This window comes from Coptis chinensis, chromosome 6, assembly GCF_015680905.1.
Source record: "Coptis chinensis isolate HL-2020 chromosome 6, ASM1568090v1, whole genome shotgun sequence".
Lineage (NCBI taxonomy): Eukaryota > Viridiplantae > Streptophyta > Magnoliopsida > Ranunculales > Ranunculaceae > Coptis > Coptis chinensis.
The window spans coordinates 11,791,775-11,863,863 of NC_141461.1; the positions used below are offsets into that span (position 1 = coordinate 11,791,775).

General features: G+C 35.5%; 1 protein-coding gene, 1 long non-coding RNA gene and 8 other non-coding genes across 10 annotated transcripts; 8 read left to right on the forward strand and 2 right to left on the reverse strand.

Moving 5' to 3' along the window:
- Window positions 1-16,245: 16,245 nt before the first annotated feature.
- LOC147491454 (uncharacterized) lies at window positions 16,246-17,625 on the reverse strand. Its single transcript, XM_086567254.1, has 3 exons — window positions 17,484-17,625; window positions 16,886-17,395; window positions 16,246-16,487 (listed from the first exon to the last, which is right to left on the reverse strand). Exons 1-3 carry the CDS (start codon window positions 17,623-17,625, stop codon window positions 16,246-16,248), a joined length of 894 nt encoding a protein of 297 aa, XP_086423380.1.
- Window positions 17,626-25,435: 7,810 nt separating this feature from the next.
- Window positions 25,436-29,748, reverse strand: LOC147491455 (uncharacterized). The gene is made up of 3 exons (XR_015199383.1): window positions 29,296-29,748; window positions 28,966-29,110; window positions 25,436-28,885 (listed from the first exon to the last, which is right to left on the reverse strand). It is a non-coding gene; the product is annotated as an uncharacterized LOC147491455 (long non-coding RNA).
- On the forward strand, window positions 25,505-25,593 carry LOC147491456 (small nucleolar RNA Z161/Z228). The gene has a single exon (XR_015200503.1). It is a non-coding gene; the product is annotated as a small nucleolar RNA Z161/Z228 (small nucleolar RNA).
- Window positions 25,631-25,699, forward strand: LOC147491457 (small nucleolar RNA Z105). The gene has a single exon (XR_015200591.1). It is a non-coding gene; the product is annotated as a small nucleolar RNA Z105 (small nucleolar RNA).
- On the forward strand, window positions 25,908-26,032 carry LOC147491458 (small nucleolar RNA SNORD14). Its single transcript, XR_015200522.1, has one exon. It is a non-coding gene; the product is annotated as a small nucleolar RNA SNORD14 (small nucleolar RNA).
- LOC147491459 (small nucleolar RNA Z103) lies at window positions 26,072-26,171 on the forward strand. Its single transcript, XR_015200594.1, has one exon. It is a non-coding gene; the product is annotated as a small nucleolar RNA Z103 (small nucleolar RNA).
- Window positions 26,562-26,685, forward strand: LOC147491460 (small nucleolar RNA SNORD14). Its single transcript, XR_015200609.1, has one exon. It is a non-coding gene; the product is annotated as a small nucleolar RNA SNORD14 (small nucleolar RNA).
- Window positions 26,827-26,925, forward strand: LOC147491461 (small nucleolar RNA Z103). Its single transcript, XR_015200595.1, has one exon. It is a non-coding gene; the product is annotated as a small nucleolar RNA Z103 (small nucleolar RNA).
- Window positions 27,078-27,202, forward strand: LOC147491462 (small nucleolar RNA SNORD14). The gene has a single exon (XR_015200541.1). It is a non-coding gene; the product is annotated as a small nucleolar RNA SNORD14 (small nucleolar RNA).
- LOC147491463 (small nucleolar RNA Z103) lies at window positions 27,717-27,814 on the forward strand. The gene has a single exon (XR_015200598.1). It is a non-coding gene; the product is annotated as a small nucleolar RNA Z103 (small nucleolar RNA).
- Window positions 29,749-72,089: the final 42,341 nt, after the last annotated feature.

Here is a 72,089-nt window from a genome sequence, read left to right on the forward strand (position 1 = left end):
TACAAATATAAAAAAAACTTCATGTTGGGGTATTGATAAATACCAAAAACTGTAATACTAAACCCCGTAGAGACATAGCATTTTGGTTAATTATGTGTTTAATAATTATGAAATAATTATATTCTTGTATTTTTACAGGTTTTCACAGTTAATGTGAATCTATATAATAAAACAACTTGGTTTTTAAGTGGTTTGTGTGAAGCTTACATCGGATGACTAATACTTAATACAATCAGTACATCTAACGGTAGACCGGCACTATTAAAGAGTAAGTTGATTCTGTTAGAAAAATGAATTTGCACAAATCCATTAAAATATGAATGAGTAGTTTGTCTCCCAAGTTACCCTACTTGAGATGAAATAGGTCTTTCTTGAAACAGTACGTAAAGTGAGAAAAACCTTTTCAAAAAGATGCACTTGTTCGAAACAGTGCATTATGTCGAAAAGGTGCAACCTTTCTAAATGTGCACTGGTTCGAAACAGTGCATTATGCCGAAAAGGTGTGACCTTTCGAAATAGGCACTAGTTCGAAACAGTGTTTTATGCCGAAATGGTGTGTCTTTTCGAAACATATGACTTTTCAAAGAGTTGCTTACTTTTTCCCAAGAGTCACTATGTTGTTTCGAAGAGGCACCACTCACCTATAAATAGTGGATGAATTTGGAGAGAAAGACACACCAGATCACACAGAGTTATGATCTTTCTCTTCTCCCCCTGTTCTTAGTCAAATACTATGTTGTGTTCGATGATTCTATAGAATTGAAGTGCTAGCTTTCTATAGAAGGAAATCTGTTCTATCTTGGGAGACAGTTTTCCATCAACCTTCAAGCACCGTGAGGGGGAAAATCTGTCTTAAGGACATAGTGTATCTATACTAGGCTCGAATTTAACTAAGAAGTACAAGACACGTACAAGACAAAAAGTTTGTATAGTTTGGTAATTGGTAAAGAGTAAGTACAATTAAGTTGTATATTCCTAACAACTTAAGACAGATTTCTTTTTCTTCTTCTTCTTTTTACCCAACATAATTTGTTTTACTTTTTTTCTCCTTTTTGGTTTAAGGGAATAACAAAGTGTAGTTGTATTTCAGAATATGGCAACACCACCAGTTACTCCTGCTGTTACTGTTCCTACTGTTGTTTCTCATTATGTTCCTCATGGGGAGAAGCCTGAAAAGTTCAATAGAACTGATTTCAAACGCTGGCAACAAAAGATGCTCTTCTATCTGACCACCCTGAACTTGGCAAGGTTTCTATGGGATAAGGCTCCCCGATGTAAGCCACGATGAAACCAACAAGGAGAAGGTTTTGGCCCAAGGATGCTTGGTTTTATGCTGATTTCTTGTGTAGAAATTATGTCCTTAGTGGGTTGGCTGACTCATTATACAATGTGTATAGTGTGTTCAAGACTGCTAAGGAACTTTGGGATTCGTTGGACAAGAAATACAAGAGTGAAGATCTTTGGCATGAAGAAATTCATAGTTGGCAGATTTCTTGATTTCAAAATGACGGATAGTAAGACCGTCATAAGCCAAGTCCAAGAACTTCAAGTAATCCTCCATGATGTCATTGCTGAAAGAATGGCCCTAGGAGAATCTTTCCAAGTGGCTGCTATGATTGAGAAATTACCACCATCTTGGAAGGATTTTAAGAACTATCTTAAGCATAAACGCAAAGATATGAATCTTGAATAACTGATTGTCCATCTAAGGATAGAGGAAGATAACCACCTATCTGAGAAGAAGGGCAAGGATCCCATGGTGGCAAAGGCCAAAGTTGTGGAAAGATCAAGTGCTAAGGGAAAGAGGAAGCGCCAAGACAAAGCTCAAGGTGAAGAGATTAGTACGCCTACTAAGTTCAAAGGCAAATGTTACTACTGTGGGAAGGCTGGACATAAGGCAAGTGAATGTCGCAAGCCAAAGAAGTACAAGAAGCAAAAGACTGAAGCAAATGTGACAATGGACACGCTTTCTGATAATGTTAATGACATGAACCTATCTCATTGTGGTTTCAATGTCTCATGATTGGAAATGAAAGGGAATGGTGGGTGGATACTGGGGGCTACTACGCCACATATGCTCCAACAAGTTGATGTTCACCACTTATCATCTTTGTGGAAAAGGAAGAACAACTCTTTATGAGAAACTCTTCTACGCCCAGGTTGAAGGCAAAGAAAAGGTGGTGATGAGGTTGACTTACGGGAATGAACTAACTCTGAATGAGGTGCTCTATGTGCACGACATTAAAGAACTTGGTTTAAGTCATTTCTGAGCAAGAATGGCTTTAAGTTAGTCTTTGTTTCTGATAAATTTGTACTAACTAAGAATGATGTATTCGTGGGAAAGGACTATTTTCAGGATGGGCTCTTTAAGATATCTTGTTTTACTATTGTGCTAAAGAGCGCCAATCAAGTTGAATCTTCTGTTTATTTGATTGAGTCTTCACATGTATGACATGATAGATTAGGACATGTTAATTATGATACTTTGCGTAGATTAATTAATTTGGACTATATACCAAAGATAAAAATAGATCCACACCATAAATGTGAAAATTGTGTAGAATCCAAGTTGACCAGATCATCATTTCATTCCATTGAAAGAAGTACTGAACCTCTAGACTTAATACATACATATATATGTGATCTTAAGTACATGCAAACTAGAGGTGGTAAAAAGTATTTCATTACTTTTTATTGACGATAGCACTAGATATAGTTATGTTTACTTGTTGAGAAGTAAAGATGAGGCAATTGAAGTGTTTAAATACTATAAAAATGAAGTTGAAAATCAGCTAAGCAAAAAGATTAAGGCTATAAGGAGTGATAAAGGAGATGAATATGAATCACCTTTTGAAGGTTTTTGTTCTGAACATGGAATCATTCATCAAACTACAGCTCCTTATTCACCTCAATCAAATGGTATTGCGGAACGCAAAAACCGAACTCTAAAAGAGATGATGAATGCTATGTTGTTAAGTTCTCGGTTTACCCCTGCACTTTTGTAGGGAAACTTTGCTTTCTACGCCAATTACATTCTCAACAAGATTCCTAACAAGAAGACGCTTTAAAACACCATACCTAATTGTGGAAAGGTCATCGACTTCCTACAAATTCTTAAAAGTGTGGGGTGTCTTGCTAAAAGTGGAAGTCCCTAAACCTAAGAAGGTGAAGATAGGACCCAAGACTATTGATTGTGTATTCATTGGATATGCAAACAATAGTAGTGCATATCGTTTTCTCGTTCATAAATCAGAGATTCAAGATATACATGTTAATACGATTATTGAGTCAAGGAATGCTTCATTCTTTGAAAATACATTTCCGTATAACATATGTATAGAGCCAAGTTCAACAAAGAGAACTTTAGACGCTACAACTAGTAACCATTCTACACAAAGCGAAATTGAGGAGGAACCTAGATGTAGTAAAAGGTCAAGGACGTCAACGTCTTTTGGACCTGATTTTCTAATATACTTGTTGGAAAATAATCCTCAAACGTTCAAGGAGGCAATGTCATCTCCAGAAGCTACTTATTGGAAAAATAGCTTAGATTGAATCCATAATGCAAAAATAAATACCACGAAGACTTTGGAATTAAGTAGATATTCACAAAGAAATTGAAGACTGATTGATCAATCAACAAGTATAAAGCTAGACTTGTGGTTAAAGGCTTTAGACAAAAGGAAGGATTGGATTATTTTGACACTTATTCTCCAGTTACAAGAATAACTTCCATAAGAATGCTAATAGTAATAGTATCAACACATGGATTTGAGATACATCAAATGGATGTAAAGACGGCATTCTTGAATGGTGAGTTAGATGAAGAAATATACATAAAACAACCTGAAGGGTTTATTGCTCCTGGACAAGAAATGAAAGTTTGCAAGTTTGTTAAATCCTTATATGGATTAAAGCAAGCACCTAAGCAATGACATGAGAAATTTGACAATGCAATGTCGTCAAACGATTTCAAAATAAACGAGTATGACAAGTGTGTCTATGTCAAAAGCACTCAAAAGGGATGTGTCATTGTTTGTCTCTATGTAGACAATATGCTAATTTTGGGTAGTAACATGGATGTCATAATATCTACCAAACAAATATTATCTAGTAAGTTTGACATGAAAAATTTAGGTGTCGCTGATGTTATCCTAGGAATTAAGATCTCTAGGACGGAGGATGGACTTGTTCTATCACAATCTCATTACATTAAGACGATTCTTGAAAAGTTCAAGAAATATAACATCACACCAAAAAGGTCACCAGTTCAAGTAAATCTTCATTTAGCTAAAAATATTGGAGATAGCATATCTCAACTAGAATATTCTTATACTTGGCGGTTTAATGTATGTCATGAACTGTACAAGGTCTGACATAACATACTCTGTGAGCAAGCTAAGTCGATATACGAGTAATCCTGACAGAGATCATTAAACTGCCATACTGAGAGTTTTGGGATACTTAAAGTATACTTAGAATTTTGGTCTGCACTATACAAGATATCAAGCCGTTCCAGAAGGGTACTGCGATGCTAATTGGATATCTGACACTAAAGACTCAAAGTCCACAAGTGGATATGTCTTTACACTTGGAGGTGCTGTTGTTTCTTGGAAATCCTCAAAACAAACGTGCATAGCGAGGTCCACTATGGAATCATAATTCATTGCATTAGACAAGGCTGGAGAAGAAGCAGAGTAGCTTCAAAATTTCTTATTAGATATTCCAAACTGGGCTAAACACATTACCCGTGAAATGTGTATACACCGTGACAAACCAATCTGCTATTGGTAGAGCCGCAAGTAGCATATATAATCTGAAGTCTCGACACATACGTTGTAGACATAATACCGTTAGACAATTGCTCTTAAATGGAGTTATCTCAATCGACTATGTAAGGTCAAAAGATAACATTGCGGATCCGCTTACAAAAGGTTTAACAAGAGAGCAAGTGGAAAGATTATCAAGGGGAATGAGTTTAAAGCCTTTGAGATAATCAACCAAGAGTCCTCATAATGGAAAAGCCAACATAGTTGACTAAGGATCCCAAGATCTAGGTTCAAAGGGCCAACTGAATTATGTATGTGACTCAGTTAGCACTGGAGAGTAATAATATACTCTAACCCATTCCAATATAAGACAGTGCATATCTGTCGTGAGACCCAAGATAAGTCAAGCTTTTAATGATTTATTATATCTTGGAAAGTTATGTTATCCAAGTGGAGTATTGCATGATACTCTTTATAGAAATCACCTATGTGAGTGTGAAGTGGGGACGCTTCTATGAGAATTTTAAGGCAAATGTCTCAAAAGCACTCTCTGAAACCAAGAAATGTTTAAGGCCAAAATGAACACGAACGTGAGAACCAACAGTAATCGAGAAGGTACTGCGTGAAGATGATTGTCTAGGTTTATACAAATGGCTGACAGTTCAAGGACATAAATTAAAGTATACTGATCGTCCAATTAAATCGGATCATCTTTCACTAAGGCAAGTTCAAGGCCTCCCATGCTACTTGACCTGATGTGGTATCTTTTCATTTGTAAAAGAACAGAAATCCGATGTTTATGATAGAAGAAGCCAAATTTTCATTCATGTGGTGGATTGTTAGAAAAATGAATTTGCACAAATCCATTAAAATATGAATGAGTAGTTTGTCTCTCAAGTTACCTCACTTGAGATGAAATGGGTTTTTCTTGAAACAGTACGTAAAGTGAGAAAAACCTTTTCAAAAGGATGCACTTGTTCGAAAATAGTGCATTATGCCGAAAAGGTGCGACTTTTCGAAATATGCACTGGTTTGAAATAGTGCATCATGCCTAAAAGGTGTGACCTTTCGAAATAGGCACTGGTTCGAAACAGTGTTTTATGCCGAAATGATGTCTTTTTGAAACATGTGACTTTTCAAAGAGTTGCTTACTTTTTCCCAAGAGTCACTGTGTTGTTTCGAAAAGGCACCACTCACCTATAAATAGTGGATAAATTTGGAAAGAAAAACACACCAGACACACAGAGTTCTAATCTTTCTCTTCTTCCCCTGTTCTTAGTCAAATACTATATGTTGTGTTCGATGATTCTATAGAATTGAAGTGCTAGCTTTCTATAGAAGGAAATCTGTTCTATCTTGGGAGACAGTTTTCCATCAACCTTCAAGCACCGTAAGGGGGAAAATTTGTCTTAAGGACATAGTGTATCTACACTAGGCTCGGATTTAACTAAGAAGTACAAGACACGTACAAGACAAAAAGTTTGTATAGTTTGGTAATTGGTAAAGAATAAGTACAATTAAGTTGTATATTCCTAACAGATTCCAATTAGGAAACAATCTTTATGAAAACACACTCAAAGAAATTACTACTAACTTATCTATAATTTATTAAACTTATCTAAATAACTTATCTAACTTATTTAAATTCTAACTTATCTAAATTTATCTAAAATTATCTAAATTCTAACATACTTATGATATTAATCCTCATAGCGATGGCTAATAGTTAATACATTCAGTACATCTGACGGTATAAGTTGATTCCTGGCTTTTAAGTGGTTTGTGTGAAGCCTACATCGGATGGCTAATAGTTAATACAATCAGTATATCTAACAGTAAACCAACACGATTAAAGAGTAAGTTGATTCAAATTAGGAAACAATTTTTATGAAAACATCATGCAAAGAAATTACTACTAACTTATTTAGAATTTATGAAATTTAATCATCTAAATAACTTATCTAACTTATGTAAATTATAACTTATCTAAATTTATCTAAAATTATCTAAATTCTAACATCTTGATGATATTAATCCTCATAGTGATGGCTAATAGTTAATACATTCAAGACATCCGACTAGAAGTTGATTCCAATTAGAAAACAATCTTTAAGAAAAGCGTGCTCAAAGAAATTACTACTAACTTATCTAGAATTTATGAAACTTATCTAAATAACTTATTTAACTTATTTAAATTCTAACTTATCTAAATTTATCTAAAGTTATCTAAATTCTAATGTACTAATGATATTAATCCTCATAGCCTTCTTATCCACAAACACTTCTTGAGTATTTCCACGTGTTGTTAATCCTCTATATAATAAAGCAATTTGGTTTTTATGTATTTATATCAAACGGTTAGGGAGAAAGCAGTTTTGGGATGATCTAACAATGAAATTATAACACTTACTAATATCCATAAAATTAGGAAATAAGAATAAGAATCATTTATCGGACCAATCTCTATTTTTCCTTCAAATCACTTTTAGTTACCAATAAACAAATTACTTTTAGTTTTGGGATGATCTGACGGTAATTATAACACTTACTAATACCTATGAAATTAGAAAATAAGAATCCTTGGCCAATCTCTCTTTTTTCTTCAAATCACTTTTAGTTATCAATAAACAAATCACTTTTAGTTACCAGATATATATATAAACCTACGTCTTTCACTATTTCCTCTTCCTCACGAAGATACCTTACAACCATTTATTCTTCCTAACCAGTGAGGTAACACCCTTCTTCTCACCCTATCATGTTTGAGTGCAAGGATCTCCCAACGCAATCTTCAATGTAAGGTAAAAAAATCTCATTACTTCATTGTCAGTGAGTTTTGTTGCTTTTTCTACATTGTTTTTTCAGTAACCTTCTTCAATACTATCTTCTTCTCTTCAGTAAGAATTCTTAACATGATTTATCTATCTCGGTTCTCTCCACTGTGTCATGCTTTCTCCACCACTCTAAGTCTCTTTTTCAACATGTAATATTAATTTGTATTTAGTTTACATAGTGGTTCAGTGCATAGTTTTATGGGCGTAATGAAAACTATGCCTTTAACACTCAATTTAGATTTCAAATGAGATGGGATTTTGGAAAAATCCATTGATAATGATGAATAAATCTTTTCTATTGAATAAGATTCCTCGAGATTAAAACGATAGTTGTGAAGGCAAGTACATTTTGACGTCATTTTCTTCTAATTGTTCAAGTTTATTTCTATGCACAAAACAACAAAGAATCTACATTCATTTTAGTATGTACATAGTGTAGTGCAGAGACTTCAACGCTTCTTTTGCAAGATTGAACTAATCAATGGAAGGTTTACATATTGTTGAATGAGAACTTTTTCAGTCAACATGACTGAGAACGTGTTTGGGTTACAAGAAAATGTAAGAGTGAAGAATTAGCTATAATAGAAGCAAGTAAGTTAGTGGAAAAGTTATTTTTCACTATTTATATTTGAAAAGCTATATGTCTTATTTGTCGTAGATGTATGCTTCATTTTGTGCATTTTGTAGTTGTAAAGACGTGTTGAGTAGGAGACTAAATGCAAAAGAATATATCATTTTCCAATCCCAAATGTTTGTGCTAGACTCATTTCCCATATTTATTGTGTTGCATAAGTGCATGGCCAATGATACAACAACAACCAAAAGAGTATAAGTCAAGGCACAAGTAAAACTTCTACTTCTTATGATATCATCACTCGAGTATTGAGGATCAGTATCCTCTCTTCTTATCAGATTTTTGAATCCTCATAATTTCTAATATGATATTTTAGTTTCAATAAATTTTTATATTAAGGTTGTAGTTTCTTGGATATTTTCGGCCTCTTTGTATTGTGACTTTGTGTGCACTTATTAAGACTTCATAACCGTACCTCACAGTATATTAATTTAGTTATCATTTGACAGTTATTAATTATGTTAAATCCAGGTACAAAGGATTATGGGTTTAATTGAAACCAACATTTTGAGAATGTGACACATGAAGACGTACTACCTCACACTAAGATCGGAACAAGTAGGTAAAGGTAGGAAAGAAAGCACCCTCTTCATCAGATACAATTGAGTTGCATATTTGGGTCAGAAGTTTGGAAGCTAATAGTTTATATCCTTGGATTGTCTAACGACTGTAGCCGAATTGACAAAATATTATATTTTCATCATTGCATTGTGAAAGGTTGGCTATGGCGTTGTGATTAAGATTTAGTTGCAAGAAGTGGCTACAGAAGTTCAGATTTCATTGTCAATTAGGCTCACTTTTTAATAGCTAGCTACTAAACTACCCCATGTTGTCTTGAGCATTGGTTATGGGCTGTCTTTAGCTTCTTACGCAGTAGTGTTGGTTGCATATATGCTGGATTTAGCAAGGATCCATTTTGTTTTTACTCATTAATGGATCTATGACTTTTACTATTATTATATTTATGCAGGAACTATCCAACGAAGGAAATAAAGACGATAATATTTTGGCAACTGACAGATTCCTCACCCATTGAAGTTTGCAAATTGGGTATATATTAAAGGCATTAAGAGCAAATTTTGGAAGTTCATTTGAGTAGCAAACCTATTCCCAGTGGTATCTTTGAGTGGCAGATCGAACTATTCCCAGTACAGTAGTATCTTTGAGTAGTAGACTTATAAATTTGTTTACAATAGCCATGTTTTAATTGAGCCTATTTGAAGCTCCATGGGCTCTATATTGGTCATTTGAAATATCTTTGTTTGTTCAATGTAATGGCATAATTTGTAGTGCATCTTACATATGATCTCTTATGCATTTTTGTAGTAATTGTGTAATGGACATGATTAATCAGATACATTGAATCCATTTAGCTACTGTCATCGAACTTTTGATGTTGACAAAATCAAGAAAACTTGAGAACTTTTTGTTACTTCAGCAATTCATATTAGTTATTGTTTTTGTTGTTGGTTGTTGACACTTCGTTTGCCAGTCCATTGGATTGCAGACATGTCCTTTAGCAGGAAACATTTGATATCAATTTGGGGTCTTAGTTGTTTGATCCAAGCATGTTAGTTCTACCGCTAGACTATCTACGAACTATTGATGATAATAATTATGTGCTCATGAATAAGCTAATCTCGCTATGTATTTAGCAAGATTAAAAGCAAGTAAGCCAAAAGACCTACAAAATTTCTCTCAAAAAAGATTGTCATTGGCTTAAAATTGCATTTGCTTGCTTAACGACGGGATGGGGTGTCCTTTAATGTTCACTTTAAGTATACACATGTGCGACAAGTTCTCACTAAAAGCCTAATAGTGCTCCAACAGTGTTTGTATAACCCTTGAGCGTTCTTATTGATTGCAATATTTACCTTAGATTATAGGAGTTTGCTATTAACTTTTTATTTATTTTTCTAATTCTTATATAGGGACTTAACAACTATTCAGGTTTTGTTGGCGTAAGGCATATTTACTCATGGGATTTGAAGCACTTGTGGGTGCATTACTTTTATGGGCATATTGCCGTGTGAAATTGAGTATGTATGATGCACAAAAGTTCAATTTATATGTAAAAAAATAGTGGAAACACTCATGATTTTTTTTTTTCCAATAAAACTGGGGTTAAAATATTAAATTGACACGATTTTATTTTGCTAAATTTACCCATAATGACTCGAGTGGCGTAGCCACGGGTTAAATTCTAGGATGATGATAAAACCTGTATTAAAGTACGGAAATACTATGCATACTTGAAGTATTCTCACTCAGCCCCAGTGAAGCCCAACAAAGCCTGACTAAAGCCGAAGATTCCAAAAAGACAAAACCAATGCAGAACAGGACCAACTGTTTGATCTTTTCGTTGATTGAACTGTGCCTTATGATGGTGTTGATAAACCTAGTTACATCTTATGTGACTGAAAAGAAGACTGGTATGACACCATGACCACCAAAAGCCAAAAGCATGACATCCCAAAAGTACCTTCTGGTTGTGATGATGAATGGTCTCGACGATTTTAAGGCAATCTAGCAAATATATGACCTGTGTGAATGACTTTTACTAGAAGATGAAATATATTTTTTAGAGGTTGAAGTGAGAAACATGAGCAATAATTAACGTTGATTGTGGTCTGAGATCGTATGTGATATAGAACAAAATATAAATATTATAGAGCTTTGGCTCTCATTCTCATGATATTATTGTTAGTTTGAATCCACTTAATTAATTGTGAGGGAAGACCATTTTGGTTGGTACCTGGCAGTCTATATGATATGCTCAATATATTAAGTTTGGGTTTAGGTACTATGTTGCGAGATTTGCTATTGAAGCTTATTATTGTTTAGACATTCTATTAATACGATCATTCCAAATTGAAGTAGGCCCCTCCTCCTAGCCAATCTCAGATCTGCGTGTGTTCCATCTGGGTCGTTCAGTCGAGCAATTACCAGTAAAATGTTAACTATCTAATTCAACCTCTATACGTGTTGCAGGTTGTTTGAACTAATGCAATGTAGACAATCAACATGTCGTCAAGTTATGACATATATTTTCCGTGGTATCATGTTGTTATCTTGGTTTTATTTCAATACTCATTATTCAATGCATGCCATTGAGAGTAAGGTGATCAACTTGAGGAAATGATGAGTAGGCGAAAAAGCTCATGGATAGTAAAAATTCAATTGCCTCATTCTAGGTCTGTTTCTTTCTTCTTCTCTTTTTATTCATTTCCTCAATTTGCTATATCCACATTTTTCCCTAGATAAAGTTTGGTAGGCAAGCCCGTAGTTGCACTAATCTTATACAAATATTAAACTTACAATTTAAGCATTTCTTCTCCTTCAATTTGGTGTGAATATTGGTTACCCCTGATATGATGCACAATCACATACTTCATGATAATTTTATTAGTTCGTTAATCATAACTTTCCCCATTTTTATTGTATTTGTATGAATTTTATGTATCTATTAATATATGTATGTGTTTCTAAAAAAATTCTATGTTTGACCATATTCATTCACGTAGAAACTTAAGTAGAGGTTTAACTATTCAGTATGATGGTCATATTTGTTTTAAGATTCTATCTAGAATATGGAAGAATTAAGCCAAAGCCGGTTAAAATGAATTTGACAAGATTGCATAAAATGAGAACACCAGATGGGCTTAAGGTTGCCTTAGGCCTTGGATGGAGTTTTTCCATATAAGTAGGTAACTTCATTGAACTTATATGAACAAAGTTACGAAAAATGGCTAGAACCCAGAATCCACATAGATGTTATTCTATGTTATAAGTACCAATAGGCTATGCTAGGATCTTTAGTAACTTTGCTAGCGACTATTTTTTATGATTCAGGAATCCTATTGCCTATAAAGGCTTCAAGATTGATTTCCAATTCAAGGCTTTAGTTAATGAGAAATAATTACCAACTTTGGGTTACAGATCATTAGCAAATCAATTTTCATGCAATGAATTACTCTCTTGAAACACAATCATCTAATACATCAATGCATATATTTTTTCATGCTCCGATCCCGAGCTCAACCAGTTTCCAATATGTTACATAGGTACCCTAAGACGAGTGTTTGGGATATAGTACTAGGGATGAATTTATGAGGTACCATATACAACATTGTCTACATGTTCAGCTGGCCACGTGGAAGTGGATTTGAGGCAGTCCAGTTTTGTAGAGATCATCCAGAGGCAACATGGGATATTGTGTGGGGTAGTTGGGCAGAACTTTATCTTTTTTTACCATCAACCGATTTGGCTCCCTTGCTAATACCACCATCACAACTACTCGGAAATTTGTGACCATCATGGTTTCTTCAGTGCTTAGTGGTAATTCCTTGTCAGCAAAGCAGTAGATCGAGTAGTGTCATAATGATCTTCTCTAGCTTTAATACCATAGATATTTGAAGTGAAGAAAGCTCCAGAAGAAAAGAAAATCCATGTAAGGAAGAATATTAATTCATCATACTTCTTTGTTTCTATTATTATAGATGGGTCTAAGCCTTAAGGTTTAGTGTTCCCTTGAGTAGAGGAAAATGTAATCGGTCATTTATGTAAAATGAAGTAGTGTAAAGCATTTGTTCTCATTTCAGCATTGTCTCTTAGTTGTAAACACCAAAAATCATTTGATTTAAATTTAGGTTTGTAACAAGTAATACTATGCTTTGATGCATAACCATGTCAAGTCAGTAAGTTGACTTTCCATGTCCTGAATATTCCTTTCAGAATCAAAATGAAAAACAAATCAGTATCAATTAAAACTACATGATTTCACGTATGTATTGCTAATATGTGCGTAGCACGTGCATGATGCTAATATATATATATATAGCCCGGCTCCTAAAAGGACCTTAAATAAGTACCAAATTTAAAACACCCACAACTTTACCTACAAAATGATTTAAACCCTAATCTTTTGTGCATATGATCTACTAACTATAAAGAACATCTCTACAAAAATTCAACTCGTTTGATATCCTCTAACTTAGATAAAATTGTTTCCACTTTTGAATATATATATAAAGGTTCAGAAATGTCTAGTTTTTGCATTCATCTTTTGCTAGTGTTAAAAATTGTCGAACGAGTTGAATTTTTGTAGAGATGTTCTTTATAGTTAGTAGATCATATGCACAAAAGATTAGGGTTTAAATCATTTTGTAGGTGAAGTTGTGGGTGTTTTAGATTTGGTACTTATTTAAAGTCCTTATTTAAGGTCCTTTTAGGAGCTTATATATATATATATATATATATATATATATATATATATATATATATATATATATATATATATATATATATTATTTAAAGTCCTTATTTAAGGTCCTTTTTAGGAGCGGGCTATATATATATATATATATGGGTAAGCTACGTCGACATACTATTCTAACATACTATCTTGACATACCCAGCCAACTGTCAGATCCAACAAAATCTAACGTTCGATATACTTCTAAAAAAACCCAAGCAAATAAAAGAAAATGGGCCACAAAAACGGGGGTAAATATGTTATTTTCTTTTAGAAAAAAGAAAAACCTTCTTCTTCATTCACGATGTTTTTCACAAAAACCACTCGACATATTAGAACATGACATTAGAATTTAAAATTTTCCAGCGCATTACAAAAAGATGACAGCAAAGACGATCAAAACGGAGGCGTATTTGTCAATGGCAAAGCGAGGTTTATGATAACAGATGATTTGAAGGTATTGCCTCTGTCAACATCAAATAGTGTAGAACTTCTCAATAAGCTTGGTGTCAAAGATGTCAGTGTGCTTGGGGACAAGATTGTTACAGTTGGGAAAGTAGAGGTAATTTTTTTCTTAAATGAAACCAGAGCAATTTCATTCTGGAAGCATGTTGGATGGGTGATATTTTAGAATTTTATCTCTTCTCTTCAGGTTTTGTCTCGATCTACTCAGGCTTTCATTGCTAAAATGAAACCTCTCACTGATTTGTTTCTGTTGAAGAATGTCGATTGATGTGACCCCGCTTTCACCCATCTCAAACATATTCGCTCTGAACAGACTCAATATTCCCATCACTAACGAGCGGAATTTTTTTAAATTATAATGCCATGTTCTAGTATGCCAAGTGGTTTTTGTGAAAACGCAACGTGAATGAAGAAGAAGAAAGGGTTTTTCTTTTTTCTAAAAGAAAATAACATATTTACCCCCATTTTTTGTGACCCATTTTCTTTTATTTGCTTGGTTTTTTAGAAGTATATCTGGAACGTTAGATTTTGTTTGATCTGACAGTTGGGTGGGTATGTCAAGATAGTATGTTAGAATAGTATATCGACGTAGCCGGCCCGTATATATATATATATATATATATATATATATATATATATATATATATACTAGAAATTAACCCCGGAATTAACGCCGTATCGAGTCATAACATTATTTATTTTTTTATTAATTAAATTAAAAGCTGCAAAAGAAACACAAAAATCTAATAACTATTATTTACAAAATTAATATTGAGTGCTTATGGAGGGTGTATGCTACTTAGATTGCTTTGGATTAGGATGACCTTTGTTATATAAACATATGCCTCAAATTCATTCATTTATCAGAAAATTTAAGAAGTCATTATCTTATCAAATATTGTATTTTTTTTATCTAAAAATATCCAAAAAGCAAATTCCTTTATCTAGCAAAATGCTACGACATAACAACCAGTCAATATTTCACAGTCGTTGTTAGCTGATCTAGATTCAAATCCTCACATACAATGAAGGGTTATTTATTTCCTAACCATATGTATAAAAAGAAATTGAGAAATAAACATCAAAGCTCAAAAGTTACGAAATACACCTTCTCTCAAACTAAAGCATGACTTCATGATACACGATATTAGTTGTGTAGTTTGAAGAATCAGGAGGGAGGATGACACTGATTCGTTTTGAAGAAGTGCATCTTGATAATGCCACATATAATTGACCATGGCTAAACACCTGGTTTCGCAAATCAATACCAACGCATTCTTAACAATGCCCTTTGTGATTTGTTTATCGTCATTGCAAACGACAATCGAATCAGAAACTGTCGTTTGGTCATTTGAAATGGTATTTCATTGGTCGAAGGCGTTAATGATATTCTCGGGATAAAGCATACATTCCCTGCTTTTTCTCCAGTTAAGATTAGAACTTGCACCACTTGTGGCTTTGTGCACACAATCATCAGGCGCGTGCCGTTACAAAGTCCATCTGTTGGCGCTATATTTCTTAGCAACATTACTGGGCATCCCTTCTTGAGAGTAAGCTTGAATGGAGGCAACCCGAAGGATCGAGAGTAAGTTCAAGTACTCTGTCGGATAGCTATTTGTGTTACCACTATCAACAACAACGGCAAATGCTAACTTGTCGACACCTAAGCAAACAATTTCTTCCCGTGAAACATATCTAGTGCAAGATCATTTATAGTGCTAACATCATCGCTAAGGTCTTTGAAGGATAGTCCACTCGGTCAAATAATTTGGGTCAGCTTCATACTGCTCACTTAGATCGGGATATACATTATTTAGCAAGTCATGAAGATTGCTACAATTTTGAATCTTTGGCGGCAATTGAACATTTTCTTCTGGTTTCATTCCAACCTAAAAATTTCAAATGAGAGCATATGAGATGAGTGATTGTGTATAATTTAAAATGGTCAGCAAAAAGCATTATTTTTTTCAAGAAATTAAGTAATACCTCCATCAAGAAATTGGAGAACAACACATTCTATGGCAAGTCACTGTTTAATCTCATATTTTGCACCAAAGATAAAACATTGACGTGTTTCTAGAGCAAAGACCTTCTCAGTGATGCACCTACAATATCCTCACGTTCACCTTGTGGTACAACTGGCAGAATTTGTCAGAAGTCACCGCCTAGAACAACAGTGATTCCACCAAATGGTTTTTCATTGTTACAAACATCCTGGAGTGAACGGTCAACTACTTCAATACAAAACCTATGCTGCATCGAGACTTTATCCTAAATTATCAGTTTTGTTTATTTAAACAGATCTGCTTGGAGCGAATCCTTTTTGAAGCCGCACATAGAGTTCTCCAACACATCAAAAGGAATAGCAAAAGTTGAATGAGTTGTTCTACCACCATCTAATAAAAGCGACGCAATACCAGATGAGGCAACTGCAATCATAATATGTCCTTGATGACGACATTTAGCTGCAATCGTATTATACACAAATGTCTTTCCTGTACCTGCAACTCCATTTAAGAAGAAAATTCCCCCTGTATTTTGCATGACTGAATCAACCACAGTATCAAATGCATGGCATTACTCATTGTTAAGATGATCAATGTTACGGTTGATTTGTTCATCTTGTAAATCAAACTGGAGTTGGCGTTGCTCCCAAATTAGTCTATTTCCAATCCCTTTAATTTGTTCCATTTTTTGAGTGGTTGGGGCATCGGGGGAAAGTCTTCTAGAGTTTTGTTTTTAGATTCCATGAGAAACTGCTCCAATAGATGCAACCCGTGTAATGTCACTGCGCAGAAAAATTGTGTATTAATAATATAATATAGGCTACATGAAGGAGACATTAATATAATATCTGTCACCTGCTCTTTTGATGGATTAGGAATGTTGAAGATAGTTCGTAATTTGTGCGCTAGGTCGTCGCATATACTTTTTGAGAATCTATCCCACAAATGGATGTGGTTGCACCGATTGCATTCTAACAGAATAATGCCGAACAATCTCCTTAGCTGATATCCAGTATTCATTATCGCTGCTTCTTCTAAACAATGTATCCACTCTCCATCATCTTCAAGAAGTCCACGTGCAACACACGTAGCCTTGAATGTTGGATGACGAATACCTTCAAAATTGCGAAGATCCTCAAATGATGTTGGGCCCTTTACGATGGTCAATAGTAGACGCAAATAAAACCTCTCTCCCTCGTTCGGCTTGGCAAAATATATCCTGCCAATAGCATAACCACTACTTATTTTAGTCCATACCTTTTCTGTTTTGTGCCAAACAAAGTGCTCGGGGAATTTTTGGTAAGTATAGGCCCGAGCATCTAGATTTGAAGCACAACAGTCGAAGAATGAAGTGAGACTCGACTTTTGTCGTTTCGCCCTCTCAAGAATATTCTCCATCGCTTCCTTAGGGTTGAACACAACATGATGCATACCTGGCAACAAATCATAACTTAACAGTATGGCATTCCAGTATAACTTAATAGTATATTGATGAAATTTGTTTAATCAAGTGTTAAATACCTTGCAAGTGAAGAGATAATCTTACAACAGTTGGAAACTCTTCATGTAAGGAAAACCCAAATAGCCGCCAAGCTACTTCTGGTGGTCCAATATATCTGGCATCAATGTACTGTTTAATCTCATTTCCGCCGTCCAACACCATTGTTGTTCTGTCATTGCCCTTGTAGATGTACTTGTGGATGTACTTAACACATTGCAATCCCAAGACACACACCCGACATTAATGTGACAATTAAACATCCTCACCAACTGTGGATTATATGGGACAACATTCCTATTGTCAACCTCTTTGTCTTTCACTATATAGACCGTCTGCGTGTTTGCGGCGATATAAAGTGGATAACCGTCTTTTTGTATAGTTGTCGTGTCTGTAAACTCATGTGGAAAATGCTTTGTGCACTTGCTATTTTCCATACACGGTGAGTTCATATTTTTAACACCACACGGTCCATGGATCATACAACTCTTTATTGTATCAAAGAGCAAGGGATCCTTATCTGGGTCGGGAAATTCTGCAGATATAATTCAATCAATTTGGGCTGCGGTACGAATTTTATCTTCATGCTTGATGAAAAAGAGTGCATGCATGTGCGGGAGGCCACGCTTATGAAATTCAGTGGTGTACACATGAGCTACTTCACGGCCAAACACATTTTTCTTCTTGATAAATTTCATTAAAGCTCTTCTCTTCAATTCGAAAACACGGGCAAGAACATCAGGTCAATCAAACGCATTTTGGTTCTCTAAAAGGGCTTCTTGCACTTCTGGCCAGTGAGGATTAGCCGTCATCGTAAGGAATATATCTGGATGCTTATTGTAACGTGTTATAGCCATCGAGTCTTAAAAGATCTTATACATGTACCTTGGACTTCCAATGAACGATGATGGCAAAATAAACCGCTAACCAACCTAATCAGGATCCATACCCTCAGCTAAATCTGTCAAACTCATGTACACTTCAGCACGAAGATCCTTTTGGTGGGTACAATGATAGTATAGCCGATTTTGCTCAGTAGAAGCCCAAGCATCACACAAAAACTCCTGAAATAATTTTCCACCATGGAGTATTGCTGAATATTCAGTATGACGTTCAAAAGAACGATATGCATAGAACACCATCTGAGTCAATTGCCTCGAATCGTTGTCATTGACATCATAAAGTTTCATTTCGGCTGACCATCCAAGCTCACCCCGAGGGAAAAACAAAAGATAATGCAGGGTAGATAAGCGGGATTACATTCATCAATCCGCTTCAGTGCATTGCCTGATCTATACTGAAGAATGATATCCCTTGTGCTTCTGATTTCAGTTCCATCCCCAGGTATAACAACTTCAATTTCATTTGCTGAAAGAAGATTGTATCGTCGTCGGTCAGTATATGTATTATAATGGAGATAAGCTGCCACGTCATTTTCCTCACCTGGGCGAGCACTCAATATATCATATGTTTGACGAAATTTTACAACAAATCTATTACAATTTGACAATGTACTCTGAATGACATCTAAAACATCACGTCTCAATTCTGGATTTCGGCGATGACACACATCAAGGGCAATCGGGTCATAAAACATAGAGTTGAGCATAAGTCGGATCTTTCTCGTGTTCCGCAATAATGATCCAATTTGATGGCGTAATTCACCATGAACGGTGAATGGAATAGGACCGCTACCGCTGAATATTCGGTCATCCGATTGACAACCGAGATTGGTAAATGCATTAGCCAAGTTATACTGACGAAGATGTTGTCTAAATGACCTGGCTTTGGCGTCACTACCATCATATAGATCTTGAATTGCAGGAGGCAATGGACTAAGTAGAGGAAGACTGACTTTTCCTTGTTTGCAACACATCCCTAAAAGGGTCTTTTGACCGATGTATTTGCTAGCCTTTCATCTTTCCAGTGCAGAGCTTTACAAAAAGAGCATTCCACATCCATCTTTCCAAGATAATGGCGGACATTGTTGTGCATATTAGCAGGTTCTGCTATATTGACACTAGCTGTAAGAGGTTGAAAATAATCATCCACTTCCATTTCACTTTGGGTGTCACTAACATGTAGGAAAAAAATCCTAATGAATGTTAGGAGTGGATTTTTTTTTTTAAAATGCTATAGAAAACATAATGAAATTCAACTTATATATATGAAGACATTGATACTGGAATATTATGAAGGTATGCTTCTAAGTTCCTTCTAGTTCGTTTGTTCATTCTACCACTTATACGCTCTTTTTCTCTTCTATTACGTTGGGCTAACTTGCATCGAGAAGTCTGAGAAGGTGTATAAGCATTGGTCGGACTAACACTAAGATCATCCACTTCCATTTCATTTTGGGTGTCACTAACATGTAGAAAAAAAAAAAAAAATAATGGGCTAGGAATGGAAATATTTTTGACTGAAAACAATGCAGAAAACACACAAAAGAAATGAAACTTACATATGGGAAGACATGGACACGGTATATTTTGAAGGTCCGCTTCTAAGTTCCTTCTTGTTAAACTTTGTCGCTTCTACCACTTATGAGCTCTCTTTCTCTTCTATTGCGTTGGGCCAACTTGCGCCGAGAAGGCTGAGAGGGTGTAAAAGCATTGGTCGGAATAACATTAAGAGTGGATTGTGGAAAAGTAACTACAACCTCATTTTGCACAGGAGGTGATTGGACTTGATGGCCTTCATTTCCTTGTTTTTCCAAAAACTGCATTTTATATTTGATAAAACATAACCATTAGAAGGCAGTGAACAACCACCGCATATAATGAACGTATATATGTTACATACCTTAGCAAGGGTAGCAAGCACATGGTCAATGACCCGTTGTTTATGCTCACGTACTCGATTTATATAATCCAATTCTCTTTGTTGCATGATACAAGTACATGAAAAGCCGCATAAAAAATTAAATGAGAACATTGTCAAATTAACAAAAGAGTTTTTCTTTGTTACAAAATTTAAAAGTTTGAAATCATGTAAGAATCAAACATAACCAAATTGTGAAAAAGGAACTTCAAATACCGAACAGATCACAGAGGTTCATTAGTAGATTTAGGTGGTGCGTCGACAACAGAAACATCAAATGCACTTGCAGGTGGTGCCTTATCCATGGCTGATAATCAAACATTGATAAGAGAACTTATTATTTTACATCAAGGAACATTCCATCCTCACATTTTTATGGGAAAATTGAATGAGAACCAAACTCAATTGAAGTTTTGCTATCAAATCGATTAACCAATTATGAAGTTTTGCTTTAACCACCTTGCGTCAATGAAACTACATAACGAAGACCTAAAACTTCCAACTTTGATTTCTTTACCTCTTTAGCTTTAAAATAAAGGAATAACACAACATATATTAATAATCATCAGGGTGCAATTGTTGTACGTAGACTTGCATGAGGTCCAGGTCCAAATATGCATGAGGTCATACATTAACACGCTAAAATATAGATTAAAATTATTTGACATAATCATATAATATATTTGATATCCGTTTTTAGAACATATTAAGTACATAAGTCAACATTTTAATATCTAAAATCTCCATGTCTATGCTCAGTTTAATATAGAGAAGTTGGGGATAGGTGGAATGGTTGACCCATATGTTAAGGCCGTGGTTTCTCTTTCACTATGGGACCTATGACCTATCACATATGACAGGCAGGTATTTTGAGTCCATCAAAGCCTCCTTTTGAATGTTTCTGCTAAGATTAAGAAAAATAAAGTCCAGTGTGGGTGTTGTGGCCTTGCTTGGTGCTTGGGGAGTTGGGGACCATGCAAGAAAGTTTTTGTTCTTTATACTTTGAGTTTTCATCTGCCGTGACCGTGATATATAAGATTATTAATATTGATTATGATCAACAGGGAGTTTAGCAACTATTGAAATTCGAAAGCAGAACTGTCACCAGAATGTAAATTTCCTCACTCATATTTTTTTATTGATAAACGTAAAAAAGAATAAAGTTTACCTACGAAATGAACGATAAAACTCAAAACGTAAGTAAACTAAAACTTATTACGTGTCTAATTTATCAAAGATTTCTACTCTCAATTCTATCGAAATAGAGTGGAGTAACAAATTCGTTTCACTCCTAGTTCTTTCACAAAGTAATGTTCTTTGCGTATAAATAATCTTAACTAAAGTCTAATGAGAGATTTACGAAATGATAACTAGACTACGATGCAACTACCCACAAGATGCAACTAGTCGACTATTTAAACAACTATGGAAATACTACGTCGATTCTATGATAAGGAGTTAGAGGGGGATTGATTCCACCTTAGCTCAACTTAATCCACTAACGACGAATCGTTGTAATCCGAATTGAATCGCCACAGAAACATCAGTTATTCCTAATCCCTAATTACACATGGCATTTCTACCAATTCATAACTAGCATGTGAACGATTACACCCATTCTCATGGTGAACTAATCATTTCTAGAGTGGAAAGGAAATTACAACGACTCTACGATAATCGGAATCAAGCTTTCATCAAGGCTTCTCAACCCCCTCTAATAGAGGTTTAGCCGAGAATCATCACGCTATCATTCCCAATTAAATTCGAATAAGACATGATATAAAGATTTGAACTTTACTTGTTTAAACTCAATTCAAAACTACTCATGCAATAATTGAATTAAACTAATAATGACAAATAAGTAAATCTAAGAATTGAACTAAATAAGTAAATGGAAAATGAAACTAGATTACCAAGAACACTATTTTATTAATCTAATGAATAATAAAACAATAATTCAAATACTAAATTAATAATCTACTTTGTTCTAAACTAATTAATTAAACATGAAACTAGATCTAAAACAAGATATGAAAAACTAATTAATTAACTAATTGAAATTCTAAAACTAAGTTCTAAAACTAATTAATGGAGGCTAACTAATCCAATTCTTAATCTAGGTCTAACTATCTATCATTAACAAAGAGCTAAGCTTTTGTTTTTATATGTTTCAGATCCAAAAATCATGCATGGGATTGGAGCCATGTTTTGGGCCAGAGAATCAGGCCCAAAACCCAATTCTTTCAGTCCAAAAAGGCCTCTTCAGCTGCAGTTGGCTTTGACAAACTTTTCGTCCACTTTTACTCCTCTGATTGGGTCAAGGCTTAGACCATTGGAGAGCTCTTTCCGAGCCGGTCGTTTTGACATAAGGTAGGCCCAATTCCGAGGTCTGAGTCCAAAGATACGACCTTCGGAAGTTCTCACGACTTTGTGTGTTGTTGTTTACCTCGCCGACTTTTCAGCTTTTGACCCGGCTTTACAAAGGCTTTGTCTTCTTGAATCTTGGCCTTTAATCACGGAACTCCTTAGCAACCGACCTTTTGCTCCTTTATCTCGCTAAAGTGGCACATTTACGCACATCATGGACTTTGAAGCCCCGAAATGCATAAAAACACGTAATCAGTATTAACTTTTAATTATTACTCACATAATTGGTTTAAAAGTATGATGGTTAAGGGGTTAAAACTACAGTTTTGGGCTCTTATAATTTACTTACGCCAGAAGAGCAAGCACTTAAAAGAAACTGTATGATGGTTAAGGGGTTAAAACTATTATACAGTTTTTTATCATTTACTTTTAGACCAATTTACATGACCTAGAGGCGCATGAATAACCTTTCATGTGAGCTATGTGTCTCTAACATATTTTGGACATCGACGATAACACATCATCGTTTAAACAGCCAAGATGGTGTGTTTGTAACTTGTAAGACTGATCATTAGTTTTTCTTCCCGACAAATTATCCGAGGCCGATAATTTTCGTGTCGGAATGACATCCAAGTATTGTCCATATCCAATATATGTATCTCCAATGATATCAACAGTTTTTACAATTGCCTAATGTAGTTTTCAACTGATTTGTTATATAAATTCAAATCCTTATACAGGACATGCCAACAGCACCGACAGAGCATGATACATTATTTTATTCATTTTCGAATCGATTTGAAAACGGGGTAGTTTTCTAGATTCAAATGGTCTTCCATAGATCATGCATTCATGCATAGTAAAAGTATTCTTTTAGGGGGGTCACGCTTTGTTGATTCACTTTTCGGACAATGCGCCCCAATAGGCGATATAAAGCATATAACCGATTATTTTCATCATTTAGCTTCTTGTTAATGTTCCCTTTTAAGTATTTTTTTTTTCATTTCCAAAGTAGGTCCATTACACTCATAAGCAAGAGGATGATTGAAACAAATGTAAGTAGTAAAAAAGGGTAGATCGTCCAACAGATTATAGCATCTCAAAGTTCTCAAGCTAAAAGGATGGGACAAAAAAGAACAAAATCTACAAAGGGTTATAGAAGGATTGGCTAATAGTTTTTCGTACCTTTTCAATACAAATGAAAATCTCCATTCATTTTATGCTCATCATGAGGAGGTAAGAAGTAATTACGGTCTTGATTCCTTCTCCCCATTCACCGCATCTATCGCTATGGAAATGGCCGATGCCTTGAGTCTACTACCGACCTCCCCGTCCTCGGCTTCTCAACTTCTCATCATGTCACCTAATCCTTTCATTCCACCGATGTCTCCGTCGCCTAGTAGCATTTCACACTCATCCATGGTGTGGCCACAACCAAATGTTCCTACCTTGCATCTTCCCCGAAGCAATCTCGATCTAGTCGCCTCGGATCATACCTTAATGCAAGAGATGGCGAATTTTAAGCACAAAAGAACATCAACATCAACATCGCTGAGCTCCTCAATCAATTATCATGTTTCTCTCAACCACGGCTAATTCCTACATCTGGCAACAGCCCGATTCGTACAAAATCTCTAGCACCATCAAATTTGGAAGACATCTTCAGTGCAGAGATGTTATTTATGAGAGTAAGTTACTTGATCAGTATGATGCTGATAAACACTTGATTGTGTTTTGGATTTCTTGTGAGGCTGGGACGTATGTTAGGACTAGGTGTGTTCATTTGGGTTTGTTGTTGGGTGTTGGTGGACATATGCAGGAGTTGAGGAGAGTTAGGTCTGGGATTATGGGTGAGAAGGGTAATATGGTTACTATGCATGATGTTATGGATCTTGCCGGGGTTTTGATAATAATAGAGATGAGAATTATCTTCGGCGTGTTATTATGCCGCTTGAGAACCCAAATGATTAAGAATTTGATCAAAATAATACCTTGACGGTTCTAAACCTCTGAAAGATGGCCTTAACATCCTCACGCATAACCACATCCTTATCGTCTTTATCAATCACTGTTGATGTTTTTTCTCCAGCCAGATGCTTTCTCTTCATTTTCTTGGCCTATCTGCGGGGAGACTTTTCATCATTCAAGAACAACAACTTTGGGGTTGTTTTGTAGAGTATGGAAAGAGATTTTATCTATTTTGAATAACGAACAATTGAAATCGGCAAAAAGAGCGAAATTCCTTTTTTATGCGAATTATTATAAAATCGATGTGTCGATTCTCGAGAGAAAAAGAGGGTCGACGACGGGGTCACTGGGAGCATTCTCAACTACTCAGTATTCATGGTCTTTGATAACTTTAAAATATTTTTAGTGATATGGTCGTCTAAAGGTTGAAAACATTTCAATATTAATTCACATAAATCTCTTCATTCTCTTTCTTTCAAGACATACAACCATTGTAACACTAAATGAAATATAGTTAGCAATTGACAAGGAAGCCAATGAAAATTTACGCAGGGACTCGCTTAATGAGCTCACACTGCCTTATTCAATCCATTGATGCAGAGGGATGACTAAATTCCCACATTGACTATATCACATTTAAGTGAGAAAAACTAAATTCCCAAATAAAGAAATTAGGGCAAAATTATCACAAACTAGTAAAACGTGTGAAACTCACGTGCCAATGGAAACGTAAAACCCTAAGGGCATAACAGTCAAATAGAACATACCTTAAATTACCAAGGTCCTTTATATAAACCCCTCTTTCTCTCCTCCTCTCCTCACTTCACTTCAGCTGCAATACTTAGTTTTGAGGGTTTAGACAATAATTTAGGGTTTTGTATTAGAAGAAATACCATGTGATGAAATTGGCGTCTTTAATTCTCACGACGGTCATCTGATACTCGTTGATGCAAAACAGATCCAATTTATCTGATGGTTTTCTTTTCTTTTTATTTTTATATGATTTGTTTAGCAAGCGTAATGATGATGAAATTTTATAACCGATGAATTCATGAATGGATAATAAACCTCCTACTCATTCTGAACGCTTGTTCATCAGATTCATTGTTTTATTATTCTTTTGTTATTTATAGATTAAATAGTTATGTGTAAAGCATGCACAATGAGGATTAAATAAGTTCATATTGAAAAAGAGATCGAAAGATCTGTGATTTTTTTAACTTATTATTAGTCCTTTTCATTCTGAGTGCATTGCTTATTACCATTGTGAATATTGATTGTGGAAAAACAAGAGTCAATGATGATAAATCTAAGGCTTGTTTCTCAGAAACATTCGCAGTTGCCGACTAAGAGCTTTCGCCTTTCGCCGGGCTTGAGAGTTAATGCTGCTTTATTCCTTCCTTGGATGTCTGAGACTTTATTGTGTTAGTATTGTTTAGTTCGTTAAAAAAGTATGATGGAAGTGATGAGCCTTTCCCCAGCTTATCGACAATGATTATACTATGCGTTTATATTTTCTCTTTTTAGAGATCTATCAAGCCAGGACTCTGATCCATCAATTATGATTTTACTGTAATTGGAATTGTATATGGTATTGGTTAGCTTAGGAATTAGTATTTGTGTAGACAACGTTGGTGATGATTAGTGTCATGTATTGATTAATGTGAAATGTAGGAATCGTCTAGAATAATGTTTAATATTGACATAGAAAATGTAATTTGGAATGTAGGCCACACGTCATTGAGTAGTGTAATTCTTAATGGGCGTAATAAATAAATTTAGTAATGCATTACTTTTGAGTTAATTAATTCATGTTTTAGCTACAGTACTTGGTTTCAGTAAGTCTAATGTGTCTGATTTTTTGTTTTTTTAATATTTTTTTTTCAAATTTGCACATTGAGGTTCTATTAAGTTGATTGGTTAGAGTTCAAATGATCAATTAAAATAGCCAATGATGACAGTTTCAAGGCTTGTTTCTCAGAAACATTCGCAGTGGCCGCCTAAGAGCTTTCGCCTTCGCCAGGCTTGAGAGCTAATGCTGCTTCATTCCTTCCTTGGATGTCTGAGACTTTGCTTCATGTTTTATTATCTAGTGTTTTAGTTTATAGACAAGTTGAGAGAATCATTTCAGCATGTTTGCTGATGTGCTGTCTTAGACTGCTGTTTAATTTGGTGAAAATGCTTGTTTTGATTTTATTAGTGTTGTCTAGAATGGATGTGATGAGCCTTTCCCCAGATTATCGACTATGATTATACTATGCGTTTATATTTCTCATTTTTGAGATCTATCAAGCCAGGACTCTGATCCATTAGAACAAATTAAAGCTGTTATTTGTTTGAATTGTTAGTTAAACTAGTGTCTGCTATGCCTCTAGGATTATTGCTATGTTTATAAGTGACAGATTTAAGGATGTGTTGGTTTATGGGTTTGATATGTTTGATACTTCAATCTGTTGGAAAACAGTCGATGATGACAGATTTTAAGGCTTGTTTCTCAGAAACATTCGCAGTGGCCGCCTAAGAGCTTTCGCCTTCGCCGGGCTTGAGAGCTTATGCTGCTTTATTCCTTCCTTGGATGTCTGAAACTTTTTAATAAATAGATTGTTTGCATTTTTGTGCTTAATTCATCTTTCGGAATGTTTTTTTGGTGTTCTGAAATGTTTTCTTCATTTTCAGTTATAAACTGGAAGCAATCATTTTCAATTATAAACTGGAAGCAACTGTGAGTTATTAGGAATCATTATCCATAAGTTAGGGCTCAAATAAGTTAATATTTAAGAAATTGATTGATTTTTGGTGATTTTTAATACATTATCTTTTCTGTGCCCTGTTTGCGGTTGGGTTTTATTGATTAGTGAGTACAGAGTCAAATAATTGGATAGTTTGGTTGTTGATGACTATTTTGAAGGCTTGTTTCTCAGAAACATTTGCAGTGGCCATCTTAGTGCTTTTGCCTTTGCCACGCTTAAGAGCTTATTCTTCTTCAATCCTTCCTTGGATGTTTGAGACTTTATTGTCTGAATATGGTGTTGCATCGTTTCCTTGGCCATTGTTTATTTTACATGTTTTACATTTTAGTGGTTTTGACTTTGTTCTAGAGGATTGAAGTGATGAGCCTTTCCCCAGCTTATCGACTATGATTAAACTGTGCGTTTATATTTCTCTTTTTGAGATCTATCAAGCCAGGAATCTGATCAATTTCTCTGAACAAACGTTCTGTAATATTCAGCAGAGAAAGCTATCAATGGCTGATTTCTCAGTAGTATAATATGTTATGGTTTTCTTTACTTCTTTGGAACTTGTTTCTTGCTATAATATCACAGGTTCTTCCTTAATGCCAAGTAGTTTGGATTGAATTTCACTGTTACTTGGAGAACTGTAGTTTTTCTGCAGGAATTTCTGATTGGTTACTAATTTTTCATTGTCTAATGTTTGGGCTGCTCGCATGCTCTATTCCCCTTGGATTTGTTACTGTTGATGTTAAACGTTTGAGTTCCCCAGAATTGTTCCAGAGTATTTTTTGTGGCAGTTTGAATGTTTGAGTTCCACATGTACCGATTCAACAAGTAATTTTTTAATGTGACTCAAATGTAAACACAGGCAAAAGTTTTTAGATTCCGAGGTTTACCACTGGTTTTATACTGATTTGCATCACAAGTTAGTTGTTGTCAATAAATGTAGCGTATTAAATTGCATTAACTAGGTTACTACAATTGCTAAGATTCTTTCCCTTCTGTCTAAAAGATTTAACACTAGACATATATGGCAAAATTTCAGAAGATTTATTGATTGAGCTTGTGACTGAATTTAGCTTCACAGAGAGTTTAGGACTTTAGTAGGAACTCCGATAACAAGAATGTACATGACCAGCAAGTTCTACACGAGAGTTTGTTACACGCTTTAGGCGTGTTAATGTCAGAAAAGACACTCCTCTTCATTCAGAGAGAATCTGCAACAAATTTACATTCACCATCAAGTTCACCATATATACTTTATGTGATATGCATTTATGTATTAAGTTAATATGGTGGAATACAATTTTTACTGTGCACATCTTTAGAAGGGTGTTTAATACTGTAAAATACTTAATATGTAAAATCTATCTTAGATAAGATTGAGGAAGTGCAATGAGAATATACATCTCCAACATTATGAGATTTCCTCATGTGATTTTGAGGCAAGTGTAATGCCCTCCTTTTAACAACTAGAGAGTATGAGATTACCCTTCTTCTTACGTGCTCTTGAAGCAAGTAATGCCCTCATTTAACACCTATATGGTTAACAAGATTGAATACAGATCAGCTGACTGTGAGTACTGTCTAAAATGTATGAAAAAGATGACGTGCATACTTTTTAGACCACTCCGAACCAGCTGAACCTTGCTCGACCAGTGGTTACACACAGGGATCTTACTGCTCGTTGATTGTCCCACAGTTTCAGCTTAAAGGAATTGTTCAAACTTGTCAGGTACCACAATCCTTTGGGTTTGCAGTACCTAAAGCAACATTCATCACTAATGAGTAATGAGTAATTAAAACATCTTGGAATCCGGCCCTCGTTAGATCCTTTGGCCAAGTAAAATAATATTTCAATAAGGCAAAAGAAGAATGCAGAACATATAGAATTACACATGAAATCTAACAGTAACATACTACACATAAAAGCAGAGGAATTGCATACTTATATACAGGAGGCTATAACATCCGCAATCCCAACGTGCCCTTGATGACGATTTTTTTTTTTTTTTTTTTTTTTGTGCTGGACCCAAGTAACGTCTGGGCTGCCTACGTACCATGGAGGGACAGTCTAACCCCACTTATAGGATCAAGCACACGTAGTTCTTCAATGTTTCATTTGATGTTTCCGGTTACATTAGATTATTACATAACACAATGCCATCTCTCTGGAATTCTTAGTTTCGGTCTTACAAAGTTGCCGCTGATGAAGCCTTCCACCATGAGTTTGTAGGCCTCCTCGGTTAAACGAATCCCATCCCAGTGAACATGCTTGGTTGGATCAGAGCAAACTGGAACGCCTTCAGCACCGCACATCCTTGATGAATCAAAATTGTATGATCCTCCATTCCCGCAACAAGCTTTCCTCAAGGAGCTCTTTTGGAAGCCTAGAACAGCACGGTTGCTGAAGGAGAGCAAATGAATGCGTCGTAATAGCTAGCATACACAATGTGAACACGAGGGTGCTCAAACCTGAGCTCGGTTAAGGCCTGCTCAAGGTGATTATTGTGAAGCCTTGCAAAGTTATTATAGCCTTCTCGGCACTTATTCTTGTCGTAGTTCCTTCTATCATCACTGGGGAACATTGTCAGGTAGCTAGGCAGGCATCCCATTGGCAAACTTCCAGGGACTATCAGGTTAACAGCCCCCATATGGATGAGTCTCTTCAAAGCATCCTTAATAGTCTGCACGACTTCAGGCACATAACCAACTACCTCGTTCATGGTTTTCCCTTGAAAGAAAGCATAATTATAATCATTGGCCCCAATCTGCCCCACCAAGAAGATAGACTTCTTTAACTTCTGACGACAGTCTGCAACATAAAAGAAAATAATGATCAATACTATGAATGTGTGACATAATAAGAGGAAATAGTTGGCTAAAATAGGATGAAATTAATCTTTGGGTCATATATGCTTACCTGGAGGTGATGAACATAGTGCATCAAGATGGGTCTGGAACCAATCAATTTGTGTGTGAAGAGAATTGTTGGCTGGCGACAATGTAATGTTGTTCTTCGTGAAAAGGTTGAGTCCAGAGCAGTAGCACCCCGTACAGCAAAGTTCACTCCATAATCTAATTTAGTGCCTTCCTCATATGGATCGAGGGGAAGATGAAAAGCATAAGCTGTATAACAAACGAAGATTGCCAATTGTTAGAAATTGGACATCTAACTCGAAAAGTAGGCCTTATGAGTACTGGAGTAAAAACACTAAAGGAATTATCGGTGTGTAATTCATCAAGTTTTCTTATGTCTAATCCAACTAACTGAACTATCCAATTATAGCATAGGTATATATATATAATTATATATTCATATATATTGAAAAGAGTAAACGTCCGCAGAAAATTGTGGTTTAGACGTTCAGTATATAGGCAAGAAGTTGCATGCAAAGTGTTCCAAGAACAAAACAAGAACTATATAATCATGATAACAAGGAACAAGAATAATAAAAGAAAGATTCTAGGCGTAAAAAGAAACCTGCAAGAAACATGAATTTTCGTTTCTCAACGTACCTAAGTAGTCCACAACTTGTTGTAACCCTTGATCAGATGAACTGCTTCGACCATCCTTAAAATCAAGAAGCGATGAAGAATCACCAAAGCTGTATATTGAACGGAAGGGACATCCTTTAACTTGAGCAACTTGATCAACATTACCCGAACCTAGCGATACTAGGGAAAGAAATACCAATGAGAACATCATGAAAGAACTTGCGTTGTTCCTACGAAAACCCATTCTTCTTGAATATTGTTGAGAGAGAGAATCAGAAAGAACGTAACGAAATCTCAATGATCAAAGTTGGTATTGCTGCGTTGTGTTGAGTTGGGTGAATTTTCATTATATACTGGAGGTTCGCTTAACGTTCACGTCACTTGAATTCGAGACAATTCGATACAAGCTAGTACTAACCATGCAGCCCGACCCACCCATGTCGGGCCTGCTATTTTAAAACTTAGTATGTCTGGGCTGTTAATTTTTAGGCTAAAGTATTTTAGTTGATGAAATTACTGCAAAAACACATTTGTATAATGAACACGCTATAACAATTTATCGTTGTTTGACACTTCGAATTATTCAGAATTTCAAACAGAAAGTGGGGCCAAATGCATCTTTTCATTAGAAGAGAGTCACTTTTTACGTGCTTAATACATAAGCCCATGCATTTTTGTATGATGAACAGGTGGTAACATTTTCTATTTTATTCTGTTGGATCATGTTATAAACCTACCAAGATAAAATCTGACGCAATGGAATTACAAAATGAAGCAAGACATCTAATATTTCACAAAATCAAAATTACAAAACTTGCATTGAAACATAGTTGAGAGAACAACCATACTTGCTTGTCAACCACAGCGAACAAACGTTAGCAAATGAGCTGCCTTGTTTGCTTGTTGACCCCTATAACAAATATCAACTTCCTTAAAACCACCCGTTAGCAATTTACACTCTCTTAATAAGTTTCTATGACCAATTCTCCTTACTGATAACATGTGTCACCTCAAGCGTATGGCCCATATCTCTGTCATGGAATTAGTAAGATTGCAAAAGTTTTACCTACGCCCTGCACTTTCCAATGCATCTCTCATCCCAATACTGATACCTACACAATTAGATGCAACAACAACCATCAGTGATAGTTTTTACCGTATCATGTGGTGGGGAAATTCATCTTTTATATATATTGTTTCCTTGCTTCGGCAGGGCAGTCAGGTACGTCCACTGTTTGACAAAGCTACTCCTTAGGCTTAACAATTACCCAATGGTAAACATTATTTGAATGACTTGAACAACATATTTAACACATACCATTTACAAATATTTTGTAGAGAACCCAAGACATTTTCATGACATTTATTTAAACTTATTGAAATAGTATCAATAGCAAAAGCACATAATTTAGTAAACATCATAATGTGGTTCTATCAGTTAAGTTTACCATTCATGATTAGATGATCTATATCCCTATAACATATAATAAATACAAAACTTAAGACAGTGAAGCAATCTACATAAATTTCTGCATACAACGGAAAATAATTGACTGCATAAAAAATAAAAAATAAAAAATGGAAAGACTCTAAAAAGAAAAATGTGTGTATTGAATGTATGTCTAGTTAACTTGTGTTGTGTTGGTGAGTTGTGAATTACTTTAAGAAAACCTATTTAGTAGTTGGAGCTTACGTCCGTGGAAGGCATCAACACTATAACTCATTGAATAAAAGCTAACAAAATATTTATAAATTTTGATATGAGTAAGATACAATACTCATGGTTACAACGAAAATAAAGTTCCACTAATCCACAACGCTTGACTACATGCTGAAGATGGAATCCTGATATGAAGAGAATTATTTGAACCCAACCAAAGATGTGTGCAATGTTAGATACGCAAGTTAGAGAGTTTGGTTTAGTGAAAAGAATATGATCATGTAACAATAAGCACTTGGAAGTCTTAAATGCAACTGCTAATAGTGAAATAGCCAAAGCAATTTGAAAAGAAGGGTATACAACAATCAATACATCTATTCATCTATGAAATAATTTAGAAGTTTGTAAGATATTCACTTCTCAAATTTGAGTTTAGCTATAGACATACCTGGATATTTGCCACAATTCGATCTCCAACGCTTGCCCGATGAATTTTAAAGTATGTTGTGTCTTCCATGAAAATATACATGGAAAAGTTAGTGATAGTGCTACACTGATTACTTAAGCAAATATTGAAAGTACTCGTGATCTTATGTTAGTGATTATAAAGAAACCTGAAGTAGCCTAGTTTTTGTTTTCTCATAATAATGATAAAAAAGAAAAAAAAAGAGGCACCAAATGATTATAAAAAACATGCAAGCAACGTAACAAAATTAAGAATGACATCTTTTGTTGGAAGAAAAGCCGAAGTCATTATGCGTTGCATACCATAAACATCAGCCGTATTTAGGTTTATGGGCGCTATCTACAAAAATTAAATAACCTAATCCCACCCACTATTAGGGGGAAAAAATTGATTTCAATTTCTATGTTTGCCTATGTCAAGCAACCACCCCACATGCACCTTGATAAATCAAGTACTATATCTATTTATTTGAGTTCAAACAGCAATAAGATGAGGTGTCTCAAAATAGTCGATTAATCAAAAATAGAAAAAAAAAACATATTGAAGAAGAGACGTTCATTATATAATTGGTGTTTCGGTGCACAAATAACTAAATAAGAAGTGATTAACGGAGACTCTTATATTAGATTTGATGGACCGGACGACACCAATGTATCATGACGCAGAGATTATAGTCTTCAATACATGCCATTGGTGGACTCATGAGAAAACATCTAAAGGGTGAGCTCCATATTTCTGATAGTTTAGAAGTGACTTCTAATGCTGTAGGTTCCCCATGTTGCATATTTTTATCCCTTTTTTTTCCTAAACTTGTTAAGTGCGTAATATGTCTAAAGCACCCCTTCCCAATGTTGCACTCCTAAAAGGACGAAGGATCTGGAAATTACATATGTGATAATACCACAGATTAGAAAACTATAAAAGTTTTCCTCAGGAACACTAATGTTCGTTGTTTAATTCGGTTTTATAGAGAAAATTATTACCAAGAAGGTCAACATGTCTACCCGAGACTGAAAGTTATGAAAGCGTACGCAAAGGCTCTTACTACTTGGTCAAGATGGATTAATAGTGAAAAGTACCCAAAACTGTGTTTTAAACCCTGTAGAGACATTACATTTGGGTCAATTATGTGTTTAATAAATGTAAATTAATTATATTTTCATGTTTTCACAGATTCAACGATAAAATACACACATAACCTGCATTTTAGCACGAAATACAGCCGAATAAAGCTTGGACTTGAAGTCTTCAGTATCAGCTCATTTAAAGCTCCAAACTGCCAGCAAAGCTTGTGGACTCAGAGAACGATGAAAGAAGTTGAAGAATCCAAACTTGAGTTCCTAAGCCAGCTAAAAAAGATATTTTGGTCAAACTGACCTAAATCAGCCCAAAAGTCAAGAGAAAACTTCAAATGGTGATATCTTCCGTCTCCTAATTCTGATTCAAGCATTTGACCAGCTAAAATGATCAGCGCAGAAAACTCTACGTAACGATATCTAGCTTTCAAAAAATGGTCGTATAGTTTGGAATATGAAGATAAAGCCAAAGCATGTTACTATTTAGTTCAAGCCCATTACTATTCTAGATAATATTCCTAGAATATTCTCTAAAATATTCCCTAGAATATTTTTAGAATATTCTCTGGGATATTATATTTTATTTGTAACCGTTAGATTTAGATTAGGTGGATTGAATCTAGACCGTCAGAAAAACTATAAATAGAAGGTTCTAGTTTTAGTTTTCTGATGGAATGGTTAGCATTCCATCAGTAGGAGTAGAGTAGTTTACTGCTTTCCTAGTGTAATGAAGAATTTAATTTCCAGTTTTTAATTAAAATATTTTTAATTCAATTTTAGAATAATACTTTAGTTTTGTGATCTCAGAGCAGAAACTCTGCCCGAGTGAGGATTATATCCGTTAGGGAGGGTGTTTCGATAATTATTACGATTAGGAACTGAGTAAGTTCACCTAGAGATGGGGTTATGAATCAATTCCATGCGCTAATAATGCTCATTCAGAGATGAAGAGCCGTTATTAGGGATAAAAAATCTAGACTAACTCTTTTAACGAAGATATGATTTGCTCAAACGGATTTTCTATCTCCATAATCAAAGTCTATTTTATTTTATTTCTATAATTTTCTCACCTAAATCTATTTTCACAAACATCACGTGATCAGATTAGTTTTGTTTATGGATAAGCTTTTGCAATTTCATTAAAATGTGAACAAAATGACAAACCCGACCTCTCTTTTACAGATAGATCAATGGTGCCGCTGTCGGTGTTTGTCTCTTGTAATACTCATTGAGATTGCGATTGTCATATAGAGAGCAGTTTCACCTCAGAGGGTTTAGAAACAACTTATCCAACTTAAATTTTAACCATCGTTGGAATGTTCTCATTTTTCATGACAAAATCGACTTATTAAACAATACAATTTTCTAAAATGATGATTTTGGAGGGGAAAATAGTGGATTTTGACATAAAAAATAACCTTCACCAAGCGTAGCTCAGTAGTGACAGCGTGCGCACCATCGAGATCTTTCCAAATTGAACTCACACGCGTGATTCAGAGAACCGTAGGCAAAGTTATGGCCAAAATACCAAAACACACCCTAATTACTATGTATACCCCAAAAGTTAAATATGCCAACATGCAATTATATTCCATCTATATTTATATATATGCTAAACATGCAACTTAATTGTTTATATTAACACCTGAGGTTAGTGCATAACGGTGAGGAAATGTCTTACAATTATATTTAATTGTTTTATTTCCTAAAACGATGTAAATAAGAGATATTAGTATGATTAAGGAAAAAGGCGTGAGGGTTACTCTTAAAGACTACTTGCTAAAAGGTTTGGTTTTCCGACCACAAGAATGTCCGCTTGGATCCTAAAATACTGTTGACTCTTCCTTTCCAGTATTATGAATAGTATCTTATTAGAGATGAAGTTAGGATCACTTAATTTCATTCTTGTTGATATAAGACTATTTGCATAAGCAATAGGTCATTATTGTTTCTTTGCGTTTATATTGGTAACTTTGGGACATCACCCAAGTCGCATAGGGATTATGCAGTGCCGTTTAGCAGGATATGCATTTAGGCCGTTTGCACCCGTAAGGCGTTGACAGACGTGGTTTTACTTAATATAAACATTAAAGACTTGATTGTGATTGTACTGTTTATAATATTTGGAGAAGAAGACGATGTATCAACAATTGCATCATGAATAGTTTTATTACTGTTTGGTATAGTTATAATTCATTATACTCTACCTGTTTTGCACTAACACCTCAACACCCATGGCACAGTCATCAAATAATGATGATCTGAGTTCAATTAAGAACACAGAATTAATCGAGTATGATCTCGACACACAAGACAAAATGAATAAATGGACGATTCCTAATATGGATCCCAAGACCATATATAAATATGGTAGCTGGATGGAAAAATTGACCAGCAAAATTGCAGTAAAAACTATGGAACAAACTATTAGTTTACATTCCATGAGTAATAATTTGCATCTTTTATGTCCTCAGGATTTATATCCTTTTGTGAAAAATTATAAATTTATTCATATAGGATTAATATAGGTTGCTTTCAGACCTTTGACCCTTTTGGGTATGAATGCTTATATTCAAGCAACTCTCAGAGATGCTAGATGTCTCGACTATTTACCGTCCCTCATGGGAGCTGTAGAGACTAGTCTTTGTCATGGACCAGTCTATTTTGATGTCTATCCTAATTTAAGTTTATCTTTATCGGATAGAAATCTTTATGATTATTTATCATTACAAATTCAGGCTAAAGGTTATAACTTTTTACCTGGATCTGAGGTGATTGGAATCACTTACATAATTCATTATAAGGTGTTACAAACTCTAACACCAAATGCACGACATAAAACTACACCAGGTAAGACTGTGTTAATTGACACAAATCTTTTAACTTCTAGTGTAGCAACACCCAGGATGATTCCTTGGAGTGAGATTCAATTTCCAGATTCATGGATCTGCAGAAATGCTGTTCAACCACAGCCAATCATTAATAATGATTTAGATCAAATAATTCAATCAACAGAAAGTGAAGTTATATTGAACTTTAAGAAACCTTTTGTTAATAGAAGTTTGTCTTCAAGATCCTCCTATAAGATCTCCATACCACAATCTTCTAGGCATTCAGTTTCAGATATTGAATCCATATCTCAGTATAATCAATCTGTAGAAGAGATTCGTATCTCTAATCAACAAATACCACATGGTATTTATACACAGAAAGCTAGGGAATCTCACACAGCGTCAGAAATGGATTTTGTTTTATAATGGATTATACACCTTATGAAACTTATCAATTTTATAAATTAAAATATGAAGAGTTGAGTAAATATTTTACTCCTACATAATTGAAACCTATGATTCGACCTTATAATGATTATTATGATTATCATCAAAGGAATCAAACTACTCTTGCATAATGGTTTTGTCTTGAGTATCAGGATCATAAAATCCTGAATGGCAGAGTTGAACGTGCAGCTCTGAGAAAAGAGATGACTGACTATTTAATAGCCAAACAAGAGGCTAGGCTTAAGGCCAAATTAAATAGTGAGCTATCTAATAATAATAATAATAATAATAATAATAATAATAATAATAATACCTTAATTAATAAGGATATTAATTTACCTAATAAAGAGGTAAGTCTTACTTAAGTACAGGAAGAGATTATTTCTCAACCTGTTGCTACTAATAAGGAGAACATTACTATTAAGAAATGTAATTTTGCTCCTGTTGATAATTATATTGGTGTTATAGAATTTCATCAAAAGAAATGGACAACTGTTGATGAAAAGGAGATGACAGCCGTTCATTCTCCTACAACACCTTTAAAGCTGAAAGACAGTCTGGAAACTGCAGCTTATATCAAACCCCAAGAAGATACGCACAAATCTGTTCGTATTGAAGATATTAATAAAATCTGTAAACAAAATAATTATACGAATTTGTGTTTACAGACTATTGGAGCTCAATTAATTAGAATTGAGAATAATGCTGAAAGTATCCTTAAACATATCCCTATGATAGATCCTAGTAAAAATAAGGATAAAGAACCTTTAAAGAATATTTCTTTAAAACAGCATATTTCTGCTGGTCATATTAGACCATCTATTCAGCCTCCTTTGGATATTCCAAACTTCAAGTTGCATCAATCGTCATCCAAAAATGATTTTATTGAGAAATTATATACTCAATTAAGTAAATTGAATCTTAACATTCTATCTCGGGAATCTAATTCGAGGGATGATATTAATCAAATGAGATTTTGGATATCGAAACAAATTTTGTTTCACCCAATATTAACAAGGTCACTTATGAGAAAAATACTCATAAGATGGGTCATGTAGGCCATAGTAGTAATTATTATCCTCGACCTACTCCCCAAGACATTCTGTATGAAGAAGCCTATTTTAATGACCAAACGTCTTATCAGGCTAAAACTATTTATACATGGAATATTGATGCTAAATCTGACTATCAGATTTATCACACTTTATAGGAGATGCTCATGTAAGCGAGTGTTTGCAAAGCCCATGGTTATACAAATGCGGATGTCTGTAGATTTATTACCCATGGTTTTGAATTGTTGGTATTCTCAAAGGTTGGTGGGATAATGTTCTCACTAATGAGCAAAGATTTGAAATCTTTAACTCTACCAAATTGGAGTTTAATTCAGAAGCAAACCAGGATATATCTATATTTGATGTGGTTTATACTTTATGTCTTTCTATTGTCCATCATTTTATTGGACCTGATGGCCTGTCAGCTGAAAAGAATAGAGAGATGCTCCAGAATCTTAGATGTCCTACCTTATCTCATTTTAGATGGTATAAGGATGTCTTCTTAGCCAAATTAAGTGCTTCAATTACATGATGCTAATAGTGAGCATTGGAAATCTAAGTTTATTGATGGTCTCCCTAACTTCTTTGCAGAAAAGGTTAGGAAAAAGCTTAGAGATTTAAATGGAGGATCTAATATTTCTTATGAGTCTCACACATATGGGAGTCTCATTAATCAAGTCATTCAGGAAGGTGTTAGCCTTTGTAATGATCTTAAGCTACAACATCAGCTTAAAAAACAAAATCTTTCTGGAAGGAAAGAATTAGGATAATTTTGTGAGCAATTTGCTTATGATATTCCTCCTGAGAGGAAAAAGAAAATTTCTTCTCACAAAGCCCAGAAACCCTACAAGAGAAAATACTCTCGAAAAAATAAAAAGGATTTTAACAAAAATTGGAAACCTAATACAGAATTTTATAAAAATCCACATAACAAAATTAATGTTACTTGTTTAAAATGTGGAAAGATTGGTCATTATGCCAACAGGTGTCAGACCAAATAGAAACTTAATAATTTAGAGATTGATGAAGATCTTAGATTACAGTTAAGTAAGATCTTACTTAACACCAGTTCTTCTGAAACAGATAATGAATAAGAGGATCTTTATTCTAGTTCTTCAGGTGATGAAGCACCATGTCAGTGTAACATGTTGCAATCAAAATGTGATAGCATGGAAGCTATCTTACAAATGAATGGTTTGACTATTAATGTTTTAACCAATGATCAGCAGTCTGTTCTGAATCTTATAGATTCCATTACTAACCCAGACACTAAGCTAAAGTTAATTAAAACTTGCTTTAAAGCAGTAAAGGATAATGTTGTTGATCCTTCTGAGGATACAATCTGAAACAAGTCTTTGATCGCCTAGGAAGCAATAAACCTAGACCTGCAAAATCTTCTTATCAGGACCTGGATAAAGAGGTCCAGAATCTCAATGGGCAGATTCTTCAATTAAAACAGAGAGTGCTTCAAATTGAGAAACACCAATCTAAGGAGGTTATTATAGAAAAGTCTGACAATAACTTCCAACACTTCAACTTTATTTCCTCTACATTCTCTAGGAAATGGAATATTTTTATAACTTTGATTATTAACAAAGAATATATTCTTACTGATTATATTGCTTTAGTTGATAGTGGTGCAGATATGAATTGGATCCAAGAAAGATTAATTCCTCAAAAATATTTTGAAGCTACTACTCAAACTATGACTAGTGCTAATGGCAGTAAAATAGCAATTCAGCATAAACTTACTAAGGTTGTTATTAGTAAGAATAAGGTTAATATACATCTATCCTTTTTATTAATAAAGGATCTTACCCAGCAGGTTATACTGGGAACCCCTTTCTTAAATACCATTATGCCTATTAATAAAATTGATAATTATGGTATTTACACTAACTTTGAGGATCACCCTTTGGTCTTCGAATTTATCTCTTCCTCTTTGCGGGACATGAAGATCCAAGACTGCGGAAATTAAGTCCGCGCATTTATGTTCTATGAGTATCCAAATATTTTAGAAACAACATACTCCTCATTATTTAAAGAATATTTCTCCGGGGTTATATCATGTGCATCTAAGACATAATTTAATGTCTTTTACAGAATCCAGAATGCTCCAATTTGGTTCATTGGAGAATCCATTATATGGACAAAGACACACCAGGCGACCTCAATGGCCTCCTCGAATCCTTACGATAATCTGGCGATGTTGAATCCTAACTGGGATTATTCTCAGGAGTCTGTTGGTATATCTTACAGCATCAACAAGGGTAAAACCTTGGAGTCTGATTATTTCAGCACTATTGCGAGTTCTTCGCAAAATCCTTCTAGAAAGTCTAACAGTACTACTAAAAGAAAAGTATGACTTGATGATCTAGAGTTACCTTATGTCCATGATAACATGCATAAGTTCTTTACACATCAGAAGCTTCATAACTTTCAAAAGTCCATTTTGGACAATGTTATCAATTCTTTTGATCAGAATAATAAGAGGAATCTTCTCCAGGTCCTCAAAATTACTGCTAAATATTTTAGCAAGATAAATCAGAATTCAATCAAGCCCTGGTCTGACTTCAAAAATAAAACCGCTAAGTCAAATAGATCCCTTGATTGTGTGTCTTGGAGTACTCTCTCCAAAGACTTTTCAGAATCCTTTTGGAATAAAGCCAAAATATCTTTTCCATCACCTTTGCCAGAAGTAATTCAAAACCTCCCTCCTTCACATTTTCAAAAGTGGATTCTTAATTGGAATTCAATTGTTTTGGGAACTTGTCCTTGACTTATTAAAGGTATTGCCCATATCACTGAAGGAACCCACAGTATGCACCCAAATCTTCATATCCTCCTCCCAGCCACATTTTGGCAATATTTTCGTCTTGGAGATATGTATTTAATTGATGAGTTATTAGAGATGGGATTTGTTAAATCCATCACCATCAGTACAGAGGTTTCTTTAGAAGCTGGAAAGAATGACAGAACATTACTGGCCTTTCCTTTGGTCCAAGCCATAGAGAATACTATGCTGAAATGGCATGGAACTATTTACTGTGAATTTATCACAGCCTGTCCTGAATACACAGAATATGAAACTTATCCTTCAGTATTTATGGTCCGAATTCACAAGCAGAGACCTTTTGATATATCAAGAGCTCTTTCTCTTTCGGAATCTAAGGAGAAATTTCATACCATTACAAAGATAAGACGAGTTAGAGAAATGGCGTAAATTGCGTGCTATTGGTCTTCACCAGATTAAGTGGTTTATCAGATATAATTCTATACAAAAGAATCCAAAGTTCACTCTTTTGTCTGAATCTGATAGATTTTTAATCCTTACAGAATCTCTGGACAATTCTAATAGAACCAGATTTTATGAACAATTCAGTAGAACCAGTTCTTTGGCTCTTAGCCCAAAAGCTATGGAAATTTTCAAGCTTATTAATGAAGAAGGACCTTATTAGTTTCTTAATCATCTCGGATACCTTTCCTCTGACACAGAACCAGAAGATGTGGACAATGATATCCTTATCCAAGTTGCTGAGAATCTACGCACTCAACTTGGTACTCCTGAACATAATGACTGACATTATGGCCCATGATAAGGACCAGTAACAGAATCAGCATTATTTTGCTTGAATTCTTATCCTTACAGCTGGATTTGCAATGCTTTTGTCTAGATGGGACCCTTGAATGGGACATTTTACCTTTTGCTTTTATTAAAGTCAAAAGTGGAGCATTATAAGGATTCTTATCCTTTTAAGACAGAAACTAAAGACAAGTATGCCTTGTCAAGGTGGCCCAGTCGACTGCGACTCCTTTAGCACACGTAGCCACTTCCTGTGCGGACTCCAAATTATATTTTGAGGGTTATCATAAAGAGATTTTGCAGTCAGTAAATATAAAGAAGATCAGTCATATAAAACTGAACCATGGACATGTACATATATATTTAGATGCAATTCATAGCCACTTAATCGTATATTGATATTCACAGGCGTATTTACATGATTCATGCATATTTCTAACCTAATACGCAAATAATAATCTATGCTACGGCATAACTGCATACATGTGAATCATACAATAGTCTATTAAAATTTGAAACATGTTAGCGTCCCGTAAGTCCGCTAAAGAAAAGAAACGTGCACAGCAGGCCAAAATTTTCATAGTAAGCTTAGTGTTTGTTGTAGCCGAGTATCCATGTCCTAGCATTTGGAACCTGTAAGTGCAACCAAAAGCAGTATGCGGATCAGTAGCAAAACGGGGGAGATTTAAAAAAAAAATAAAGAAAACACAAGAAAAAGAAATAAATGAAAGGATGAGAGTGGGGTTTTCCCCGGAGCAATTCCAGTTTGCAAGCACAGGTCCTTGGATCTTTAGAATGGCCGTGACGCCATTTGATCTCTACACTTCTACGGTCTAAAGATACGAATAACTCGTTTCAGTGTAGATTTCAAATCCTTACTCACGTATTCGTGCATATAGTTTAAGTAAGGGTTTCGAACCAATCTAAATTCTATGACATCATACAAATTTCTAATGCTCTAAGTTAGGAAACATAGTGAGTAAGTTTTTATTTTACTTTATGACAAACATGGTTGGTTATACTAAACTACTTGGGTTCCTTCTAGATTTTTAAGTTTACTTAACATGCGAACTACAATAAAATGAAAATCGATTTATAAAAGTGTGGAGGGAGTAAATCCACTAATGTTTTGAAACACCCTTCTTGCTTTACTCTAGTTATTGCATATTAATCTTTCTTAAAATTCCTAGACAAATTTTAAATAAGATTATATTTTGATCTCTAACAACATGACTCATCTCTAAGATTATGTTGCTAGCATGAGAAACTAAAACAATGACTTATCTCTAAGTCATCACCTTAGTTACTAACTAAACTCCACACCAACTACCATTTTGGGGTAGGATGTAGAGTCTAACTTATGGTTCTAAACAACTACTATAATTAAATTAAAAGGGTTATTCCTCACATGAGCATCATTAACCCTCCACAAAGGGAGAGTCTAGCTCATGATCATGGGCTAAAATGAAAGTTACAAGATAGATAAGTAAAAAGAGACAGAAATAAGAAATTAATACAAAACAAACTAATTATCTAAGGAAAATAGAAGTTTTTATTTAGAACTAGAAGTGTTGTCCACCATTAAAGTGTTACAAGCTTTTCTCTAAAAACAACAAAAGCTAAAAAAAAAAACAAAAAGTAAAGACAAGGCATCTAAAAGAAATAAAAGTCAAAGAAGTAAATGCTAGCCCACTCCCAAAATCAGCCCCCCTTTACATAAGAGAGTTTTTTTTCCTTTTCCCACGTGAAACACTCCCCCTCATTTACTTTTCTCTTATCCAAAACTAACCCCCATTTGACACCTCTCCTTTTTTAGATAATCATCACCTAAATCCAACCACTTCATTAATTTCATGCAAGGTGTCAAATTTGCACCAATTATTTGCACATTTGTCTTGACTTTCATGAGGACTCATCAAATCTTATGGGCCCGCCTAGTGGGTCCATGTGTAGTGTCCAATGGCAATCCGGTCTTTTGGTATTTTTATAACTTCCCGCCTATGTGTAGAGTTCATCGCACTGATCGTCTGGGCAGCTCAATTATCGCATTCGGAGTCTTGGTTCAAGAGATATGAGCTTCGACAGTTTGATGCTTCCGTGCACGTAATCCCATTTCTGACTGAATTCTATACTGTTTGAGTCTTTGGGCTTTTTTCCGGATTTGTTGGGCTTCACATGAGCTTAATCGGAAAGCTTATGTATACTCCCTATTCCGTGCTTATATGCTGGTTTTATCATCATTTGTATATTAGTTGCTCAAACCTGCAAAAGTATGAAAATGCGATTATTTCATGATTATTAAGCACAAAATTAACCGGAATGTTATGTCTTTATGGGATTTTATAGTACAGTTTTGGGTGCTTATCAGCCAACGATTCGTTCAACTATGTAAGGGCCTTCCCATGTTGGTGCCAGTTTCGAGTCATCCTGCTTAGTCTTTTTCAAGATGAGGTCCCCAGGTTGGAAGCTTCGAGGGTTTACTCGCTTGTTGTATGTCTTCCTCAGAGTTTGGTGGTATGATGCCACTCGAATGGCTGCTAGGTCACATCGTTCTTCAAGTAAGTCGACCTCTCGAGCAAGATTGCGATTACAAGAAGGACCTTCTTCCTACATCAAAACTCGAGGATATTGTAGGTGATTTTCGAATTCCACCCAACATTTTTAGTTTAATTTGTTACCTGTATATCATGGTTTGGATCATGAAAAACCGTACAATCACCTTCGTAGGCTTCAGCAAGTGGCCACAATCACCTTCAATGGCACCGTTATTTTACAGACAAACCCGACCTTATGCTTGATAAAAGTCTTAGGAATTTGACTATAAACGATCTAAATTATTATGTCTATGTATGTGTGTGTGTATTTTTTTTATTGCTTGCTATTTTCAATTTTCTTGTTGCATGCTGTAATTTTTTCAACCAAATTTTTGCTCATGTTTCTCACGTAATTTCTTTCCTTATCTCTCTTGATACTTTGAGGACAAAGCGTCCATCTATTTAGGGGGTGGAAAAGAAACATTTTGCAAAAATTAAGTACTTTTATTTATTTTTCTTTCTTATATTATTTATTTTTCACATTATATTTTATTATATATATATATATATATATATATATATATATATATATATATATATATATATATATATATATATAGTTTCTTATTTAGTAATAAAGGTTTTGTTTCCTTTTATGTGATGAAAAGTGTTTAGAAATCTCATATTAGCATTAGAATTAGGATTGGTTCTTAGAAATTTATATTAATACGTATGCAATAATTTTTACATCTTTTAATTTCATGAATATTCATGCAATGAGTGTCAATGAGTGTACATAGCAGTAAGTTTCTGGGGCCTACAGCTATAATACTTAATTTCCAAATCCAGTGAGAATCTAGCCAAAATACCTCAACATAAGTGTATCTGAGTAATAACCCAAGGATGAAGCAATTCCGAGTAGAAAGAAATCATACGTCCACTTACTTGATCACTATACCATATCCTAGGCGAGAATTTAGGCATTCTTTGGATCGATATAACCAAATAAAAAATATACAAACCCAAAAAAATAAATAAATAAATTTCCCCTAGCACGTTTTCCCCGTTGAGCCTCTATATTAGTCATTTCATTTTTCAACCATTATTTCCTTACCCATATCCATATTTGATGAGTTTGAGAAATATGATGAAAAGCATAAACGAAAAGAGAAAGACCTATACAAATACAAAAATTCGTTCTATCAATTGGCGCCGATTGATGAATCCAGTTAGCTGTGTCAAAACCAAGAAAAAGTAAATTCCATGAAATAAAAATAAATTATAAACTCCAAAAATAAAATCAAATGGAGTAGAAAAGCCAAAAAGGGTGAAGTATGGAACAATTTTGAAACAGAAGAACACTAGGTTTTCTCCAGTAATTATTTGAAGACCATATTTTCTCTAACTCATTGTTTTGTTATCCCTTCCATTCCTTCTAAACCACTTCCTAAGCCCTATAATACATAATAAAAGTCCTCTAACTCAATTAGGATAGGTTAGTATTATAGTAAGTGGTAGACGTGATTGATCGACCTCGGCTTCCTTGGATGTCATTGAGAATGTGAGGAAACGTGTGCCCACTGCACACTGGAGTAAGCAAAACTTGAGTGAAAAGTATGAGAGAATTTGTGTTTCGACACATACCTGTGAGAACCTACTTAAGGACGCTCTCCGAAGGATCCAAAAACGGCCCTGTTTGTATATTCCATTGTAAAGTTCAATGCATGCATATTCATATGTAGATGTTTTGATTATTGTACATTTATTAATGTAGGTTTCAAAGGAATTAATCTGTGTTCCCCGCTAGTGAGATGTATAGATATCTTATATCATATTTAGGGAACAAGCCTTTGTTACTGAGTCGTTGTAGTATAGGTGAAGTTTGTGGGTATCTTCTCTGGAAAACTCTCACGAGGCTAAAACTCGTCCACTAGGGAATTCCTAGTGGTTTAAGGCCTTGTTGCATATAGTCAATGCAATCGCACTCTGTGAAATGAGAATTAACTTAGGACTACACATTTTTGGCTACTTATCTGTTTTAATGTCTCTTCTTTGCTTGAGGACAAGCAAAGTGCTGTTTGGGGTGGTTGATAAGTACCTAAAATTGTGTTTTAAACCCGTAGAGACATTACATTTGGGTTAATTATGTTTAATAAATGTAAATTAATTGTATTTTCATGTTTTCACAGGTTTCAACAGACAACGATAAAATACACATAGAACCTGCATTTTAGCATGAAATATAGCTAAATAAAGCTTGGACTTGAAATCTTCAGTATCAGCTCATTTAAAGCTCCAAACTGCTAGCAAAGCTCATGGACTCAGAGGATGATGAAACAAGTTGAAGAATCCAAACTTGAGTCCCTATGCCAGCTAAAAAAGAGATTTTGGTCAAACTGACCTAAATCAACCCAAAAGTCAGGAGAAAATTTCAAATGGTGATATCTTCTATCTCCTAACTTTGATTCAAGCATTTGACCAGCTAAAATAAACAACGCAGAAAACTCTACGTAACGGTATCTAGCTTCCAAAAAATGGTCGTATAGTTTGGAATATGAAGATAAAGCCAAAGCCTGTTACTATTTAGTCCAAGCCCATTACTATTCTAGATAATATTTCTAGAATATTCCCTAGGATATTATATTTTATTTGTAACCGTTAGATTTAGATTAGATGGATTGAATCTAGACCGTTAGAAAAACTATAAATAGAAGGTTCTAGTTTTAGTTTTCTGATGGAATGGTTAGCATTCCATCAGTAGGAGTAGAGTAGTTTACTGCTTTCGTAGTGTAATGAAGAATTTAATTTCCAGTTTTTAATTAAAATATTTTTAATTCAGTTTTAGAATAACACTTTAGTTTTGTGATCTCAAAGCAGAAACTCTACCCGAGTGAGGATTATATCCGTTAGGGAGGGTGTTTCGATAATTATAACGATTAGGAACCGAGTAAGTTCACCCAGAGATGGGGTTCTTAATCGATTCCACGCACTAATAACGCTCGTTCAGAGATGAAGAGTCGTTATTAGGGATAAAAAATCGAGACTAACTCTTTTAATGGAGATATGATTTGCTCAAACGGATTTTCTATATCCATAATCAAAGTCTATTTTATTTTATTTCCATAATTTTCTCACCTAAATCCATTTTCACAAACATCACGTGAGCAGATTAGTTTTTTTTATAGATAAACTTTTGCAATTTCATTGAAATACGAATGAAATGACAAACCCGACCGCTATTTTACGCATGATCGATGCAAGAATGTTGATGTTAGCAAAACCCGGTTTTCTTGAGAGGATATTGATCCACCCATTTCAGGTAGCGGCTAATATACCTCTCTCTCTTTCTGTGCCTTTCGTTTGTTCATATTTAGTAGCACTTAAGCTTGATGCAATGAATCTAAATTAAATAATATAAAGAAAGGGGAGAAGAAAAATAAAAAGGGGTATGTGAAAAATAAATAAGAACATCAAATAAATGGTTGAAATAATATGAAATGAATCCCTAATTCAAAATTTGGACAAAATATTAAACCGACTTAGCTAAATATCTAAAAACTTGGCTGAAATTATTTGGATTCAATTATAGAACTCAGTTTCTTCATAAACCCATGCCAAATATGAAAGAAACCAACTTACTGGTGTAATAACTGTGCTATAATGCGACCAGATAACTCTAGTGCATGTAACAGCTGGGTAACATAAAATATTTGCTATATCAGTAATGTAGAGGCATTTGCTGAGGAGAATGCAATGCATCCACCAGAGAATAATGGAGTAAATTCACATCTTAAAACTGAATACCTATTTCCTGAGGATATGATAGTTTCTCTGGGGGTTTTGCAAAGTCAGCAATGTTAGCTATGCTAATACCCCATTTAAAAGTTGGAGCCCAAAAATGAACTGCAATTATAAAGAAGTCATTTTCACACAGAGGAGCCATTATGCACAAACCCTTCACATCACATCAGAGAATCAAAAGTAAACAGAATAAATGAAATTAGGAAATTATGATCTATTGTCATGATGAAGTGCCCATAATCTTAAAATTTATTATTTCGGTGGGTCTTGAACTTGGGAAACTCTAATCCCTTTCCACCCAAATGTCTCTTACCATCCTTTGTTTTTTGGTAAAGTAATGTCTCTTACCATTTAACATCACATAATCTAATCATTATTTCATTTCTTCATCAGTTAAGATGACTATGTGTGTTATCGTACCATTTGAGTTGCAAATTATCAGAGAGTTTCAACATCCTAATAATATGTTCCGAACAGTATAAGTCTTTCTTTTGGTATACCTAATTTCAGTACAAACCTCTAGAAGATTAACAAATTTTAACAAATCCCATTTTCAAATTCTATAGCGCATAACACAAATGAATCAAGACTCAAGCAGGGCTATATCGTCAATTAATTCATCACAAAATATATCCTTTGAAATGAAATTCTATTTTAACAATATAAAGAAGCACGTTGAAAGATCTAAAGACCAACACCTGAACCAAATGAAATGAAACAACAATAACTATTTTTAAAAGAAAAGGAAAAAAAAAAAAGTCTTCAAAGTTAAGGAACAAACTGGTTTTAGGGCCGGTAAAGGCTGGCTCAACCCTATATCCTAGTATGCGGCTGCTTAGGGCCCCATAGACCAAGGGCCCCAATATAATTTCGCCTACTATTGTTTTCAACCCACTCTTTTAACGGTTAAATAATGTTTTACATTGGAAACTAGAAATTGCGTTAGTTCTAAACAGAGCCTTTGTTTCCTCGCTTTTCTCCAATGTTTCTCTCGCCCTTCTCCAACCAAAAACTTATTGTATTCATTGACCATTCGAATTTTGCTTAGGGCCCCCAATTGTCTTGAGCCGCCCCTGGGCAGGGTGGTTCTAGAGTGCATGAAGCTTCGAAGTCGCCATTAGAAAGGAAGGAACCCGATCACTCTCTCTCTCTCTCTTTTCTACGGTTGGTCCCTTGTGATAACCTTTTTATAACTAACAAAATTACATTACTTGAAATGGAGATGGAGGAGACCTTGAAATCTGTAGCAGGATTTCTTGGTTTTTTCGACTCTTTCTTTTCAATATCTGGATGAATAGAGGCACTGCTCACTATCAAGGTGGGTTTTGAGAAAAAGAGAGTTTTTGAGAGAGGCCAAAAGGCTTGGGTTTACGTTTCTTTTCTTTTTTTTTTTTTGTTTTTAATTACTTAATTACCCCTTACGTACTATTCAAATATGGGTGTGTATTTGGTTTTTCATTTCTTAAACATGTACAAAGACTAAAAAAAAAAATTTATAAATTGCTAAGCACACTAATAATGAGGCTAACTTGGTAAACAACATAGTAATTATTTTTTAAGTGGGAACTTTTTAAAAATATTTGCTGATGTGGCTCACTATGAGCATTCTGGAAGAACCGATATTAATGTAGGTAGGATAAGGACTCCTAAAGTGATTATGTTTTCCTAAAGCAACTAAAACAATACGATATCTGTCGAATTTTGACAAAAAATCTGGACGATACTTTAAAACTTTTGGTATAATCAGTATTCCAATATTTTTGGCTTTATAGTGTCGGCACATTGATATATTCTGCTGTCAGAACTATCTTCAAGATTTGAGATTTTGAACTACAACATTCTCGAAGGGTCAATGAGAGAAAATGTTTTTCAGTTTTATTGCTTTTGAAAATTTTTGTTTTCTCTTCTTAGTGTAATTATTATTTATCATTCCAGTTCTTTGCTCTTGAAGACTTGAAAGCTGTGAATTCTCTTGCAATGACAAACTACATAATTGTCAGATGCCACACTGGCTTTGCAAATAATACGCATTTTATAACATTCTTCACAAAAATAATTAATTAGAAAAGAAAGCAAGAAAGGGAAAAGGGCAGAGGAAGAAGAAAGCTATAATTTTCAAACCAACCTAAGCATTCAATTGAAAATTTTGAATAATTCTACATAAGACAGTTGAATCTGTCCATAATGTTAAAATCTAAGACACAAGCTACAAGCTTACAAAGATTCTATATAACAAGGGGGCGGAGTTTGGGTCAATAAAAAAACTTATAACAAATCACATACATTAATTCTATAATTCTAAATTACTCAAATAAGTTTTCACAAACATTGATAATAGTAAGCAAAATAAGCTTGTAACTCAAAAACATTCAACATATATTATAAGCATATCGAGAATCATAAATAGCCATGTCTAAATGCAAAATGAAGGCCGGCAAAAAAACATCAAGTTTTAACTTCAACTTAAAAGAATTTTCCTTTACAAGACTTGACGTCAATAACCATATATAACCGGTACCTCAAGTCTTGGAATTTGAGGAGTACTTTCATGACTTGGCACCTCCTCAAGTCTCGGAATTTTAGGAGCGTGTTCTTGAGTAGGCACATCAGGGGAAATAAGAGAGGACGAAGTGGCCTCTAAAATTTGAGGGGTACATTTCTTGAAGAATGAATCTATTTTGGATGACTTGACGACCATGCTTAACCAACAATTCAAACTCCTAATTAAAGAAATCAATATGAATAATATATTAGTTAATAATTTAAAATAAATTCATTCAGCAAGCAATCAACAAAACAAATTGTTATAACATAAACTATAATAAGAAAACTTACTTTGAAATTTAAAATAATGAAATCAGATGTTATTGGAGTAATGGAGTTGGATTTGTTACTTTGTTAGAGCATGAGAAGACGAGATTGCAGACTATTGTTGTTAAAGGCAAATATAGCACCCAACCACCAAAATGTGTTGGGCTGCTAAAAGCTCTTAAATTTGGAAGGAGTCAAAACCCAGCCAAAGTTAAGACCTCAGCTAGCAGCTGTTATAATAAGTTTCGGAGATTCGGACGGCACGCCTGCCGTCCGTGTGTTAAATTTCGACGTCTGCGGTAGAAACTATGTCATCTGTCAAAAAAAAAAATCAACTTAAGTTTGCAACTAATGGATGGACGGCAGAAAAACTATGCCGTCCGTATCCCTTTAGCACCTCAACTTCATTCCTCCATTGGACGATTTTTTGTTTTTAGCACTTGTCAAATTTGACTCTCCTGCTATTTAGGCGGCGTGGGCCCTTTAGCGACTCATTTTGGCAACTCTCCATTGGACTCGCTCTAAGTTTTCATACACTAGAAAAATACGTATCCACTTACATTTCAAACTATTTTTCTTTGGATAAAAGAAATAAAATGCCGATAGAGTATAGAATATATTACAAAAATATTGTGGCACAATGCGGTTTAAAGCGTTAAGTGGTAGCTAATCGGTTAAGGAGTGCATAGCAATTAGGCCTAATGTCGGAATATATCGGGATTAATCGAAACTAATTGGGTGATAATTCTGAATAAGATTTTCCATTCCCATAAGTAACCTATAACACATGCCACAAATAACTATTAACTAAATGCATATTGAAGTGAAATGAAAATGAGAAATATATCCAACAATCACCAAAATGCAATCATAGTCTCATTACATAGTCTATTGATCAACATAAATCAAATAAAAAACATATAAAATATGAAAAACACAAAGGCGTCAATGACTCCACTAAAATTATATCATGGAAAAGTTGGTTTAATTTGGGTTTTATATATCATAGGTATTTTGTTCTATAACTTTATATATACAAACCATGTTTTGAGAAAAACATAAAACAATAAAACCTTAGACTTATTAATCGCTGCTTTTGTAACACTTATTTGTGCTAAATTGTCCTATTAATTGGCATAAATCAGGCTATTAATCGATTCCACTTAGATCGGGATTTTTTCTGCTAATCGTATAGGTCAAGTAGGTTATAGTGCTTATGCGCCTATTAATCGCCTATTAATCGCCTATTAAACTGCACAGACAGATTGTGGCATGCCGAAATATCATCCTCAAAGTCATAAATCTCGATATTTCGATACATTGTGATATTTCGCAGTATAACCTAAACACTGTAAACTTTCCATTTCACAACGAGGGTTTTGAGACCCATCCTAATTTTGTCCTACAACAATGAAGAAAAAGAAGCAAAGTTCCTCAATTCTTGACCTTAAAACCGTAATCCAAAACCACTCACTATTCTTCGATAACCTCGTTGAACTAATTCCAGCACGTTTTTATCTACCCGTTGATGATAATGAAAAGCCATGGTTTCAAGGTTTAAGTAAAACAGCAAAATATTCAGCTAAAAAGGGCAAAAGAGAGAAACTAGACCCTGAAAAAAACTCAACTACATTGGAACTTATTATATTATCATATTGCAGCATTGGACCACAGATAACTGATTTAATAGTTTGTTCTCTTTGACAAATAGCTATAAGTTGCAGCATACAAGTGCTTAAAATGTTACTCTGGCAAGAATGAGAGATCTTAGCATACATTTCACTTAACTTCGTTTGGAAGTGAATAATATGTTTAACCTTTCGTTCTTTGTAAGATTATTCCCTGTAGCAGAGAAAAGAGTGCCGTCTTTTGCAGAATGAAAAGACTCAGTTGAAGTGAATTGTATGAATGCGTTTATTGTCTGGAACATTTTGCATTAAAAATCAGGATGTCTAGATGTGGCCAGAACTGGTTGACTCCTATTTTATATTATCTATTACACTGCGTGAAGGGACAAATCTAGTTTTGGTGCATATGAAAGTGCATGGTGTTCAGCATGATGGCTGTTTACACCTTCAGGGAAGTATGGAAAGGTATCTTATTCAACTATCCACTACAAAAGTTTTCCTCTCATCTTTGTACTGTTGCAATCAATAGAATTGGCATGCAGAATTTGAAGAGCACATCATGAAAATAAAAGTTTGGACATCAAACCTAATATTGTACAAATGAGAAAGTAACATTGTTGGAAATAAAGGCTGGGTCAGACCTGATATGGATAAACCCCCACCAAGATAAGGATAAACCACAGAGATAAGGATAACCACCAGGTATTAGGATGAGTGTAGGATTCTATCCTAGCCTACATTAGATGAGTATAGGACTCTATCCTTAGTTGATTTTGGATAAATATGAGACTCTATCCTATCCAATTTTGAGGAGGTAGGAGAGTTCTATAAATAGACCCCCACCCCCTCACATATTGATCATCCTAAAAACAAGCAAAGCTCTCTCTCCCTTTAATGGTGGCCTCCAACGTTTTCTAAAATAGAAGCTAGTTTTTCGTGGAGATTCCATAGGTGGTAACCTCCATTGCTAGCCATTGGCAGTTCTTGGTTCTTGGTTCGTGAACAAATATTGCTTCTCGCTAGGTGGTTGGAACTTGACTCTAGCTAAGTTGAGAAGAAGAAGATCTTGAGTGTCACGAATAACATCATCTTCTCCGTAGATCAAAGCTTGGAACTTTGAATTGAAAGTCGCGACCAAGGTACGATCTTACATTTCCATTGTGTTATTTTATGCATGTGATATAAGCGTAATTGTATATATCGTAGGGAATCATGCATGAGATATCAGTAAAAACCCTACATTGGCATCGAGCCAGGTTTTCCATGGTTTGCATGCTTTTGTTTGTAGTTTTGATTTTGTGATCTACATTTTTTTTGAAAAACTGCGTTTTTTTCAAAATCTTTTAATTAATTTTAAATAATTAGATTGTCTAAAATTAATTAGAAATTGCTTAAATTTTTTTTTTTTGCAAAATAAATTATTTATGGGAAATAATTTGGCTATTTTTAATTAAAATTTTAGTGGAAATTTTTTCTATGAAACTTTTTTTTCCTTAGAAATTTTTACATGGAAATTTATTTTCTGAGATTATTTCTCTAGAAATTTTAGGATTTTTCACATGTATTTTTTCACGATTAAAAATTGACATTAGGATGTTTATTTTTACCATGCAGTAATTATTTAAATATGGGTTTTTACTATTGCATGTAAATAAAATTTAAGTAGTAGATTTTTTGCATATTCTATATTATTGATAGTCAAATGCATTGGTTTTATTTAATGGCTAGAATCATGCTAGTAGATTATCATGATCATCTCATATGTAAAAATGTGGATTACTTAGATTTATTTTAAGAGATGATTCTTATTCGTAGTATCTTATTTTTGGAATTCAAACTTGATAGAATGGCACCCGATGGAAAATCTCCGTTTACCATGCTACTTGAAAAGGACTTGTTAAACGATAAGAATTACGAACTTTGGTCTAGGAAAGTTAGGCTAATTCTGGCAGATAGGAAGGTCATTGACGTAATAACCGAAGACAAAGAGAACCTACCGCCGAAGGATTAACACAAGCTGTTTATACTGCTGCACTTAGGAAGTACAATGAGTATACAAGCAGAGACAATGTTGCCCGAATTGCCATACTTGGTGTTTCGGCAGTAAACTGCTTCAACACAACGAGAGCAATGGTAAAGAACGCACTAAGAAACAGAGGAATTTGATGTTGGGGGAGATGAAACTGAACCAAATAATGGCTGCCTACGTACCCAAGATCTATTATCTAGGGATCAAGTTTCAACGTAGTTCCTTATGAAAAATAATGTGGTATTTATATAGGTAGAGTAGAGAATCCTTGTAACTCAAGTAATCTTGTTGCTTGAGTAATTGTGATAGAATATAACCTGTCGGCCGATAATTATCTTTTGATAAGAAATGAATTGGACATAAATCAATGTACATTAGTGGCAAACTATGTGGCTAAGGTTCAGCCTTAGACACATGAGTTAATGGGCCTGTACATTGATCCATGATATTGCGAATTGGGCTTTAGCCCTGTTGATTAAATGAATAAAATAGAGACCCCTACTAATGGACGTTTGCCACGTAGGTGGGGGTCGAAACACCGCCCCCTCTTTGTCATGCAAACAAAGTTCACATGGCAAAGAAGAGAAGAAATATCAAGGAAAACTTGGAATAAGAAAAGAGTAAGCGGAATGTATAACAAAGTGTCGTGTGAACATAAACGATAGGAAAATGGACAATCGGAAAAAATTCGTGAATTATCGGAAATGAAATAATGTCAAACTAACGTATACGGGACGCATTGTAGTTAAAAAATGGCTGAAAAATGCACAGAAAAAATTTCGAAAGAAATTGATTGCCAAAAAAACCGAGCGCGATACGTGACAATCAATAAAAGTTGATTTCGACGACGCGTGCGGCCGGAATAGCGATACTAGGATTAGACCGTTGAAAACTGTTGAGAAAAATTCACCAATTATTGTGAACGAAATAATTGGAATTCGAAAATGTTCAAGAGTCAAAAAATTTGTTCAAATAACTAGAAGATATGCACGGAAAATACCACGAAAAACTAGGACTCCAAAATTAAATCGATTGGATAATGCTTATTATCAAGTCTCGCACCTTAAGTCGGTTTGGCTAATAGAATTATACATGGACTGAAATACTGGATCAGCGCAAGATCAGGAAAAGAGAAAGAATATAAACGTAGAACGAGGAGAAAAACCTTAACCAAAACCAAGAACACAACCGTTTTACTAGTACACCATTGTGACAGGGATCATCGAAGCCCGATGCGGTGTAAATGCCGGTTTCAAGACGAAAAAAGGTTAGTACTATGTTTGATTTTTTATCACGGTCCTCTGGTTTTCAGTAACTCTTCTTCTCATCTTCTTCATCCCATCTTAACTATCGCACCCGGTAAAATTGATCGAAAAAGATCACGAAATAAATTGCTCATTCACAAAGCTCACCCCGCTACTTGGACGCTTTCAAAATATTTTGTTGCATCTTGCCCGATCTGACAAAGATTTGAGAGTCGCTATACATATACGGCGTGTATACACAAGTTCCTTAAAGAACCGGCAAATGAGCATGAAAACGACCAAACTATCGCTATATGTCTAACGCCATGCATGAAAACACATACTTGTTATTAGTCTACTTCGTTAACAAGCGGGGAACTATCTCACGCCATTAATCTCCGGTATAAAAACAGATTTGGTTTGGTTTTGTATATAGTTTGGAGGAAGCTCAAATTGACCTTTGTTTTCGGCTGTTGAAGAAGAAAAAAGCATTTGTCGGGCGGCCAAAAATTTAAAAGTGAAAAATAACAAACACGATCCGGTGCGGTAAGAAGTAAAAGAGCGGCACCGTGCACATCGCGACCGATTTGGTCCGGTGAACTTCGGTTTTGTGCTTTTGACCCGATTTTTTTTTATATATATATATTTATTTTACAGTAGAAACGACCATATTAAACAGCGAAAGATAATCGAGAAGAAGAAAACTTGATGACGATCGTAGATTTGGTGAGGTGGAAAGAAGGGACAAATACAACGAACACACGATGCCACCGATGGTCACTTAAAGAACTACGGAAAATACTAGTACTTCGAGAGATTTGATATGGACGGTTTATGCATTTGAAACGAAAGTCGAAGAAGATGAAGTAGTAACAGCTTACTCACAATTAAGTTGCGGGAGTGCAATTCCGTTAAGCAAAGAAATTGCGCAATTATTGAGTTATTTTGGGCTGCCGAAGAAGACGGAGAAAAGTTCGGAGAATATGACAAAGTGGTGGTAAAAAAATTCAACAGCATGAAACAGGTATGTCAGTATTTTTTTTTTTTCAGTTAGCTTCAAATTTTGGTTAAGTCTGAAAGACTAACGAAAAGATTTGTATTTTCGTCGCAGGTTGAAACGGCAGAATTACGAGCAAAATATATTGACGAAAAGTTTCAAACGGAAAGATCACAATGCTGTAGAAAAATAAATAAAAAAGCTGAATAAATTTTTCGCTTAGAAAGTTAACATAATGCGATTTTTTGCCACACGGAGAAACGACGGTTATACGAGCCTCAAAAAGTTTCGCTCAGAAAGATCGGCAGAATCCTTAGAAAAAATAATGAAGATGACGAAAATTTTCGCTCGGAAATTTTTTCGTAGAAAGATCGGCACAATGCCTTAGAAAAAATAATGAAGCTGACGAAAATTTTAAAACCGGAGGAAAATTTTTCAGAGAAAAAGATCGACACAATGCCTTAGAAAAATAATAAAGCTGACGGAAAGTTTTTCGTTCAGAAAGTTTGACTTAATGCCTTATAAAAAATAATGAAAGCCGGAGAAAGTTTTTAAGAAAGGTGATGTAATCTTAATTCTGTTTGCGGAGAAACGGCGGTATTACGAGCAAATTATATTCATAAAGAGTTGACGGAGAAAAGTTTAGCACGTAAAGGCGTCAATAAATGTCGAGATGAATTAAAGAAGCTCGAAGTATGTCGTTGAAAGAGCGGCACAATGCCTTAGAAAAAAATGACTACGGAAAATAGTTAACCGAAAGTACTAAGCGAAGCGAATGCAGATTCGAAGATGAAAATTAAGATTTAATCGAACAACCGTAAGACAATTGACGAGACAATTGATTAGGTAATCATGTGAATGTAATACCATAGAGCTAAAACTTCTTTTGATGAAAAATAAAAATAAAGATGGGTTTGTTATTGAATATTGTTGTTGTGTCGGATAACATACCGCTGAAAACTTAAATATTGTAGATTTATGCAATTGAAATGAAATAGAACGAGGCAGCCCCATGTAGAGAAAAATGCCCCAATGCTAACTTAACTTCGGCAAAATTAGACTAAGCGAGTGTAAAAACGTTCAACCGGTACGACAAAGCGAAATCGATGACTTAGTCGGATATTGTCGTAGTGATAATAACGGACTAAGCGGCGTAAAAACGTTCAAACTTAGGACCGGTTAAATATAGTAACCGTCCGATTTTGTTTGTAGCGATAGTAATGACTAAGCGTAAAAAGCGTTCAAACTTAGATTGACAAAGCTAAATGTGGTAACCGTCGATTTTTTAAGTAATGATAGTAATGAACTAAGCGGCGTAAAAGCGTTCAAACTTAAACCGAAGCTAAATGTGGTAACCGTCGATTTTTTCAGAATGATAGTAATGAACTAAGCGGCGTAAAAGCGTTCAAACTTAAAGTCGACGGCTAAATGTGGTAACTTCGTCCGATTTTTTAATGATAGTAATGAACTAAAGCGAGTGTAAAATGTTCAAACTTAGACTAACGAAAAGATGATCGCAAAAAAGTGATGTGTCAAGCCCTTCGGGCTTCTAACGGGCGCGGAGAGATAAACCAATGAATCTGCATGACGTAAGTCATTTCGGGGTCTTTGAGTGATAGAGATGCTATCAAATTGTCGAGCAAGATTATGTATCAAACTAAGATAAGCCGCCATACGCTCATATCTTGCTTCAAAAGACCCACCAAACTGATTTGCAACAAGGCGAGAATCCGTGTATAAATGGAGCTTTCGCACCCCAAGTGTCAAAGTTGTTCTCAAGGCACAAATGGCATCCTCATACTTTCGGCCGTTATTTGAAGCGGCGGCCAAAGTCGCATTGCATTTCCCAATCTTTTCTCCGTCGGGTTTAACAAAACACATTCAATTCTAGACCCAGATTTACTATGGGAGCCATCCGAGTAAGTAAACAATACATAGGTCAATGGGATTAGGAATTGCGTTTTCATGTTGGTCTTCGCCTCCCCGTTAGCCCAGCGACAGAATGTCTTCCATAGATTCTTCCCCGGCAAAGAAATCGCTAATAGGAGAATCATCAATCGAAAAATCAGCTATCAAAGAAGCCGAGCATATCCTTTTTTAAGAGTAATGCGACTTTCAAAGACATTGCTATATGCATTAAGATAACTTTCCCATTCAGCTAATCTACTTGATTCGATAAAAAAGCGGGTCTACCATCATCAATGAAAAGAACGGCACTAACGGCGAGTTGTAGCTGCCAGTATATGCCACTAGGTTGACCCGTTGAAGGACTTGTCAATATAGGAGGACTGACCAAGTATTTCTTCAGTTGTTGCAATGACATCTCACAATCAATGTTCCAAGTTGCCGCCCTCTTTAAAGTCTGGAAGAAGGGATGACAACGATCGGAATATTTAGAAATAAATCTATAAAAAGCGGCAAGCCGACCAGTAAGTCGTTTAATTTCCTTCTTATTTTTGGGTGATGGCATATCAATAACGGCGCGTATCTGATCAGGATTAGCCTCAATACCTCTACGAGTCATGAGGTATCCAGAAATTTTCCAGAATAGAGGCCCAAAAGAACATTTGGCAGGATTGAGTCTCATGTTATACTTGTTAAGCCTATCAAAAACAAGTTAAAGATCGGAAAGATGATCACCCGTATCCTTAGATTTAACGACTATATCATCTATATAAGCTTCCATTATTTTTCCCAGCAAATCGGAAAAAATTGTATTGAAGAGTGAAATCCATTTCACCCAGAAGATTTAAATAGACCCTTCCCGGGTCGAGCCTATGTGGAAAATGACACCTACCATTACCTCTTACAAGAGTTAGAGATTTTAGGCGGTACACACGTTCAGGTCCAACTGGAGATTGTCTTTTTCTTTGCGTGTAACCAGCCTATCTAGGTCGGTAGTTTGTCTGGGATTGTGGTCTTCCCTCTAGTTATACGGTGACACTTTCTTTCCACCGCACAGTCGGACTGTTTGGGATGGCGGTTTTTCTCAAATCTAGGTCCGCCTTCCACTGTCGGTCGGTCCGATCTAGGATAAAGGTTTCCCTTATACTTTCTTCGTGGCACCTTCTTTCCCCTGCGAGTCGGACTTATGCGGGATGGAGATTTTTCTCAAATCTGCGAGGTCGGCCTTCCCCGCCGTCGGTCCAGTCTAGGATGAAGGTTTTCCTTATACTTTCTTACGTGGCCTTCTTTCCCTGTCTAGTCGAACCTGTCTAGGATGGTGATTTTCCTCAAATCTGCGAGGTCGGCCTTCCCTGTCAGGTCGGTCCAGTCTAGGATGAAGGTTTTCCTTATACTTTCTTTCGTGATGCCTTCTTTCCCTGTCTGGTCGAACCTGTCTAGGATGGTGATTTTCCTCAAATCTGCGAGGTCGGCCTTCCCTGTCGAGTCGGTCCAAAGGATGAAGGTTTTCCTTATACTTTTCTTCCGTGGACGCTTTCTTTCGAGGCGTTTGTACCATCATTTCGCGGTAGCGGCTTGCTGCCCTTCGGAACCTAGTAACAAAAGTACGTAACTTGTCGTCACATTGTTGCTTGATGTTCAAAAGTGAGTCGACATCCTTTGGCGTCTTGCAATTATGGCAGAAACGATTAATAAACTGATTTTCTAGTTTATTGTATTGGTGAATTGATCTTGAAGGCAACTCACTAAACCAGCGTAATGCTTCTCCCTTTAGAGTTGATGGAAAGAGCTTACACATGAGCGGATAATCTCCACCCCATAACACCAACTTATTTTTGAACGATAGAACATGCAAGCCAGGATCTCCTTCCGAGTCTCTATTGTTAAGTTCTTTTGCAATCAACTCTTTCAACTGTTGTTCTGTTAGAGTTACAGTATTGGCTCGAACAACTGGACGCCCCCGGTCGTGCCCATGTGGAGAAGGATACCTTCCATTATCTCTTATTGGAGTTAGAGATATTTGGAGGTACGCACGATCATCTCCGACCGGTGATTGTCTTTGTCTATCCCTGTAACCAGCCTATCTAGGCCGGTAGTCACCTTTGGCCAGGTGGTCAGAATAATTATACCACTTCTCCATGTTTTGTTGCTCTTGTCTGGGATGCCCGCCTTCCCAGTCATGTCGGACATATCTCGGACGGCGGTCTTCCCTGAAATTGCTTCTCAGAGGTAAATCTTCCCTTTTAGATCGGACATGTCTAGGGTAGTAGTTATCCATTCCAATCCGATTATCCCCATAAGTACGGGTAATAGGGTCATTACTCTTAGAGCGTGCACTGGTTGATTGTGTTTGAGAAATAACACGTTGCTGAGGACGATGAAGTTGATCTTCAAGACGGTCCCATACACTGGAATGGCCTGCGTCCCTTTGTGGTCGCCTTGATGTTGTTGAATTTGCAGCATCGTCCACCGGCCTTTGCCTCTTTGCCAGCTTCCTTCTCAAGTTCCTATTTAAATTTTTGACTCGTCGTAACTCACGCTCAACCGTATTAGGGGTGAATTGGCTGTTACTATCACCTTTTCCGTTAGTTGGTGTGAAAGTAATGTCCACGTCCATATCCATGTCAACTGAAGGATCGACATGGACAGACGGCGGACCGCATAGAGGATTACTGACTTGTCGGTTTTCTTGTTGCAAGACTGTTAGGGTTGGTGCCGGCAGTTGTAATCGCTTTTCGCGATGGCGATGGCGGTTGTCTTTATTCTGGTCGGATGTTGAGAATTGATCCTACCACTAGGAGCAACTTGATTGTTCAACGGTTCTTGCATTGGCCGATTTGAATTTCGAGGGTTGCGAGTATTATTAGTATGAGGAATATGTCGACTATTTGGTATGCTTCTTGTGCTTACCATCTTGATTGTTTCACGTGGTCGTGGGTTCGGTCCCCACAAACGGCGCCACTTATGTTTCGGCAATAAACTGCTTCAACACAACGAGAGCAATAATGGTAAAGAACGCACTTAAGAAACAGAGGAATTTGATGTTGGGGGAGATAAAACTGAACCAAATAATGGCTGCCTACGTACCTAAGATCTATTATCTAGGGATCAAGTTTCAACGTAGTTCCTTATGAAAAATAATGTGGTATTTATATAGGTAGAGTAGAGAATCCTTGTAACTCAAGTAATCTTGTTGCTTGAGTAATTGTGATAGAATATAACTGTCAACTGATAATTATCTTTTTGATAAGAAATGAATCTGGACATAAATCAATGTACATTAGTGGCAAGCCATGTGGCTAAGGTTCAGCCTTAGACACATGAGTTAATGGGCCTGTACATTGATCCATGATATTGCGAATTGGGCTTTAGCCCTGTTGATTAAATGAATAAAATAGAGACCCCTACTAATGGACGTTTGCCACGTAGGTGGGGGTCGAAACACTTGGTACCATGAGGAATGACTTCATGATGCGGTATGATGGCCTTGGATCGGCTAAAGAGCTATGGGAAGTAGTAAAGGCGGACCTTGGGGGTACGACTACTGCACAGCTGAGGAGGCTACAAATGAGCTTTGACAAATTTATCAAGCTGCCTATACCTCATGACCATAACATTGCATGTTGATGAGGAACATAGTTCTTGAGTTAGCTAAGCGGGACGGAGTCCCACAAATGAACAACAAATTCAAAGCTGTCATTAGGTCTTTACCTAAAACTTGGGAACAATTTAGGTCTTATCTTGACGATGGCAATGATATCACAAACTTTGCACGCAGTCTTGCGAGGAAATGTGAGCTTGCATTGAGGAACAAAGGTTTCTCAATGAAAAGCTGTTGTTCAAACCGGAAACAAATGTTGTCAACTCCAAAAAAAGAGGAAGGCTCCTTGGAACAAGAAAAGTGGAAAGGGAAAGGCAAGGGAAAGGCCAAGCCCGACCCACGAAAAAAAACCTAGGAAGTCGATAGACATGACTAGTGTTGAATACTTCCATTGTCATCGGATGGGACACTATGCTAGGACATGTCCTTCTCCCCGAGGTAAGTTTTACTTTAGAGATCTTTGTCAATGTGATAAATCTTGTCATGTTGTCCGATTCATCACAATATTGGATTGTAGATTCAATGAAAATGACGGACCACATAAAGCGGGATAGGTCCCCTGTTTGAAGATTTTCGAAACTTCCAAAAGGAACTTCGGAGAGTCCACATGGGAAACCAAAGTGTAGCTGATGTTTTGGCACGCATTACACTTGTAGGTTGGATTTTTGCGAAAGTGGGAGATCCATCCTTATTGAAGAAAGTACTCTTTGTACCCTCAATTAGGAGAAATCTTTTTATCGGTTTTGAAATTACTTCAAGAATCCTATGTGTTTAATTTTTTTCCAGAACTTGCTTGAGATATCTTTGAATAACAGTTTGATAGGTCATGCTTATTTAATGGATTTTTTTATGACATTACACTTAGCACAAACTGAAGTTTTTATGTCTAAAATGGTTGGTTGCCAATTGTGGCATGCTAGACTAGGACACATTGGACACAGTAGGATAAACCGCTTAGCAAGGGGAGGGTTGTTAGGTAACTTAACCTCTGTTAAAATGGAAACCTGTGAAAGTTGTCTTGATGGAAAGGCCACCAAGAAACCTTTTGGGAAAGCCGAAAGGGCAACTTATCCTTTACAACTTATTCACTCAGACATCTGTGGACCAATGAATGTAACAGCAAGGCATGGGGCATTGTATTTCATTACCTTCACAGATGATGACTATACACGCATGGGACCGTGTAATTTGATGTCTCACAAATTAGACGCTTGGACTATTTTAAAAAGTACAAGAACCTTTGTTGAGAATCAACTTTATAGGACAATAAAGGCCTTAAGAACCCGACCGGGACGTGAGTATCTTTTACGATGAGTTTAAGGGACTCTTGTGAAAATAAGGGTATAGCTAGACAGCTAACTATTCCTTATACCCCTCAGTAGAATGGTGTCTCTGAGAGAAGGAATAGAACCCTGCTGGACATGGTTAGGTCTATGATGGCTCAGGCTAACTTGCCTGTCTAATTTTAGGGTGATGCATTGTTAACGGCTGCGCACATACTTAACCTAGTTCCTTCTAAATCTGTTGACAAAACACCCTATGAACTATGGACTGGTAGACAACCCGTTTTGAACTACCGTAGACCATGGGGGTGTCCAGCCTTTGTCACTTCTCAAAATCAAGAATTTGGGAAGTTGAATGCTCCTGGAAAGAAGTGTGTCTTTATAAGATACAGTGAGACTTCTAAGAGGTATGTCTTCCTAGGGGAGGATACTCAAGGGCATGTCACAGAAATAGAAGCACGTAACGTCAGATTCTTAGAGGATCAATACCCAATGAGGGGTGAGGTTGATAAGGATCTACAACTTTACGAAGTTGATAACCTTATAACTGTTGTTGAACAAGGCGAAGATGAAACTTTCATCAACCTTGATTCCAGTGACAATGGCATTGGTCAACTGATTGATCAATCCCAACCTCGTAAGAGTGTTAGAGGTCATATCCCCAAACATCGGTTTGAGATTGAAGGGGAGATAAATATGACCAATGCACTTACAGAAATATCTGATGAATCTAAAACGTTCAAGGAGGCTATTTCTGGGTCCAATACAAGTAAGTGGATGGAAGCTATGAAGGAAGAATTAGAGTCGATAAAGAAAAACAAAGTATGGGACTTAGTTGATCTACCTCCAAACAGGATATCTATTAGGAACAAAGCGGGTTCTCAAGATCAAGAAAAATGCGTAGGGACATAAACAAATTCAAAGCCGTGCTTGTTGCAAAAGGTTACACCTAAAAAAGAAGGAATAGACTATGAGGACACCTTTCTCACCAGTAGTGAGATTTGCCTCCATACTTCTCCTTTTGTCAATGGTTGCCCACTTAGATTTAGAGCTTTACTAGATGGATGTCAAAACTGCTTTTCTCAATGGAGAATTGCAAGAGAAAATCTATATGGATCAACCTACTAGTTTTTCAATCAAGGGTCAAGAACACAAAGTGTGTAAACTGAACAGATTCATATATGGTTTAAAACAGGCCTTTAGACAGTGGAATCTGAGATTCTATGAAGCTATGCTTCAAGACAAATTCAAAATGGTAAATGAGGACCATTGCGTATATGTCAAGACATCTAAAAATGGTTTTGTGATTCTATCTCTATATGTGGATGACATTTTGTTAGCAGGTAACAACAAGGCATTGATAAATTCCACTAAAGAGTGGTTGTCATTAAACTTCGAAATGAAGGACATGGGTGAAACTAGTTATGTCTTAGGAGTTAAAATAACTCAGGATCGACCCAAATGCTTGTTGTCTTTGTCTCAAGAGACATACATCAAGAAGGTTTTGGAAAGATTCAACATGACTGATTGCAAGCAAATGGATCTCCCAGTAAGTCTAGGAGAGTCTTTGAGTTCAAAATGTCTCCCAAGAATCCCACCTGAAACTTCGGGCTATGAAAAATGTACAAGGCCGCATCTCCCTATGTAGTTGGGTTAGTATCAAGGTTCCAAACAAATCCTGGGTCGCATTAATGAAGGTTAAGAAGATAATGAGGGTATCTCAAAGGCACCGTGGACTACTCGCTTGTCTACCAAGGGAAAGATCTTAAGCTGATTGGGTATTCCGATGCCAACTGGGCTGGAGACCTTGATGAGAGGAAGTCAACTTCAGGACATACCTACATAATGAATGGAGGTGTTATATCCTAGAGCAGCAAGAAGCAAACTTCCATAGCACTTTCAACTATGGAAGCTGAGTATATTACATGCTGCTCTGCCACACAGGAAGCTGTGTGGCTCAGACGATTCATCAAACACTTGTCAGTGTTCTCAAGAGCTGCTGAACCAGTCCACATCTGGACTGACAACATTGCTGCTCTTGCATATACTAAAGATCCAAAATACCATGGAAGAACCAAGCATATAGAGTTAAAGTACCACTACGTATGACAAATGATACTGAAGAAGAAAGTGGTTCTACAACATATATCCACTGATCAAATGGTTGCAGATCCATTGACCAAACCTATTCCAAAGGAACTCTTCCTTGCACATGTAAAAATGCTTTGGTTAAAGAGGATGTGATTATACTAAGAACACTTTGATGGTTTAATGAATAAACGTGCATTCTTTCCAGATCGATTGCATTCTCATTATACTGTTAATCATCTCATATGTATGTCAGTAGGGTTGACTGGTTCACTCACATGAACAGTCACTTCCATTTAAATAGTGGGAGTTTTAGCTTGACAAGTCACTAAACTTTATGGGAAGGGTGGACCTAGTGCCGAGTCATGCCCCTTTTTATAATTGGATAAGAAGAAACAGGCTTCATAGGGAAGATTCTGTCTAAACCTACAAACGGTTTAGACAAAATCTATAAGTATGGGACTCTATCCTATCCAATTTTGAGGAGGTGGGAGAATTCTATAAATAGACCACCACCCCCTCACATATTGATCATCCCAAAAACAAACAAAGCTCTCTCTCCCTTTAATGGTGGCCTCCAACGTTTTCTAAAGTAGAAGCTAGTTTTTAAATGGAGATTCCATAGGTGGTAACCTCCATTGCTAGCCATTGTTAGTTCTTGGTTCTTGGTTCGTGGAACAAATGTTGCTTCCGTTAAGTGGTTGAACTTGACTCTAGCTAAGTTGAGAAGAAGAAGATCTTGAGTGCGAAGAACATCATCTTCTCCCGGTAGATCAAAGTTTGGAATTTCGAATTGAAAGTTGTGACCAAGGTAATGATCTTCGTTTCCATTTCGGCTATTTTTATGCATGTGATATAACGTAATTGTACATATCGTAGGAATTATGCATGAGATATCGGTAAAACCCTACAAACATAATAACTCTTAACAAGTTCTCTACTTCAAAATTTTCTCGATTTATGCCCCAATTGTTTACCCAAAACTGCAAGGGTCAATTAGTCATGATTCCTCCTTACTTAGTGAAGAACATTTCCATCACCTTGAATGTATGGTATTGACATGATCCTTGGATGCAATGGATATATTTGGGTTGGTGAACACATCGGGCTTGAGGGAGGACGTTCACGGTAGAAGACAACTAAATCGATAATACAAAAGAATAGCTCGATCTAGAATTGACCAAGATTGAGGAACAAGAACGGACATACACTCCGCTAGAGACAAGGCAGATGATATGTAGATTAACAAATGCAGTTCGAGTTTTATCTAGTTGCTTCAATTTGACTGTTGAATTGATCATTGATACGGTTGACTTGAGCATCTCGCTGAATCTTGATATTCATGAGATGTTGGGCCTTGGTTTTATGTTCGAACTGCAGAGAGAGGTTGAAAGATGAAGTTCATCGGCAAAAAGGAAGTGACAAGTAGCCTCTAGGCTTGATATATTTAGTAGTAGTTATTTTTGGTACTACTACTGTATTATGTCACATTAAATTTTTGCACTAATGTGACTTGCAAAAACAAAGAAACAGACATCACCGAACTCATTGATCAAATGTTTTTCTGTTCAGTAAGCTTTTACATTGGATTGGTTTAGGCGGTCTTGGTCCATGCTCGGGGGAATCATCGGTTTGATTTGTTACTCTGACCGTGACGACGGATGCTTAACAAATTTATTTAGCAATGTGATCATAAACAGATGCAATCTGTATGAACTTTTTCCCATGAATAGGTTACTTGTGAACACAAGACACAAAGCAGGGATCTAAGACAACGTTACTAATAAAGTAATAGATCATGATAGTGTTTTTGAAAAAAAGAAAGAAAAAAAGAAAATTTGGAATCTCTTTGTGTATTTCTAAATACTAGTGTGTGTGTGCAAAGTGGAGGAGATGAACAAATGGTATTCTCGCCACTTTAGTGCATAGTAGATAGTCTCACATTGGTTATCCACCACATCGGGTGGGTTCAACCACAGGCTTGGGCTTTCTTGTTGTGGGTAGTGGTTTGACCCGATAGCTTAAAACTTGTTTTGCCTTTTTTCTTGAGCAAAGAAGTTTTGTGTTCTATTAGGAGTTGGTCTCTCTTTCTCCTAACCTCTATAAATAGGACTGTGAGTCCATAGAGAAAATAGACTTGATCGAAACTCAACTCGGAAAGCGTAAAACTCAAACCAACCATTTTCTTCTTCTTCTTCTTCATCACCAAAGAGTTATATTGCTTGTTAGGGGGTCTGTTTCTAGTGCAAAGTCAGGTCTGCTGTTAACCATTGAATCCTGTGAGGAAGACGCCACCGTTGCCTTTTTCTGCACCATTAGAAGGGGCGAAATCTTTCCTTAAGGACCCACTAATCCGCGCCTTGGTTATTCCCAATTCTTGTTGTCCTTGTTTCTTCATTGCTACTTTGTTCCTCCGTTTCTACTTTAGTTCTTTGTGTTCATACAACTATTCTAACAATCTTAAGGAAAGAGTTTTGTAGTAGAACAAAAAGGAGAGTGCTTTTTAATACTGACAATCAAAAAGATAAGTTTTTTACTTTGAATTATTTTTGTGTTATTGTGTTATGACTTTAGAAATTTTCTAATAATTTTCGTTTTTGTTAGGAAACCAATTAAAAGATTCAATATTTATTGATCTTTTGTGGTTTATCAAACCCTATATGGTTGTAGACCTTTCTCCTACGTTTGTGGAGTCAAATATGAGATTTCTATCAAGAAAAAACGTCAAAGTTCGTCTTTTTGACTGCAAGGTCACTGCTTCTGAAACTGCTATAACTTTCAGCTCGAAACTTCGATTTTGCAATCCGCTTTTTGGGTTGAAAAGCTGATTCAAAGAGCTTTTCCAGTGGGTATAAGGCTTGATACCCAATTCTTCATGATCTAGTTCAGAATTATAGTTCTTTTGAACTGTTTTTTCTAGAGGAAAATATGGTAATCCCATTTTCAATCGGTTAGGTATCGTATTCTTTCACTCTTTGCAATTCTTTTGGTTTGATTATATGGTGATATTCTTGCCTTGAGTTGCATGCTAGTTTTTCTTAGGAGGAAATCCCTAAGCTTAAACTTCTTTAATAACCTAGTTAACAAATTATAATGGTTTATAATCGAGGAATTAATTATTTGACTAGAAGTAGTTTGATATTAATTTTCTTTTGTACATATGTAGATGTATGTAGATGGTCCAAGAGAGACCTTTTAAGATAGTTAATATCAACCACACTCAAATCTTGGATAGTAATTATAATGTATTCAATGCATAATTGCTTATCTTTATTGAAATGAACGTGTTGTTAAACGATGGTTATAATTGTACTTGTTGTGAAAATACATGTTAGATGAAGTAACTTGTAGCTTATATCCAATATAGCATATGTTAAAGTTGTGTAGCATGCCAGTTTTGGATATTAATCATCGTGGATTTACTTTAAACTTGATAATAGTTTATTGGTAAATTTTTCTAGTTGAAGATTATTAATGGATTGAGCCATTAGATGTTTGTGGTAAGATATTTTGAGGTCTTGTTGATAGGGTATTCTATCTTACTTGAGCTCATATAAAAGAGGAGGTGGAGTCCCCGGTTGTTTTGCATATTCAAAGGGCTAGATTTACTTAAATATTGTATACTTTTTTGTTGTAGGGTACAGGTTTAAAGTTTACTTTTCCCTAACCTATGATATGATATTTACCATGTTTTGGCATGAATGTATTATTTAACATTGACATGAAGTTTAACCATGTCATATATTATTAAGTAATGAGCATCGTTGTTCTCTGAGAGGAAACAATATGGAAAACAATCAATATCCTCTTAAACCTAATTTAGTCAAGGAGATGTAAGGTAATGGTTTGTCTTCTTGGATAATATCCTCCAATGACTATTTTAGACAAGGAGATGTAACGCTTGTAGATTGTCTTATTAGGCATTATCCTCCTCATGACTATGGATAAATAGCCAAGGTGATGTACAAGTAATGCGGGATTGTCTCCCCTATGACAGTTGGAATGTTGAATGATGAAAGCAAGGATGATAATGATATTATCTCGGGTAAAACCTTTTTTCATCTAATTCTTCTATTCTTTAAATTTTATTTGAATCACTTGTGGATTTCCTTTCATATAGATAGCATGAACATAATATGACTATGTTTAATATGATCTAGAATCATAGACTTGGAGTAAAGTATATTCTTGTCATAAGAGTGCATTTTATTGTTGTTGTTTCTTTTAGTGTTTGTAGCAAGATAATGTGTTTTGCATGTAAGTTTGATTAGGTTGAAGTAACCATTGAACTGTGGGGGTAGTGACCCATATGCATGACACTTGTTTTACCATAGTTCATCTCACAAGATAATTGGAAAGACAATCGAACTACAAAGTATGGAAAGGTCTTGGGCCTATCCAAAATGTTTCAAAATGTGGGGGTGTCTTGCCAAGGCTATTGTGAATGAATCTAAAAATAAATATATATTTTTTTTGAGACCTAAATTATCAAGTAGATGTTCATTGGTGAAACTCATAATAAATGATGTTTGTTTTCAGTTGTCATGAGTGATAACAATTTTGTAGATACCACACTACTATTGAATGTCTTATATGCTAATTTTATTTGAGGTTGTGCTTTACGAAAATTGGCATAGAGTGGTTGAATGTTCATAATGAACTACATAAGATAATCCCATTATTTCTGACAAGAAATTTGGAAGACTATCAATGAGTATTTCCACCATTAACGGCGATGATGTTTATATGTTTCTTAAGGAAGATTCATTAACCTATAAGGAAGTTGTCCGCCTATGAGAAGTGTCTTTTTGAAGGATACAACTCCTCTAAACCGGACTCTTGATTTATTGGGGATCTATAGGTTGAATTGGATCTTCAAGAAAACTAAAAGCGTGATAGTTGTATTGCAAAATACAATGTTAATAATAATAGCCAAGGGGTTTCAATCGTGAGACAAAATTTATACTATTTTTGAAACCTTGCTCATATAACTAGAATTTCTTCTACGTAATTCTAAAGACTCTAGTTGAGTAGTTAAAGGAACTACAATACCAAAGTAAGAAACCGGTGTGATGAAAGGTATACAATTTAGTTAAATCTTTGTATGAGTTGATTCAAGCCTAAAATGGTATGAGCAATTCAACAACATATTAGTGCCATATGGATGTCAAAGTACCGTTGTTGATAAAAAAAAAAATGTAACTTTCTTTAGAGCAAAGCAAGACATATGTGTTAATCTCTCTTTGTTTAGATGATTTAATATCATGAAGTGCTAGCATTGAGAATGTGTATGAGACGGAGAAATTCCTATTTGAAACACGCCATAAACCGTCATTGAAAATGATAGTTTATTATGTTGTTAAACTCATTTCTATGTGAATCGCTATATTCAGTTGTCAAGATGTTGACGCTTTGAATATGGTTGAAACCCACAGTACCTTAAAACCGTGCCCGGCCGGATGGTATAGGGAATTTAGGGCACTACAGAATTGAATGACCGTGAATATAGGAATTAAAACTCATGTTGGTCTCATTATATTGTTATAGCACTTAGTAGAAATATTTTTCATTGAAAAGTATGGGTATTATGATAGTAAGCATGTGTTAACACATTTTGTAAGCAAATATCCATCTTATGAAAAATAATCTCCTTATGTTTTCTCATACTAAATATGTCAATATCATTGGTAGCCAATTGTACTTGATGGATAATGTATATGAGACATGACATTACTACATTAATGGCATCTTGAGCTGATAACCCATTGTGTCCTTATAAGGAACTTTGATGTATATTGTCGATTATCCAAGTACTATAAGAGCCATTGATTATGGACTGATATTTAGTAGATTTCCATCATTGTTAGAAGGGTAATATGTTTATAAATTTGGATCCAGTAATATTTATGTGTTTACTAGATAAAAGGTGGGAATTGAATCCACCTCAGAATCCGAGCTTAATCACCTAGATACCAGTTATTGAGTATCCTCGATTCTTAGATTTTTCCGCGGCAAAGGTAGATCCTAATCCACTGATGTTCATGGCATTTCTACGAGAGTATACTTATAGCATGTGAAAAATTGGCCCACCCATTCACCATTGTGAAACCACGATAGCTACAAGTGGAATAGATGCTAAAGCGTTTCTATACTAAACAACTAAGTTTTCATCAAGGCTTCATCAACCCCTCTAATGGAGGTTTAGCCT

What these genes read in the sequence shown, in the direction of transcription:
- LOC147491454 (XM_086567254.1), bottom strand. Translation starts at nt 17,625, where the DNA reads ATGGTGTTGGACGGCGGAAATGAGATTAAACAGTACATTGATGCCAGA. An exon ending in ATTATCTCTTCACTTGCAAG is followed by an intron (nt 17,396 to 17,483) that starts GTATTTAACACT and finishes ATTTGTTGCCAG; the next exon opens with GTATGCATCATGTTGTGTTC. An exon ending in GTGGGATAGATTCTCAAAAA is followed by an intron (nt 16,488 to 16,885) that starts GTATATGCGACG and finishes TGCAAAATACAG; the next exon opens with GGGGAATTTTCTTCTTAAAT.